Genomic DNA, 72,089 nt, shown 5'->3' with positions numbered 1-72,089 from the left:
AACTAGAATCCACATGGCCCACCTTGTAGAAGAGGGTGAGATGCATACACAATGAGTAATGTAGAAATTTGAAATTACCAAGATCACCTTGTTGAGCTGTCACCATCTGCTGATGAATACTATCAGCAATGAATGTTCCAAAATCATACCCCACATTAGTATGTGGGTCCTGAATGTCTAGAGCTATCACATACAATGCTAGGGAGGCATACATAGATCCATCTACTGCATATAGTTTGTTCAATCTAAAAAAAAATTTCTGAAAGTATGCATACAAATATGAGAAGGGTATAAAATCAGTAACCATTTTTGAGAATTCTCATTTCATCTTGTTTTGATTTTCCCTCAGGATATGTCGCAACATTGCATGTGTTGTATAGAATTCTCTCTATTTCTCAAATTCTGCTTTTAATTTTTCTAGGTTAATAGGAACTAACATGGGACCTTGCAAATCAAATTCTTCAAAAAAAGCATCCTTGCTTAATGTACAAAGAATGCTCATAGCCTTTCTATGAAAGGACCGAGTGATTGGATTATATGCATTTACCAGTGCCTTGATAAGGTCAACATCCACGTATACCTCCAGCATTATCAACTTTCCCAGGTTCCTCGTCCATGGATTTGAGACGAGAACCTTATGTACCCTATTCTTGTAAAAGAACCAAAACAATTCAGTTCCATTAGTGTATCGTACTTGAGCATCTCTACAGAAGCTGTAAGCATCTCTAAATGTGTGGACATTAGCACTTTGAGCATTGGAAGAATTAGGGAGAATGTTCAACCATTCTTTTGCAAATTTGGCAAACAATGAAACCTTCCTGCCCTCTCTAGTGCCCTTCTTTACTAATGACTCTGCTTTTACCATTCCGATCTTACTGAAAATTCTTTTGGATCTATTAGCTCTAGATGTTTGAGAATTCAATTTGCCTTGTAAACCTTTTGCTTTGATAATTGGTACTTGAATAATGATTATTCAATAATCCCTGCACGTTCAGCTTATAGTAGTACTAGTTCTTTGCAACTTGGTGATGACGTTAATGACTTAAAATTTTTAAAAGCTTGCATGTGCATAAATATCGACTTGTACGGTGTAGTAAGTACCTTAGTACCACCTTTATTTCATTTTCCTTAGAATGTCAACTCATCAATTGTTGGGAATCAGATAATAGATTTGAAAACATGTTCTTTTGTCCTTTCAAGCTTTAAAATCTTATGAGTTGTGAAACCCTTCTTTCTGCACTCTGTCATAAGCAGTTTAACTTAACCTTGAATTCTTTTCACAAAAATACGAAACCCTTCTTTTTCTTTTCTTGGGCTATCACAACTGCTAAATCAAATATTGACTTTACCCTTGATATCTAGTGACAAACCTTATATATCTTCTAATGAGATTCCCCTTCTGTCGTAGATTCAAAATGTAAACTTTTCACATCGCAGTCTCGCAGTTGTGAAAGCCCATTTCCTTCTAACCGATGCGAAGTGGCAAAGACAACTTCATCTTAACTTTTTGCGGCTTTGTAGGGTGACTATATCTTTCTATTGAAACCTTGGAACATGAAAATCCTTGCCATCATGGTCTCGCAGCTACTAGAAGTCTTTTCCCTTTAACCGTTGTGAACATCCGATGGTGTGATCTCCCTTTTTCACAACTTTGCAACTTAAAAGTTCACCATCATTTAAACCAGCAATGATGCGATCTCTGCCCTTCTCACGATTTCACAACACACATCTTTTCAACTGGAGATGATGCAATCTCTTCCCTCCTCATGATTGCACAACACACAAACTATTAACTAGCGATGATGTTATCTCTGCCCTCCTCATGGTTTTGCAACACAATCACCTGTATCTTTTCAACCAACAATGATGCGATCTCTACTCTCTTCACGGTTTTGCAACACACAAACTATTAACTTGTGATGATGCAATCTCTTCCCTCTTCATGGTTTCACAACACAATCTCTTGTATCTTTTCAATCGGTGATGATGCGGTCTCTGCCCTCCTCGTGGTTTTGCAACACACAAACTATTAACTTGCGATGATGCAATCTCTACCCTCCTTGTGGTTTTGCAACACAATCTCTTGTATCTTTTCAACCAGCAATGATATGATCTTTGCCCTCCTCACGATTTTGCAACACACAAACTATTAACTTGCAATGATGCGATCTTTGCCCTCCTCATGATTTCGCAACACAATCTCCTGTATCTTTTCAACCGGTGATGATGTGATCTCTGCCCTCCTCACGGTTTCGCAACACACAAACTATTAACTTGCGATGATGCAATCTCTACCCTCCTCACAGTTTCACAACACACAAACTATTAACTTTCACTTTGATAGCAACATTGCGATAGACCTGTTAAAGCCTTTATCGTGGTTTCACAACTGCCAACTTCAAACTGATGAAACCCCTTGCAAACCTCCAATTCCATCAACTTTGCATATGTTTTTTTTAACCTTGAATACAATGAAATGATTTGCCCAAAAAATTAAAATTTTACTATGATTATTATTTTTTGTTCGCCAATGTATAATTTTTTTATAGTTTTAAAATAACACAATTTGCCCAGATTTTACACATTGTTTGAGAGACTATGAATGATTTGCCAATAGAGATTATTATTTTTTCTTTGTAAACTATTTTTTCGCACAAAAAATATTTTTTTTTGTTGGGTATTTTACACCTTTCGCCAATTTTTTACACGTTTTCTAAAGGAGGGGTTTCTTAAAGTATACCCTATATAAATCTACATATAATACTAAAATTCATTCAACCAATTAGAACATAGAAAATTCATTTTATTTTTATTTTTTTAAATATGTATAAAAAATCAACTTAAATAAATTGTGATTGGTATATTAGAACTCATTTTATAATAATTAATCAAATTATTTTTCCTTATTCTTATAGTTTGTGGAAACAACACAAGTTTTTGAAATAAGAATAACAAGTTATATTTTCATTTTTTTTTTTAAAACTATTATTTCTCATTTCTTTTAAAGAAGAGGCTTATCAAAATGGATTTTTTTCATGTAACTTAATTTTGAAATTAAATTGCAACAATTGTGATTTTAACTCTTTTTAATGTTTTAATTTATTATTTATAATTAAATTTATATACAATATTTTTAGTTTTAAGTGGATTATATTATTTTATTAATATTTAATTAATTTAATCTATAAAAAATATTTAATTAGTTCATTCCTTTTAATTTCATTTTAGTTTTTAAATTTATTTTCTAACTAATATAATACAATTTTTAAATTAGTCTAATTCTGAATATTAATAATTAATAATTAATTTTTTAAAAATATTTTTTAACGTGGAAGTGAATGAAGGACTCAAATCATAAATAGCAAGCTACCTTGTTTTTCTCATATTCTTTCTTTCTCTTTTCATTGAATGTTCTATGTAGACTCCTAATTTTGTCATTCAATAGCAAAAAAATTGGACAATTCTTTGCAATAATCAAATTTTAGGCAACTTGAAAAGAAAAATGGATTTATATATTTATGTGGACGAATTGTAATTTTTTTCAAATGAGTTTATATCTTCTATATTTCATGAAGAATATGACTTTCTTGAAATCAAAATTCCTAAAGTTCAACTGCTAGTTATATAAGTTTAAGGAAAAATTAACATGATTTTTGTTTTAAGCCCAATTAACGTTTTTAACCTATCGTATTAATCATAAAAACTTTACATTGATACTAATTTGTATATGAAAAAAATCAATGAAAACCAACATTAAATGTATTAGTTTACACATCTATAGAAACTTTCATTCAATATAGTGTATTGATTATAACTTGAACTGGCATTTTGTTGAGGAGAGATGCGCGTGGCACATATCTGTATGAGGCAGTTGTATTTAATTTTATTTCTTGTCAATATATTTCTGCAAATATTTACATGACAACACTATGCATGTCACTATCAATGCCCGCTTATTATGCTATAAATAATCTTAATGTCTAAGAAGTTGGTGGTGTGAGTTTCATTTTTCTTGTTTCAGGTCTATTGTCCGGTTATAAAATTCTTTCAATTTTATAAACCTTGGTTAATTTTTGGAAATTATCCAATTTTAAGCTTTCAATTGGCCATTTTATTTCTGAATCTTTGTGAGTTTATGAGTCTTCATGTCTCTAGCTTGTTCCCAACTACCTGCGGTGCTTGAAATTTTTGAAAACTAACTTCTAAGTTTCAGGTTATTGCAAGTTAATGAAGAGACCCAAAATATGTGTTTTCAAGTTTATCATTAACCACTAACCTCTCAAAAAGGTTAATGATAACTTTCAAATTGCACATTTTGGAGTAGGTTAATGAACCTCTCCAAAAATGCATATTTCTTAACATTTCAAATAGATTAATGATAATTTTCAAAATGCACATTTTGGAGTAGATTAATTAACCTCCCCAAAAACACATTTTCCTTAAACTATTTGAGGCAATCATTAACCTCTCTATTTAGCTGATAGGGTCAAGAACTGGACAGCAAGGAAATGGACGAGAATGTTGCCGTTGCAAAGTTATTGGATTTGGATACTTTTGGAGATTCTTTGGCTGTTGGGTCATGGATGGAAGACTGTGGTGATATGAAATTTGCAAAAATATCACCTGTCTCCTCTCTTGTACTGAATCAGAAGGCTCCAGAGCATTGATGTCAAAACTAGGAGCAGAAGGCTGTAGCACATGAGGAGCACGCTCTTTAATCAAACCCAGTGATTTCTGGCATTGAAAATGATATTCCCGCTGCAAGGCAAAGACTTTCATGCGAATGGAGGGTTTTCAGGAAGCAAGCACAATGTGGCAAAGAGACAGGAAAAAGATTTACAGAGCTTAGACGCAATGCTTTCCATCAATGGTGAAGTGAAAGGATTAATTTGAAGGCTCACATGGAAGAGAGCATGTGTGCATCATGACAATTGAGGAATATCTCGAGCTTTAGAAAACAAGTAGTTGATGTTAGATAGCGTGTGCTTCATAACACCAATTGTTACTGCCAGTTCGTAGTTTCTCATTATCCACTATTTGATAGAAATCTCAAAAACAAGTTTCGCATGCGCTAAAGTGGCATGAAAGTCCGTAGATAGTTGTGAAACTTACAAACTCGGCTAATGAAGGCCACCTAGATGTTATGAAGTTGATGTTAGGTAAATCAAGATTCTTGATGTTCATGGCTCGCTACATGTTTGACAGAATGTCTGAACAAAATGTGGTCTCAGGGATTGGATGAATAATGTAGGCCCAGCGGAATGCACCTATCTCTCACGCATGCCCACCTAATGTGTATGGTAAAGATGCTATACATCGTGTCAGGCTTCTGTCACTCTGGTTTTGCTCAAGATTAATTAGTGTTGTTTGAGAATATATCGAGTTCACATATTTCCGAGAGTCGGCTTTTAAAGCTTTATCAACATCTGTACTCGGGCGAGAGGAGATTGTCATGGCACGCAAGGTGGCAGATTGCCATCAAAACTGCAGAAGCAATATTCAATACGTTGTCAACTCACAATCCTGCCTTGTTGGGATCATCTTCAAAATGCGGCTTTCCTTTCCAAATGCTAAATTTTTAAATGTTTAAATGTTTAAAGATTGACCTAAGGGCACGCATATAGACAACCTGTGGATAAACATTGATATATATATGGAAACTTGCCAACGTTATATGATACCACCATGATCATAGTGCGGGCATGTAACTGGAATAAAGTTGATTAACGTTGACCGTTCCCTTCATAAAGTGCAGAGAAGGATCTTTTTGCAAATAAAAGCAGGCCACCTCATCCAATACTTGCCAACTAACTGATCCTCAACCTGCGGCTTTCCTTCACAGTGGGAAATGTTTTAAAATTTTGTATTCATATGGGGCCACAACATACACACCAGTTCAAATGCACATTGTTTATAGTGTGATCAATTAAATAATCATGTCGCCAGCCAATCTCATGCCAAGTATTTAAACTAGTGTCACGGTTTGATAGCTGTGGATAAACAATATTACGGCATATATACCAGCTTGCCATCTTTATAAGAAATATTGGCTGTCCAAGATAACTGCACCAAGGCGAATAAACCCGCTGGGTATTAACTAACCTCATACATTTGGGAATTCTTTGTAAAGGTTGCCTCTGAGTTTATCTCCCAACATTTTATAAGCCATGGCAGCTATGAGAGGTAGAGACCTCTACTACCAGAGCTAAAAAATCTATACACTTTGTGAATCCTATGATTTCCTCTGATACCCTGTTGAGAAGGAAAATAGACAAGTTTTCATAGACATCAAAATGGAGTTGATGATAAATTGAGAGAGACCCTTTGTAGACATGAAATGAATGATAAATGTGAGAGCCTTTGTATAGTTAGGAGACCTATAGTAAATGATCAGATTGGTGCCATAGCCATAGTGGTGGAAGTTGGCAATCCAGTTCAGTAATAATTTTATTTGAATAAGTGGGGGAAAAGCATGACAACACAGTAGTTTTGAGATGATGAGAGCCTTGAATCAAAGGGAATTTTAATAGTTCATTGTCAGGTTCATGGACAAGTTATGGAGGATGTAAACAGTACTGAGATCACTCCTAACTTGTTTGACATAATGCCAAAATAAAAGGGTGGTGAAAATGAATAGAACATATAGAATGATAGCAAAGTGTTTGACAAAATGAAATGCCCGTTTCTAACCTATAGCCTTGAAAGCTTCACTAATTACGTCACTCAAATTCAACTGGCAAGAAATAGTGCAGTGCAAGGTTGAAGACATCCACAAATTTGATAAAGAAAGATTGATAATCAATCATGAAGTACAAGTATCAAAGGCTGGATTATGCTCCTATTCTAAGAAGTACACTTCCAAATATTGGTGATACCACTTTAGGAAGTGTCTGCCTTCAAGAGTTCTAGTCATCTCTGGTGAATGAAGAAAGGACTCCATTAGCTAGAAAGATATTAGAAAGTGGCTTGGCTCGAGCAAGTGGACACCACATTTCATCACAGTGCTCAGACTTGGTATTGGAGCATGTGAAAGCTTATCATCTGGATACTAGAAAAGTTATTTCATTGAACAATAAAGTAATTGTCTGTCTAGATTCTACCTCTATTGCTAGTGTTTTTCAATTGCCTACCTAGATGCAATATGCTAACATCAATCTAAGAGCTGCCAAAGAGTATTTTACTGCAAATCAGACTCAATGTCTAAACACCATTGCCAGGTCATGGTTCTTGCAACCAAGAAAAGGGAAATCTCAATTAGGAAAATCCATTCACAGGTTGTTGTTAAAAGAAGATGTGGAAAACATGGTGACCCTACTAAGAAGGATCGTTGGTCTTTGGGACTCACACGAGTTTGAAGGTTGGATGTTTCTTTTTATCAACATGATCTGTGAAGGAAAACAACATATTGATTGGGCTTAAATTATTAGTGATTCGCTACATAGACAACTCATGGGACTTCAAGAAAATGACTACTTTTATATGACTTCATATCTTTTCTATGCTATCGTAAGCACCAAAAATTGGCTAGGACTTAACCAGTAGGGCGTTTATGATGAGACAACCTTCATTTATAATCATCTTGTTCAAATTCAGTATGATAATAGTCTACACCATTTCAGACGAGTGAATGACGCATTCACCATGCTAACTATAAGAGAAATTCAAGGGAACATTGGACTTAGAATTTCACTAGAAGAAGGGATGAAAGTACAAAAATATGGAAGTGTTTTCATACAATTCTTGAAGTTTACTTATATCAGGTTAGCTACCTATGAGGGGTATCCACTGATGCTACCTAGACTTGTTGATGATAAACTGGCCTTAATCAAAATGTGCAGGCAAATTAGTCAAATCAATAAACTTCACAAGAATAGGAGGATAGATGAAATACATTTTCCTATCGGTATCGGATATTATAATTGTGATACTACATCAGATGCTAGGAACATTGAAAGATCTATTACCACAATAAATTTTCATCCTTACATGATGCATTTCCCTTATGACAGTAAGGGCTATGTAGTGAATGAATTAAAGTTAAATCCCAATCTTGGTCACTTCCCAGCTCTAGAAGACTTTTGGGAGGACTGTGAAAATGATTTTGAAGTAAGAAAGAGAGATTGGATGCGACTTACAATACGGAAGGTGATAGACTTCAAGTTGGACATTGATGTGACATGTGTCAATGATGATGAGTTTTCTTTGGTTGATCCTTACAATTATGAGAAAATTGAATTGCCAGAGCTCCCTCCTATTGATTGGTCAATTCTTGAGTTAAAAAGCTTGAAGGAGAGGTTTGCCTATGTTCTTAAAAGGACAAGAGATTGGATCAGTAAAGTTAGAGCCGTAAAAGTGACTGGTGAATTTCAAAAAAAAAAAAGGAGAAATAATATAGGGGAATCATCTCGGCTAGTAATAGAGGTGAGTTCTAGTGAGAAGATGCAGCAACTAGATATAGGTGCTCAAGATCGAGATGAAGATCTAAATCAACTGGATAAATTTATAGTCAAAAGAAAAAGGACAAGAATGAAAGGTAGAATGAATCAGGAAGGGAATGAATCTAATGAAAAAGATCAAAGAACTCCCCAAATTGTTGAATCACATGTCCCTATTACTTCCCCTCATGATGCAGTGATTCCTCATTTGAGTCTCTCTCCTCCTAATATACCGTTAATAGACATCACACAATTAGATAACTTGTTATCTAATTCAGAACACTTAATGGTGATTGCTAAAAATGTAACAAGTGATGTACAAGCTTCAAAAATTACACATTCATGATTCCAGAACAATCTTCAGAAGAGGAAGAAAGTTGTTCAAATGATCCTGCCCCTATTTGATGTGATCTCTAGTATTCTTCTAAAACCTCCTAAGGTGAAAAAGACCAAGGTGATGTCCAGGTTAGCTATTGATGAAACTTCAAGCAACTTGTGTGTGGAATTAACCAAACCTATAACTGAAAAGAGTGTTGATGAAGCATCTGAATCAGATTTCATTCTAGAAAAGGTTGATCTTGGTCCTTCTAATGCAAAAAGAGAGTTTCAAAATTTTGAAGTGATTGCTGCTCAGATGTTGCAAAGGGAGAAGGAAGAGAAAAAAGCCAAAGAGCAGCTCAAGGAACAAGTTCAAATGGTCGTATCATATATTAATTCAATTAGCAATCCTTCTAGTGCCCAAGTTGTGTTCAGTCCACCGATTTTAGCAGGCCCTGATAGTATTTTAGATCATACTGTTGTTGAAAGAATCGACAAACACAAGTCATATAGTATGATGATCAAAGCTTGGATATACAAGATGATAGAGGATGCTTCAACACTTATAAATGGAATGAAGGAGATATATGGAAAAGCCATCGCACAGATATAGGAAATTTCTAAAGAGCTGGAGAATAGCAAGGAACAGAAATCCACTTGGCAAGAAGTAGCTGATGAATTAAAAGGAATGGCCAAGTTAGATACGAACACCCTACTTCTTGAGAAAATTATTGCTTATCCAACTGAAAACCAAACACGTATCTGGAGTAAAAGTGTTGGTTGGAAGGTGATAAACATTAGCAAAGTGATCACTGAATTCAAAAAGCTAATAGCTTCTTTGGAGCAGCTGAAAACAAAAGACATAGATGAATTAATTTCTACTATCATAGGTGGGGCACCAGTAAGTGACCTTCAGCATATTGATTGTCAATTTATCCTTGATTCTTTCAGTGCTCAGATTTTTTCAGAAATAGAGAACCATGTATTAGATGTTGAAACTATGATGAAGCTCACCCTCATTGTAGTCACTCTGGGACATTGTAACATTTCAGCCTATCAACAAGAGTCAAAAGAAATTCAAGATAGATACTTCACGGCCAAACTCAGGATGGAAAATGTGTTCATTTCGAACTATGAATCAATGATAATCATCCTAGATGCTTACAAGGCTTTTTGGGGTAGATCAATTGTGTTCGGGTAGATAGAGTTAGTAGCTAGTAGAATCAGTGATTGTATATGTAAACATCTTTAGGAAGTCTAGCTAAAGTTTTGTTTTTGCAAGTTTCCTTGTATAGGTTAATTTTCTTGAGGTTAATTAACCTTACAAAATTACATATTTTGGAGGTGGTTATTAACCATGAAAAGGTAGTTATTAACCTCTATGTCTATATAAGGACACCTTTTGGCCTTGTAAAAGTGACTTTTTGGTTTGAAAAATAAGGGAACACTATGCTGAAATTTTGATTAAGGGATAAATTTTGGAAAGTATGTACACTTTTTATCTTTGAATTGAAGAATCTCTATTGCTTTCTTAGTGCAAGGAAATGAAATGAGATGTTCTTTGTGTTTCTTATTTTAAAATCAAAATTGTTATATGCAATAGTAGACATTCTCATGGTGCTATGCAAGTGTTTATGAATGATAATGAATGTACTTGGTAATATTGGTTGCTTTCAAGCATAGTTCTTGATCACCGTTGTTATCAGTCTTGTTTATCGAAGAAGGTTGTGAGGATGTGTGGTGCATTTGTCCTAAATGACTTTCCCTTGACCTTTAAGTTTTTGATTCTTTATTTGAAAATCCTTTTCAAAATCCATATCATACGAGGGAGTTGCCCCTCTAAATGCAGAGGAAGGCCGCATACCAAGGGCCTCTCCAATTGTTGTGAACGATTTCCCACACACTCCATTGGGCAAATTCTATTGTGACAAATTTTTTACCAACAAGGTCATAATTTTAGTGTATAAAATAAGTGGTCTAATAAATTACGTTTGTTTGAAGTTTGACCTTTCTCCAAACATCTGAAATTAAAGTTAAAACATTAAATTGGAAATTTTAATAAAGTTACCAATTATGGTTCTATAATTATAATTATTTAATTTTGTTCTTTTCATGTGCAATACATTATTCTAAGTGTTTTATGCATTTCAAATTAAAGCATAGATGAACTTTAATTAAATTCATATCTAAAATTATAATTTCACACTAAATTAAACATATATTTCTTTTTCTTTTTATGTGAGCCATAATCTTAATCTAATTTAATTGTAGTTGAATGCTAATTTTTATTTAATCTAATTATTTATTTTAATTATGTCTAATTATTATTTGTTTATTATTGTCCATAGAATCTACTATTGTAATTAAATTGATTAAGTAGTTATAAGCATTTTTATAAACCAATTAGAATCAAGTATTTTTTATTTTTCTTCATGCTCCATTGAATAATAAAAAAGTGAGATATCGAAGGACTAAGGGAATAAGCGAAAAGCACAGGGTTTGCAGCGAATAAACAAAAATTGCAGTGAATGAGCAAAAATTGCAGGGATTCTGAATGAGTGAAAATTGCAACAAGATTTATAGACACTTAGGCATTTGATCTGCAAGTTTTTTTCATCCCAATGCATGGATGGTGATGCGTGCCCAGGGGGCGTGGTGATCATTTATGGAGGAGAACGCTCCTCCATCCCTATTTGATTTTCTCTTTCCTTAACTCTTTGATTACCTCTACTTTGCTTTTTTTTTTCTGCACTATGGAGTTGGGCTCTGATGGCTCCCTTATTGCCATTAATCCAAATCCTACTACGTTATCTCCATAGCCTATCAATGTTCCTTTAGGTTCTGGTTCCATCACTTTGCCTTCTAGTGTTGAAACCCCACCCTTAGCTTCTATACATAGCCCTAGCCCTTCAACCTTGGCCTCAAAAGAAGACTTTTGTAGAGATGGTGGCACCTAGTAATCATGGGGTCTCCATTGATGCAAGATTTGAGCAGGTGGTTAGAGGCAAGAGATCATTCGAGGAAGGTAAGGAATCTCCCAACCTTTTGAATGAATTTTTTGTCTCACCAAATGACACTATGCTTGAGGAAATTGCTTTGGCAAAGTCTTGTCTTTGTGACACTACCATTTTCTTTGCATGTGTTGATATTGAAAAATGTCCTCCTAGAAAATTTTTTGATGATTGGTTTCATAATTTATGGAATTTAAAACTAGGGCTTAAAATTTCCTTCTGTAGATAGGTTCAAAAAGGGCTTTTCATTATTTTCTTTCATAATCATGAGGCTCAGGTTGAAGCCCTAAAATGGCAATACTGGAATGTTGGTAAAACCTCCTTTAGGGAATTGGCTTGGTCTGATGATGCAGTATGTGAAGAAGTCCTTACTCTGTCTTCACCCAGGTGGATCAATTTAAAAGAAGTTCCACCATTCCTTTGGAAATTCCTTGCTCAATTGCTTTATCCTTTTGGTACCATTATCAGAATAGATGAAACATCCAGGCTTGCGGTTAATCTTTATGCTAGGGTTTTAGTTTCTCTTAAACCAAGGTTTGGTATTCCCCAAAAAATTACCCTAAAAATTCAAGGTGAAACTATTTCCTGCCCAGTTGAACTTCTAGGGTGTCTTAATGATTGTTTTCTATGTAAAAAAGAAGAGCATATCTAGAAGAACTATCTTATCATTAATAACAAAAATGTTGAACCAAAATAAGGGGACATAGCTAACGGTAACCCTATCAACAAAGAATTAGCTATTATCCCATCTTCTTTGATTCCCATTCAAAATTTTGATAGATCTTTTGGTTCTCATATTAATAACCCCATAGCTAATCAACCGAGCAAGACTCAACACCATGCCATTTCTGACTAGAATAGCAATTTGAGGGATAATGAGGGATTTCAAAAAGTGAAAAATAAGAAACAAAGAAAAAATAATACTCAACAATTGGCCCTTGATCAAATCCATACTACTTCTAAATATAACCCCTTTGATTCTATGGCATCTCCTACACTATTGGTTGAAGATAGACCATCTATGGATGGAAGGATCCTTGGTAAAAATATTTTGGAAGTTCAAAGTTCAAGCAATGGTAAGTCTGGTGATATTACCATGGGTGAGGTCCCTATGGACATGATTAGTGTTAAGGATTGCCCTAACTTGAATGTAGTCCCCCCTTCTGATGATAACACCATCAACCCCCCCATCTCTACCCTTAAAGAGTTGGATGATGATTTTTATATTGAAGTTATTCAGGCTAAGAATGTATCTGATAATGCTAAGTCACAAAACCCAGTTCGATCCAACATTACTGGGGACCATGGAAATCCTAATTGCATGTTGACTCAAACCGTTGTTGGATCAAATTTTATTATGGATTTTGACTTGGTTGGATCCCAGTCTAAACACTCTCAATCTTATAATAGTCAGGATAAGGATTATCCCCTCATGGGATCTAATGCCTCTAAGAAAAAGGGAAGACCCTTAGGTTCTAAAAATAAAAAGAAGAACGGGGAGATCTTGACTCCCCTTACTGGCCCCTTGATGCACTCTTCATCATGAAGGTCATATCTTGGAATATAAAAGGCTTTGAGTCTTCTGATAGGAAATCTATCATCAGGAGATTTTTATTGGGGCATTAAAACATAGATATTTCTATGATACAAGAGCTCAAAGCTATTAACTTTCTTCTTTATTCTTTTTTGGATTTTATCTGGAGGGATGCTATTAAAATTTGCACTAATCATTCTAAAGGGAAGGGTGGTGCTGCCTTTCTTATTAATCCTTACTAGGGAAGATATAGTAAATCCACTGGAAGCTCCCCTTGTAATCGTGTGGCTTGGGTCATGATTGAATTCAATGACACATCTTTTGGAGTTTGCTCCATATACGCTCCCAATGAGACTAAAGATAGGATCATTCTTTGGGATTGGCCTCATAATCTAGCCAACATACCCTAGATTCTGGCCAGAGAGTTTAACATGGTTGAGAATCAAGATGATAAGTCTAGTGGTCTTCCTTTTGCTTGGAAACATCAAGAGAAGTTCTATTGGGATTGTTGTAAACATAAACTTAATCTATTTGATCCTATCGAAGGGTGTAGAAGGGATACTACCAGCCAATGGTTCACATGGTGTAACTTTCAGTAGGCGTCTAGAAGGATTTACTCCAGGCTTGATAGAATTTATGTTGATTCTGACTTTTTTTCATTTTCTCCTAATCAATAGCAATCCCCTATTTTTCCTTCTTCCTCTACTCTCTTTGATCATCTTCCTATAGTTGCACTCATCAACATAAGGAATGCTCTAGCTCCTAGTGCTCATCATAGTTATAAGTTTATTCTTAACACATCCTTGCTTAATGATTAGGATATTGATATTGCGGTTAAGATGGTTCGGTTATTCGATCTTATTAACCATTTCCCTTCTCAAGTTGATAGATGGAATAGAAATGTCTCCTCATGGAGGAAAATATTTCAAACCTTAGGTCAAAGAAAGGCTAAAAACTATAAAAGAGTGGAAAATGAATTGAAAGATCACCTTCAATCTGCTAAATTATATGCCCAAGCTAATCCCTCCTCTTTATCTCATCTTGAATGTGTCTCTGCTGCTAGAGATTCTCGGAGGAGGCATCAACATATTAAAACTATTGGAGCCTCTGTTAGAAGCCATCAAAAATGATTGAAATATGGGGATAAAGGCTCCAAATTATTTCTTAATTACCTTAAGCAAAAATAGAGTAAAGAGAAAATTGATAGAATTGTTATTGATAATCAAGAGCTTACTGATATCAATGACATTGCTGCTGCCTTTGAGGAATTTTACAAAGCTCTTTTCAATTTTGAAGATAGTAGTAATACCAAATATCTTAGGAATAAATGCAAGGAGCTCATTCCTAAAAAAAAATTTGAGGGTGACGTCTCCATCCTTAGGGCTAGGATATCTATTTAGGAGATCTCTGATGCTATATCTTCTCTTAAGAGGGATAAAGCACCTGGGTCGAATGGCCTTCCTGCTGAATTTTACAAATCTAACATTGATTGGATTACTAAGGATCTATTTGATTTATATTCAAAAGCTTATGATCGTGGTGCTCTGGGTAATTCTATCAATATGGGAATTATTAAGCTCATCCCTAAAGATGGAGACAAATCTCTCATCAAGAATTGGCAGCCAATTACCTTTCTCAATGTTTAATACAAAATTCTAGCCAAAGCCTTGGCCTCTTGGCTTGTTAATTTATTCTACCCAACTTCATTTGTTCCACCCATACTAGTTTCATCAAGGGACAATATATTTTAGAAAACCTTGTCACCAGTTGGGAGTCAATGGACTGGGCTAAGTCCTTGACTTAGAATTTTGCTATGTTTCTTAAATTAGATTTTGAGAAAGCTTATGACTGGATCAAATGGGATTTCATCCTTTCTATCCTTTAGGCCTTTGGATTCTTTGATGAATTTGTGAGATATATTCAAGTGTTGCTTAAGGATTCCTCTGCTAGAATTGAAATCAATGGATTTTTATCTAATCCTGTACCCTTGTCCTGATCTAATCAACAAGGATGTCCTCTTGCTCCTACTCTCTTTTTTATTGCTTTTGATGGCTTGTACTATATCCTTAGAGATGATACTATCTCTCCCAAAGTTAATGGCATTTCCTTGCCTAACAATTCTGAGCTTCTTAATATCCAATTTGTTGATGATACCTCGATCTTCCTTGAATTATCTTGTCTTAATATTTAGCATCTTAATCTGAAACTTGAGTTGTTTGAAACCATCTCTGGTGCTCATATATCTAAGTCCAAATCTATCATGCTTGGATGGAAAGAGGAACCTCCAGATTGGTTTCTCCAATTTGGTTACTCATGGGGTGGACCTCATGAGATTGTTAGATATTTGGGGGTTCCTTTCTCCATCTCCCCTTCACTCAAAGACATGTAGATTTGGGTTAAGGATAAAATTATTAAGAAACTCTACAAGTGGGATAATAGGGTGCTTTCACTTGTTGGTAGAGTGTAGGTGTGCCAAAAAATCTTGTCTTCCTATAGTATATAATATTCTTCTGTCTGGATGTTTAGTAATTACTAATTGTTTGAATTTTAGAAGGCTATCAGGAGATTCCTATGGTCTGATGGTAAAGGTAATAGGAAGAAACATGTTGTTAGATGGAGTTGGTGTCACATTGATAAGAAGTCAGGTGGGTTAGGCCTTAAAGACCTTAGGATTCAAGGGGTCTCTCTTGCTGCTAAGTGGATTTTTTAGGCTCTTGATGGTCATGAGCCTTGGAAAATTATTCTTAGAAACAATATTCAATGCAAATTTCCTAAGCAAGCCAAGTATCTAAAGAACCTTCCCCTTTTTGATCTTGTTGTTGTGACATTCCCTATCTCTATTCAAGGCTCCATGGTTTTTAAATCTATCTGGAAGGCTTGGGAGTTGGTGAGGGGCTTTATCTATAATTCTAACTTTGATAGCAATAATTCTATCCATGGTGAACGCTCTATCTGGTGGAATTTGCAACATAATGGCAAGCCTCTTGCCTTGACTCAATGGTGTTCTCCAAAACATTGGAACAACCATGGTATCAAGAGCTTTATTGATGTTTTGGAGAATGACAACCTTGCAAGTTGGTAGGATATTAGGCTTAAGTTTAACCTTCCTAACTCTCATAAACGTACCTATAATATGATAGTTAATGCCTGCCACCCCCTCAATCTTCCCCATAGATGTGATGTGGATTCCCATAGATTCTTATATTTTCATTGGGATGATGGATCCCTCTTACATAAAATCAAAGCCAAAGATATATATAAGGTGCTTAATAAAGATCACTCTATCTTATCACACCTGAATACCACCTGGTATATGAATTTGGACTCTCTTGAATGACACAAAATCCTTGACAAATTTTGGAAGTCTCATATTCCTCCAAAAATCTTACATTTTAAATGGCAGCTTCTTCTTGATAGACTTCCCATTAAAAATCAGGTTGGTGATACTGACTCTTATTCTATTTGTAGGGTTCCTGAAAATTTAAGACATCTTCTTTACTTGTCATTTTGCTAGAATTATATGGATTTTTTTTGGAATACCTATAACTGATCATGTCTCTATGCTAGATACTATTCTTGGAAACATATCTGGTCTCAAGAAGGATGCTAACGTTTTTTGGAATATTCTCTCTTCTCATATTCTTTGGCTTATTTGGAAAAGTATAAATGAGTACAAATTCCAAGATGTTGGTAGATCCCTTACTTTGTTTCAATTGAAACTCATACGATTTAAGATTATCTTGCAAGTGTGCTGCATTATGAAACTTGAAAAGGACAAGATGGAAAGATTTTTTCATGATGGGAACGCTACTATGTTCATCTACGAAATGAAGCATGGGCTGGAATGGGCTAGCATTATTGATGACCAGGCTACTTTTGAAGAAGCCCTTAAGCAGCTGATTAAGGAGATGCGGGGTACTAGAGGCCCTTTTTCTGATAGAATTGAGTTCTTTGCTCATATTCTTGAGTGGAAGAAAGTTTTTTGGATGGAAGGAGAGCTGGGATGGACTACGTGGATTGATGATTGTGATGATATTCTGGATTAGCTTATCCTAGTTCTCTTTTTGTAATCTCGCTGAAACTGTTACATATTGTGCTAGTTGACTGATCATGGATTACCAGTTGAACTAAGAGGTTGAGATTCACCTCCCCTCTTTTGATATTGTACCTATCTTTTTGATCTATCCATTATTCAATTTTTTTTTTTTTTTTAAAAAGTAATTTTAAAATCTATTAAATTTCATTATATTCATACAAAAATAACGTTTTTTTTTACTTTATTAATTATGCATAAATATAGATATTAACTAAAATTATCTTTTTATATTTATATTTTGTTTAAAAATAAAAAAGTATATGATTAAGTATTTTCTCTTATAAAAACTATTATTTTGTTTTATTTCTACACTATGCTTTTATAATCAATTTTTTTAGTATTAAATATTATAACTATAATTAATTATTGTATCACTTGTTTCTAAATCAACTCAAAATAAATTAAAACTTTACTGTGATTAATTATTATTAATATTTTGTTACCTATTAATTCTTAATCAAAAAATCATAATACTTAAATTATTCAAAATTCATTGAAATATATATTTATATTAAATTTTTAGAGTCAAAATTTGAACAATTTTAAATATAGTAAATTTATTCAATGTATATAATTTTTTACTTTCCTTTCTTATAATTTTTATTAAATTGAAAATAAAAAAAGGATTTTGATATTGAAAAGTAGCTGAAAGTGTACATTCTCATCCTATGCCCTTTCTTAGTAACAAAAAACCATCGTATGTTGGCTAACAAATTGGAAATTAAAAATATACATATTCATTATAATGTTGATAGCTATCAACTAAGTGAGTCCAACTATGTAAAATATCATAAGCCTATTGAAGAAGAGCACCAAACAAAACACAATAAAACTATAAACAAGAGAGTTTACTCTATTTTTCTTCTCCTTATCTGGTTTCTCTAGTATCAAATGGAGCCAATCAGCTTCCAAGAACCACTATATCGAGGCTATAGTGTTAGTAGTAGGAGAGAAAACAAGTCCATCCCTCTAAGCATGCATGAGTTGAAGAGTGGTCGCAGTTGAGTGCATCACCTTGACTGTGAACTTGGTCACCTCATCAAACCTCTTATTGAAATTATCATGTCATTTCATGAGATTAATCATAGTCTCCTCTAGTGCACCCCTATCCTTAGAACACCCTTGAATACCAACTCTTACTGAAACCTTCAAGTTACTCCCATCTTCTTTAATCTTGTTTTTGTCTTACTCACTTTGACAACTAGGGGAGGTAATCGCATATATGTCTCCATGGGCTACCCTCATATTGGTCACTTGAATAGTGTGGGTTTCAACTTTGAGAGTGTTAGTAACATGGGACAACATAGAGATTAGTAAGATATCCATGGGGCTACAATCACCCCCTATCTGAGCACCTACACTCGTAGTGTCATCTTCAATATATTCTACATGGTTTGCCTTCCTTTTGTGCCTTTTGTTGGATTTTTAACTTTTTCCACTACTTGTAGAATCCAAACTCATTCTACACTCTTGCTTCTCCTTAGGGTTGACCTATTTCAAATTAATTTTAGGCCTTAGGGATCTTCAGCTATCAACTTTAACCTCTTTATTTGAGTTGATAAAAATAATATATTTCTTTATTTCAACTTATTGGAGATTGTAGGAGTGACAATATTAGGACATTTGGTATCAACAGTTGAGTCAGCCGACTAGAAATGGACAATAACAAGTTGGGTTGGAGGACCTATTGCATATTGTGCCTTGCCAAATATTTGAATTTAAAATATTTTCCTAGCAATGGTCACTTCCTAGTTTAATATTATTTTAAACATCCCTAGGAATATCAAAAAAATCGAATGATTGAACCTTATAATATTTCTTCCTTGTGCTTTTAGTGCTTTCATGGGCCCGCAAGTCACCATCATCAGATCAAGATCGATCAACGGTTAGGGCTATATCACTATTGAAATTTGCATGCTATTTTTCCATAGCTACATAGCACCCCTTCGCCATGTATTAGGTGGGTCCTACTTTCAAGCTGAGTCAGATGTCAAGTGCTTGCCAAGTGTTTCGTGGATGCAGAGGTTCTATAGAAGATGATGCAATAAGATGGTGAGTCTTCGTGATCGTCGGATCAGTCCAAACCAATAGTGGGCGCTATCTCGCTATGGAAAAGTGCTCGGAGGATATCCATAGCGACATAGCGCCCCGATGACGTGTCCTAGTGGGTTCAGTGGAGGTAGTAAATGGTTAGCGACACTGATAGTTAATGCAACCGTCATAGTTGGAGATTGAGTTATTGGCATGGTTAGAAACAAAGGTGGTGGTCAACTTGGAATGAACTTGCGAGGTGGTGGAAAGGAGAGAAGTTATTGGCCCACGTGGCTCAGCTTGCTTGAAGAGTTTAGTTGACTTGTTGACCCACCTAATTCAAGTACTCAAGAATGAAAAGAGTCAGGAGTTTCTATGTGAATCTAATCTTATGATCAATCCCAACCTACCTAGAATGAATGTGAGACAAGGAAGAGCACTCCACCACCCCCTAGTTGATCCACCTACCTAATTAGGACAATTAGTGGCATTGTTTCTATCTTTTTGAGGCTCTATTTTAGTTAAAAATCAGATTTCATGGTACCAAAATGCTATATTCAGATCAAATTTTCTTTTGGATCCCCATGATTATTCTCTGAAGGACTTCAATGTAGTAGTTGCAAAGTAATTGCAAGAAGAGGACATCTCAATTATTCCTAAACTATAAAGGAAATTTTTGTGATTTTTGTAAAGGTCAGACCTTCTCTATTTTCTTTGTTACTGCTCTGCAGATTCCTAGTGTAAATTCCCCTATGCCTCTAAATCACACAATTTTCTATCTTATCTCCTGTAGCCATTGGAATGAAAGTGCATCAACTTCTTTGCCTCTTACTGGTGTTTTGTAGAGATCTACGATCTACATGACTGTATCCCCTTGGCCTATGAATGATAATATAAGTGAATCTCTACCTCCTTGTGTCTTTCATCTTGGTTCTCTGATCTGAATGTTATTATTAGATTAAAGCAAGTCTAAAGGTGTATATCCTTAGTTTCATTCTGGTTCAATAGTGCATATATGGGCAGGGTTTGGTTTGAACACTCTATTTTGGTGCATCACCTCTTTAGATTAGATTAGGTAGATTTTCTTTCATGCTCTCATTCTTCCTTTTTCTCTCCAAAGTAGTTAGGTGCATCCTAATAGTAAGAGGAAGCCGGCTTTCTCCAAAGACTCAACCTCATAGTTCAAGTCCCACAGCTTGGAGGTTGTTTCCATGTTTCACTAAGTTGTCCTGATGCATAGGCTTTGGAGAAGGGTGCAAACCTATGTGACAACAATTTTTGGCACACTTGATGGGACAAATTTTCAAAAAATTTCAAGCCTACTAGTGTCAAAATGGAAGATTTCAAGATCAATACTGAGGAGATAGTAGTAGCTTTAGTGTTTAAGCCTTCAAGAGGCTCATTCTTCAAAGTACTTGGTGACTCTGAGCTTCAAATACATATCTAGTTCCAGACCAAACTTGTAGTGATTCATGCCCAAAGCTGAAATAAGGGCATCTTCTAGAGGTAAGTTTCAAAAACAAGAGCTTTCATTTTCAAACCCTAGAAGAAGGAGGACTAGAATATCTTTGTCACTAGTTAGGAGTGCAATAGTAACCAATATACCTACAAGATCTATCTCTACTCCTCTTGTTGTTAGATCTCATCCTAGACTGCCATCAATACATATCAATAGATCACTTATCTATATGGCATTGCCTAGAGCTCATACTTTTGCCACCTTTAATGGTGGAGCCCTCTCTTATTAGCCCAAAGGCATGACATACTAGTAGCTACCCTCAAAATTATACCAAAGTTTACTGGTGAAACTTCTATCTCTCCCTCAGATCATATTCAAGAGGTTGAAAATGTCTATAATATTCCTAGTGTTACAGAGGATGATGTTGCAATTAAGCTCTTAGCCTCATCCTTGAAAGTAAAAGCATTACAATGGTATAGAGGTTTGGCTCATAGTTCTATAATAGATTGGGATGGATTAGGAGCAAGATTGTGCAAACATTTTGAGGATAGAAGTAAATATTTGTCACTTTTAGAGTAGTTGACTACCGTAAAAAGAGCCCTCCATGAATGTATGACTGATTTTAATTATAGATTTCAAAAGACATGGGATAGAATACCTACTTCAGTGAAGCCTACCCTTGGTAATGCCTTCTTGTGTTACCTTAGAGCTTTTAACAGTGATATTGCCACTACAATCCAAACTATGGGAGGAGATACCTTGCCTAATGCTTATGATATAGCAATAAGGACATAAAATATATTGATACAAGGAGGTAAACTAGCTCCAAGGCCTCCTATGCCTTTCTTCCCTGATGTTCCAAATCATCAACCAGCAATGGCTCCTCTTCCCACAACTTCTACATCACAATCCCTTACCCCAGTCCCTCAAACTTCCACATCCTCAAATGGGATAGATGAAATCAAAGAGATGATACAATCTCTGATGCAGAACATGGATAAAAGAGAAAAGAACCTAGAGAAAAGATTGCAAGATCATGGAAAGAAGCTAGAGGATAACTCCTCTATGATGCATAAAGTAAGTAACAAAGTGGTGACTTTAGAAAGACATCAAGCTCAATGTAGTAAGCCCCATCAATTGCAATATCAAACTCAAAACAGTGGTAGGCCTCCAAATCCTAATCATTAGAACAATTCTTTTGATCAAAGTAAGCAGGGTGGCCATGCTTCAACCTCAAATGTAGACCAAAGTATGGCCTTAGTCCCTCAAAACAATATGGCTCAAGATCAAGATTTTTGTCCCTCCTATAACTACTCCTATGCCTATTGTATGTACTTTGATGGATCAAGGAATAAGAATGGATCAGGGGCTAGTGTGATGTTGATTTCTCTTGCACAAATAAGATACTAATTCTCCTTTAGGCTCCAATTTAGTTGCACTAATAATGTAGCCAAGTGTGAATCTTTGATTCAAGGTCTCCTACTTGCTCAAAAAAGAAGAATCCAAACCTTAAGGGTGTATGGAGACAATGAGTTGGTGGTTAATCAAGTGAGAAATCATAATACCACCAAGAATGGTTTGCTCAAGTCTTATAAAAATAGGGTATGGGATTTGCTTGAAGTTTCCAATGCATTTAATATTCAAAGCATCCCTAGAAAGGAAAAAAGACATGTTGATAGACTTGCTACAATAGGTGCATCTTATGATGTGCTAGGGAATCTTGAGGAGGAGAAGAAACAAAAAATCAGAGTGGTAGTAAGACCTACCAGCCCTAATAACAACATCCATTGGCAAGTGTTTGAATCTGATGAGAAAATGTTGAACTTCTTGCAGAATGAGGCAGAATTTTTAGAGAGAAATCAATCAAGACTATAAGATCAGTATGGTGACCAAATCATTCATCTCAATTCTAACAAGCTGCCTAAAGGTCTCATTACCTTAGAGAGCATTTTCAATCCTAATGAGCAAGAAAGAGGTAGATACATGAACCTAGCTGCTGGTGAAGATGATCATATTCTAGTCATGGTTGCTGATGGAAAAGCTTTGAACATGGGTAAGGTATGTTATGAAATTATTAGGACATATTGTATCTAAGGATGGCTTAACCATTGATCCAGAGATAAAAAAAGCAATACTTTCCCTCCCTCTTCCTAAACACAAGAAAGGCTACAAAGTTTCTTAGGTAGGATAAATTTTGTGAGAAGATTTATCCCTAATCTTGCTACCATGGTGAAACCTCTTATAGCTATGCTCAAGAAGGGTATGGTCTTTGCATGGACCAAGGAAGGGAAGGAAAGTTTTGAAGAGATCAAGACAGCCATAGCCTCAGCCCCTTCTCTCATGAATCTAAATTTTGAAAAAGATTTCATCCTTTATACCCTAGGCGATGAGTCAACCATTTATGTTGTGTTGACTCAAAGAAATGATGAAGGTGATGAACAACCCATAGTCTTCTTTAGTGAAGGGCTTAAGAAATATGAAGATAAATACAATTATGTAGAGAAGAAAACCCTTGTAGTCATCAGAGCTTTAAAGAAATTTAGACACCTTCTGTCTCATAATAAGATCCATTTGTTAGTACCCCGCACTAGTGTGAATGATTTCCTTTTGAGAAAAGATATTAGTGAGAAAAGGGTTGGCTAGATTACTAAAATGATGTAATATGATATTGACATTCAGATTACCGAGATGATAAGAGGGAGGGGGTTGTGTAAATAGATGTTATCATCCCAAGAACCTGATGAGTAAGCTACTATGATACTAACAGAGTAGCAAGAGGTAAGAAATAGCGATCTAGGGAGTTGGATGGATGATATAGACTAGGCTGAAAGAATGACCAAAGAACTTCATGATGGTACTAATGGTGGTCACTTCTCAGCTAGAACAACTGCAATGAAGATCATGAGGGCTGGTTACTTTTGGCCATCCCTATTTCATGACTGTCATAAGTATGTAAGGAAGTGTGTAAAATGTGCCTTCTTCTCTAGTAAACAAAGACTTGCAGCTCTTCCCCTTCATCCTATCTAGGTGGATCAACCTTTTTCTCAGTGGGGATTGGATTTCATAGGCCCTATCAATCCTTCTTCTAGTTTTGGTCACAAGTGGATTCTAGCTGCTATAGATTACTTCACTAAATGGACAGAGGTAGTTGCATTGAAGGATGCCACAGAATCTTTAGTTATGGAATTCCTTGATGGAATTGTGACTAGGTTTGGTGCTCGTTCAACCATTATTTTAGATAACACAAAGTCTTTTGTTGGAGCTCATATTTATGCATGGGCAGTGGATCATAATATCTATTTGAGCACATCCTCAAATTACTATCCTTAGGGTAATGGTTTGGCTGAGTCCTCCAACAAGAACCTGATCAAAATCATGAAAAGGATAATAGAATATAACCAGAGGTGTTTGTAGAAAAAACTGAAGACTGCACTATGGGCTTATAGAATAATGCCTAAAAGGTCAATAGGGAATTCACCATTTGTGTTAGTTTATGGTAGAGAAGCAAGGCTTCCAATTTCATTGGAATTCGCATCCCTAGAGCTAGCTCATCAGCCGAAGTTGATTGAAGATGATGCCATGACAATAAGAATGGCAGAGATGATGGAGCTGGAAGAGAAGAGAAGTAAGACCATGCAGACCCTAGAGACACACCAACAGCAAGTAAAAAAGAGTTTTGACAGGAAGGCTAAGGTCAAAATCTTCAAAGAGGTAGATTTGGTTCTAAAATGGGATGCAGATAGGGCAAAACTAGGGAGACACTCAAAGTTCGATGCATTGTGGAGTGGTCCCTTTCTAATTGTCAGTTGCAAGTAGGTTAATGCATTCTAGTTAAGCAAGCCTGGTGGTGAGATTCTACCTATCCCAGTCAATGGGATCTATCTCAAGCCATGATTCTAAGGGTTTGAGGTTCCATGTACATAGTTAACTTAGTTTTGTTTCCTATTTGTTCCCTACTTTTCCAAGAAGTGCACGAGCATAGGATTGTCTCCGTGAGACAACAAATGTTGAAATATTTGAAGGTTGCAGAAGGAGTTTTGGTCTTTGGTTCTAGTTGCAAAGATAAGGGTTTTAGGGTTTTCCTCTCAGAAGTAGGGTTAGGGTTTCACAGTGTACATAGGATCCACATCCTTTTTACTCTGTAGCCCAATGGATGGTTTAGGTCATTGGTCTACACATAGCTAGCTTGCATCCCTTATGAGTCACCAAAAATGTTGCATATTGTGCCCTACCAAATATTTGAATTTTAAATATCCACCTGCCAACAATCACTTCCCAGTTTAATATTATTTTAAACATCCCCAAGAATATTAAAAAAATAAAATGATCGAACCTTATAATATTTCTTCCCTGTGCTTTTAGTGTTTTTGTAGGCCCACAAGCCCCATTGTCGAATCAAGATTGATCAATGATTGTCACTATGTCGCTATTGAAAGTTACCTGCTATTTTTCCATTGCAACATAGTGCCCCTTCACCATGTGTCAGGTGGGTCCTACTTTCCCTTGTTGTTTCTCTCACACCAAATTTTTCTAGACCCATGGTAGGTGCTATGGTGCTACCAAAAAATCTATGTTCCTCGTCGATAGTGACATAGCGCCCAGATGGAAACTGTACTCGACAGATCTCGAGGAAGGATGGTGAGTCCCAGGTATGTCCCGTCGGATATCAATGTGAAATCTATCAGACCCATTTGCAGTCGGTCATCTTTCCATTGGCCAAAGTATGACAGTGGAGTGTGGGTCCTTTTTCACTTGGTGGACCATAAATGAGGACTTATCAGACAAGTTGGTACATGGCCAGTTCTCAATGGTTGATGTACGAATAGATCAAATCCATCTCGCATCACCGTAGATCTCAGTCTGGATTAACGGTGGCTACTATGTCACTATGGGAAGCTGTGAGGACATTACCCATAGCAATATAGTACCTTGTTGACATGTGGCACAGATGACATCATGGGCCCACCTTCTCTAACGTGATATTATGACTCATCCTCAGTGGTAGTTGTCAGGTGGGTTATAGTATAGTGGTGATATTTCATTGATCCACTTAGCCAACTCAATGTACAGTCGTGCAATTTTCTTGCTCATCGTCAGATCTTAGGAAAGTGACATTGGGCACTATCTTACCATGGAGAGATACTCAATGGATACCAATGGCGACATAGTACCCTTTCACCACATGGATTAGTGGGGCCAGATCTCGCCAGGATGAAGTCACCAGGTTGTGCCAGGTGGTTGCCAAGTGGATCCATGGATCAGAACTTTATGAGGGCAAGCGTAGTATTATGAGGATATTCAATGACTATTGATCTCATGGAGATCAACGGTGGGTGCTATCTTTCCATGGGAAGGTGCACGTTGGATATCCATGGTGACATAGCGCCTCAACGACACATAGCAAGGTGGGACCAAGTGTCATAAATCTATAGGGATGGTACCAATTTGGGCTGAGTCGAATGCCAGGTGGTTGCCAAGTGTTTTGTGGACCCAAAGGTTTTATGGAAGATGACACAGTAAGATGATGAGTCTTTGCGATCATCAGATTAGCCCAGATCTACAGTGGGCACTATCTCGCTATGGGAAAGTGCTCAAAGAATATTCATAGCAACCTAGCACCCTAGTGACACATGTCCCAATGGGTCTGGTGGAGGCAGTAAATAGTTAGAGATTCTGATAGTTAATTTGACCGTTATAGGTGGAGATTGATTTATTGGCATGGTTAGTAACGAAGGTGGTGGTCAACTCGGGAAGACCTTGCAAGGTGGCAAAAATGAGAGAAGTTATTGGCCCACGTGGCTCATCTTGCTTGAAGATTTTAGTTGACTTGCTAACCCTGCTGATTTAGGTACTCTGGAATAAAAAGAGTCGGGAGTTTCTATGCGAATCTGATCTTATGATCAATCCCAACCTACCCAAAATGAATGTGAGACAAGGAAGAGCACTCCACCACCCCCTAGTTGATCCATTTACCTGATCAGGACAATCAATGGCATTATTTCTATCTTTTCGAGGCTCTATTTCAGTTAAAAATTATATTTCATAGTACCAAAAAGCTATATTCAGATCAAATTTTCTTATGGATCCCCATGATTATTCTTTGAAGGACTTCAATGCAGTAGTTGCAGAGTAATTGCAGGAAGATGACATCTTAATTATGCTTGAACTATAAAGGCAATTTTGATGAATTTTGTAAAGGTCGGACCTTCTCTATTTTCTCTATTACTACTCTACAGATTCCCAATGTAAATTCCCCAGTGCCTCTGAATCACACGAATTTTTGTCTTATCTCCTTCAACCATTGGTATGAAAGTGCAAGAACTTCTTTGCCTCTTATTGGTGTTTTGCAAAGATCTACAATCTGCATAACTATATCCCCTTGGCTTATGAATGATAATAGGACCTCAACATTAATGCATATGGGGTTGCATAGAACCCTATGGAAATTGTAAAGGAAAACCACAAAATCTTGATGAACCATTATATAGAACATCCTTGAACTTTTTTGTTATTCCTAACTTTTACAATATTGTCCTCCATAGAGTGTAGTAGAAGGTAGGGAAAGGAAATGAGCTCATTATTCTTAAAGTAATTTAAGATGGGCAAATGGTAGTGCTAAAAAGTTTGAAAATAGACTTTTGGTGTAACATAACACATGATAGCATAGCTTACGTTACCCCATGGTAGAAGAAAAGCTTCATGTTCAAAAACACCACATGTTCAAAATGACTCCTCATCTGAGCCATAAATTTATTCAGAATAGCTTCATCTAAAACCCTTTTTTTTTTCGACCATTTTTCACCTTCAAGAAATAGCTCACTCACTCTAGTAATGACATCTTCATTAATTTGTAATGAAATCACATTAATAGTAACACACTTATCGATCCAGGTATTAACAAATTACATGGACATATTTTCATCATAAACCTTAATGCATTTCTTGAACATCACCCGACCACATTTCCACACATTGTAGTCCTTGATCTTGTTTAGCTAAATATGAATAGAATTCCTAGCCATAACATTTCCTTCCCCTAAATCCACAATAACCCTACCTTTGACAACTAGAAAAAACTCAAAGACTGAAAGAGAATTTTTTTCCATTGTTTGTAAATAAAGCAAGTCCCAAAAAGATTAAGGGCAATGAAAATAAAGTGCATATTATAAGTTGTATTCACATGAATGAAGAACACAATCAATAAAGAATAATAGATCTACTTCATATGCCACCATAAAAGGATATTATATGAACTTAAATCATATTCTTGCAACATATTATAATTAATTAAGCCCGTACTTCCTCCTTAGCCATGATCACTTTTTACTCATCCTTGAAAATTGAGAATCTTTTTCACATAATATAAACATAGTAAAAAGTATAATATATGGCAATCATTACATAAATATTTTCATTAAAAAACTAGTTGTCCCAAGAAGGCCTTTACTACACTGCCACATCTAATTAATGTGTACCAATCCCATCATATTAAATTATTTCATTCCTTATAATGATTTGAATACACACTGACAAGTCTTTTATATTTGTCACGATTTGCAAGTCCAATGTTTCATGGTCATATGAAAATAGAGCATCTACCACCTAGTTCCCTTCTCGATATGTATGGTAAATTGTCAAGCTACATAATATTCTTAATAGAGTCCTAATGTCACTAATAATAGAAGCCACCCACTAGTTGATTTTTGTATGACCCTCTGCTACCTTAATAATGAGCTATGAGTCACCCTCCACCACTAGTTGAACGAAGTCCATGGAGATAACATTTTTAATCCCCCAAAAAAGGCCTTTTGCTTTAGGAACATTCTTATAGTTCATTGCACATATCCCCATGTAAGAAATCACAAGATTATCATGGTCATCCCTTATAACTCTCCTAGCAGAAGAAACACCACCCTAGTCTAACCCATCAAAATTAAGTTTGAACTAGGATAGAGGAGGGGGTTTCCATTTAACACTCCTAGTAACCGTATTATAATTATCAAATCTAGAGACTAAGGAGAGGAGTTTCCAATTATTATTGACCATATGATTACCTCTCAAGTGGGTCAGGAGGGACTTTCCAAAGCTAAATAGGACAACACTTCTTTATGAGTTTTTCCATAATGTGTAAAGTGACAACAATGAGAGAGCATTCAAGTCCTTAAAGATATGATTATTCCTTTCTTTTCGAAGGTGTTAGTAGGCATATGGATGAACAACTTTCCATAGGGTCTCAAGGAGGGGGTGGCCAAATGGGAAAATTAAATTAGCTATAGATTGTTGGAGGTCATTATTAAAGACCTAAGAGAGACTAAGATTCTACATAATTCACTCCTAGGAAGCTTTGGTATAAGGACATTAAATAAGTAGGTAAAAGATGAATTCCTCTAATTTATTACATAGAATTTAGTAATTAACAAGTTGAAAGCCCCTGCCTTTAAGATTGTCAATAGTAAGTATACTACCATGAACTATAGACCACCTGAAGAAGTTGATCTTTGGAAGTGTACAATAGTTGGACAAATAGTTCTCCAAACATCTACATTGACCTCATCCCTAATACTTGTGTGATAGGCCAATTTTAACATTTAATTCACTAGAGGAATTCAAACTTCAAAAAAAGATTGTGCTGTCTATGGAAGGCAAGGACATGAATTCCCCAATGATAACCTATGATTCCTCCACCAAACTAATTATATTTTGATCCTAGACATTAATGGTTAGTTTACACAAAATACCATTATTATCCACATAATTACATAGCCTCAAACCATCTAGAGTGGTACAAAAATGTTTAATTGTGTTGAAGTAGTTTTGACTAAGAGGGTAATCACCCAAAAAAATGTCTTCATAGAATATGATACTATTCCCATATCCAACTATCTGCCTCACCATCTTTCTTAGAATCTTTTCACACCCAACAACACTAGACCAAATTCTAAAACCAACATAGAAGTCATTATTGTATATTTTTTGGGAGGAGTCTTCCTTCAAATATTTGTCTCTCGTGATTTTACGTCGACCATCAGTGTTTTGGATTAGCCTCCAACCCATCTTAGCCATATGACCTCTATTGAATTCTCTAATCCTCCTCTAGTTTAATCTTCCCCTTGATTTGGGTTCAAGTATATTGTTTCCCAACTGACTAGGCTCATTTTAGACTTCTCCTCAGTAAATGACCATAAGAATTTGCACTATATTTTTAAAATTATGTTCTTGAATCTTCTAGATATTTTTAAATAAGGTAGGAAATAGATAGGTATGCCTTGGAAATAAGTAGAGAGGAGTTGTAACCTGCCCACATCACTTAGGACTTTTCCTTTTCATCCTCCTAGTTTTCTCTACATGTGCTCCACCATAGAGTTCCAAAACTATAGGCTAGGCGAAACCTCAAAAGCATTTAATATAGATTTTCTTCAATATTTTCATTATTATTTAGAAGAAAATTTAATTTTAAAAATTATTGTTAAGTCTATAAAGTCTTAAATGTGTAGAATTTTTATTTTTATATTAATTAAAGATTTATTTTTATTTAAACCTATAATATTAATGTAAGTTAAAACTTTTTAAAATAAATTAAAAATATAAAATTAGTATTAAGAGATTTATAATAATACTTAATATTTTTCTACTACACAAAATAATATATAATTGTATAATGTAAAGGCATACTCTATTAATTTTGTATCTTAAAAAATTATTTGCAAACTTATATAAAAATCTCAAAATACAAAGTAGATTCCTAGAATCAGATTAAAAACATAGGAAAAATATAATCTAGATGCAAAATATATTAATTATTATAATTCAATTATTTAATCAAGTAATTATTTTACATTTAATATGTATTTTAAATTTTACTTAACATTGAACCTAACTTCACCTTTCTTTTTCTTCTATGAATTGCTTCTACAATTATCATAAATATTAGTGGTTTGTGAGGGTGTATTTCCACACATAGACTATAAGCTTCAAGAAGAGAGTGAAGAAAATGGAAATCAATGAAATAAAGATGAAAGAAATCATTCGGAAGGTAATAAATCATTACATTATCATCCATAGTTTTCTTTGCGATATAAGTTCTACGTTATATTTAATATACAAGACTTCCATTATATCAACTTTATGATACGAAGGATGTATATGGTTGGTTAGTCTTAATTAAAAATAAATTAATGTTTATGGGTTCTTCCACTAGAAAATTTTCATATTTGAACCTTTCAAGGTTCTAATTGAAGGTAAAATGAGCCAAGAAGTAGAAATTGACTGTATTGTAAAGTTATTTGGAAGGGATGATTGTAAAGATATAAATGTTGTATTTGAAACTACTACTTGTAAGTTATATAATTCAAAACTTTTTATTTTTTTATTAATATAATATTTTGTTCTTCTCTTTCTGAAATGTTATCTTCAAGGAAATAATATATAAATGTATATTTTTATTAATAGTTTAGAGGCATTTGAATTATTCATAGTTATTATGATTAAATATGTTTTCATCATAACTATCTTAGAATTGATTGGAACGACTTTTACACATGTCATGTCCATTTAGATGCATGACTTCTTAAGTATCTAGATCAAGCACATGTAGTTATAAAGAAATGAGTTGAAAATAATTCTTCAAAGATTTAAACTAAGTAAGAACTAATGTCAGTTTAGTTTTTTTTGAGGACTGTCCCACTAATATGTATTAACTCAACAAAAAATTAAATTGTAGTGCTGATAATGATACAATGTTTTATTGTTGTAATCCTATGCCTGATATTAGAGATGCTAGAATCCAATTTTTCTACACATTATTAGATATAATGACATCACATCTTTATTCTTAGTACTTAGCCATTGAGGACTCCAATTTAGGATGTCATATAAAAGATTCTTCTCAAAATCTAGAATTAAGTATAAAATATTAAATGAATATTGGAATGTAGAAGACATAAATGTAGATAATAGAAATAGAATATAGGAATTCATCAATTTTGTACATATTGTGAGAATATGCCTAATATTATTTGTGTAGTAATAGGGTGAACCCATAATAAGGTGTTCCACCTTTTTGCCTAAACTAACACTAAATAGTGAATTTTCAAGAAAACTTTCACTTTTACATGCAAATTGACATTTAACGGTTCAAATTTTGAAAATGAAGTAAATTAGAGCCTTGTTAGGACTCTCTCTCTCTCTCTCTCTCTCTCTCTCTCTCTCTCTCTCTCTCTCTCTCTCTCTCTCTCTCTCTCTCTCTCTCTCTCTCTCTCTCTCTCTCTCCCTCTCTCTCTCTCTCTCTCTCTATCTCTATCTATCTATCTATATATTGAATTGATTTGATTGAATTATTTTTTGTCCCATAAAAATTTGTATGTTATAATAATCTCAATTTCTAAACAGTGACACTATTTTTGACTCACATAAAATTTTCTCTACAATCCTTAGTATTTCATGTTTTATCAGTGTTTAATGTTTGCCTAACTCTAATTTGGACAAACATGGTTTGTAATGCACAAAAATTCTTATGTATTTGTCTAATTTAAACGTTTCTTTTTTAATTGAAAGAGGACATGAATACAGATATTGTAGTTTTTTTTCCATAAAAAAAATTCTCGTAGATATTATTTTTCTAGGAGCATCTCATTTAGAGGTTTTTTAATGTTGATTTCAAAAGAACACTACAAATGTAATAACACTAACATATTTTTTGGTATGCATATTTCAAAGAAATCTCTCTCTCTCTCTCTCTCTCTCACACACACACACACACACACACACACATATATATATGTTTCTCTCATAATTTCTCTCATATAAATCATATCTCATACTTATATATTCTCTTCAGTAAATTTGAATTTATATTTCATGTGTTAACAATTGGGTATTTGTAGATGCAAAATTGGGTTTTGAGAGTGATGATTTGATGATAATCACTATTAATGGAAAGAATTATGGAGCATCGATGGGACCCCTCAATGTTAGGGCCACCTTTGGTCCAGGTAAATATCTAGTAGATATCAATTGCTAGCATATTCCTACAGATGATTGGGGATTCACTTTGCATGGGCTGGAAGATGGGGTTCCTATTTTGTGCAAGGTATATATATCTACCACATTTAATGTTCTTTGGTCTTTTCTAATGTAGTGGGTGAGTTTATCTTTTACAACCACCAAACCAACAACATATTTCTAAATTAAAATTGTTAAAGATTAAGAAAAGATTGATTATTTGTAAACTATATTTTTAATTATGTTTAAGACTAGTTATAGATGAATGATTGAAAGTAACATACTAGTTTTTGATATGCAGCTTACATGAAATTAGCAACACAATCATTTAGATTTCCTCAACTATAGGTCTTTTGAAGCCTTCTTAGATATGAGACAATCTCAGGACCATTTTGAGTCTTTCTCAACCATCAAAAAATATTGGGCTTCTTCAATAACAAATCTATTAATGATGGGATTATTAGTTAGAGCTTTTGATGTAAATTTTCAACTATTTTAAAATAGTTATTATTCTTTTACCAACTTTTTCTAATCTTTTATGGTACTCAAAACAAATTTTTGACTTGGCTTAATCATCACACTCCACTACTTTGAGGGCTCAACTATCATCTATATACATACATAAATGGGAGCCAAATAAAATAAATTAAATAGAACTAAAAGATATACAATGTTTTTGAATTTTGGTTAACAATGTGGATTGGGTTTGGTTGATCTCACTAGTGATGGTGATAACCAATCACATCCACTATTATATTTTTTTAAAAGTTGTCTTCACTTGTAGAATACTTAAAATCCCATCCAAATAAAAAATTGAAAGCACACAAAGGCTATGTTCATGAGAAGAGAGTAAATTGATGGTTCTTTCGAGTAATAATTTTATTTTGAATTTTGTATATAAATAAATATTATTCTAAACCTTTTCTTTTTTTTTTTTTTTATATTATTAGTATTTATAGTAGGAAATATACTATTGTAATCACTTTTCTTTAGCTAGTGATTAAATTATTCCATTTCAACCAATAACTATTAAGAATTTTTCCTTTCTAAAGTTTCTTTTGAAATTTTTTATAGTGTGTATGTCAAATATTTACTTTATTAATTATAAGAGAATTTCTAGGAAACACTAATCCTTAAGGCTACTTTTTTGGATGTACTGATATTTTAGATTTTAGATTTCATTTATGTTATACACATGAATTATATCTTTTAAATGTTTTATAAATATTTCTTGTTTAACATGTTTTAACTATTACATTGAATACAATTTTTTTATTAAAAATATAATTTGTTGTGTTTAAAATAACTTATATTCATCAACCTAATATCTATATATTAATTATTATTTTTGTCTATCTAATATCTATATATTAGATATTATTTTTGAAGTGGTGAAAATATCTTCTAAATTAATTGTGTGCAATGTATATATGTCCTATTTTTTTCTATTTTAAAATTCTATTGGATATTATACTATAGTTAATTTTTTTTAATGTATTTATATAGAAGCCAAAAGAGTGGGGTTGACCTCATGGTACAAAGGGCTAGAGACCAACCAATAGTTACCGCCTACCATCATCTTCTTTTTTGCTCAAAGTTACCCACTACTATCTAACCAATCTCTTTTCTAGACATAAAAAACACAAAAAAAACATCTTAACATTTAACCCCATAGCATTAACCTTCAAAACCCCAATATCCACTATACTACCGTTAAGATAAATGCTATGCCAAAAAATGATCCAAATGAGATTACAAATGCTTTTTATAAAATGCTTAATATACATAACAAGGTAAGGCCATGGTAATGGTTCCCACTTTTCGGCCAAGTTTCACACTAAAGTAGATATTTTTAACAAAAACTTTATTTTCAAATGCATATTGCTACAAAACCAAAAAGAATTTGATGATAATGTAAACTAGTGATTTTTAGCATTTTCTATCTAGTTTCTAAAAGTATTTTAACTTATTTTAGAAAAAACTCAGTTGAAGTATTTTCCATCTCCTTTGAGAAGTGGTTTATATGAAAATTGACCTTTTGAAAGAGTGACTAGTCATTTGATCAAGATAATTTTTTTTTTTTTAAATGATAATGAAAAAATTCTTTCAACGATATAATAGTAAGATCAATATCTAGCAAGTTTAGTTGCTTTCATTCAATTTCATTATTAAAAAAAAGATTTTATTTAGTGACAAATTGATGCAAACAATAACTTAGACAACTTGATTTTTATCAATATAATTTGAGTTGTATTTATTGAAATGAAATTTTTATTGATTTTCTAGAAAGGTAAAACACATACCTTCGATGGATATATTTTTTTATTTTTTATTTTCTCATTATCTATTTTTCTTCTACCTTCAAATGTAGATTTATGAAATGGTCAGACAACCTATATTTAATAAAACAAAAAATTAAACATCATGATAAAGACAATAAATACTAAAAATATACCAATTGGAAAGATTTTTTAGAGTACAACAATTTTTGATATTTAGTTTTAGAATATAGACCTATTTAGCCCTTGTTTAAGCCCTCGAAAGGGAAGAAAAAGATAGAAATTTGAGTAAGTTTATAAAATTTCCAATTTTGGGACCTTCAAATGAAGTCCTTGGAGAGGGTTCGAATGAAGGGGCTTCATTCAAAGCCCCCTAAGGGGTTACTTGGGTGGCCCCAAGGGGTTTTTAATGAAGCCATTTGGCCTACTTTTTAGCTACCTGGTGGTCATAGGGGAGTTCGAACAAAGCTACCTAGCCTACTTTTCGGCCACCTATTGGCCCCAAGGGAGTTTGAATAAAGACCCCTAGCCCACTTTTTGGCCACCTATTGGCCCTATGGTCATGCCTTCATTGAAAGAACCTATATCAGTTGGCAGAAGGGGCTTTCAACAAAGCCTCTAGGGCCATGACTTTGAATGAACCCCTAAGGGGGGCTTCACTCAAAACATAGGGTTCATTTGAAGGCCCTAGAAGATGATTTTCCCACTTTTCATTTGATTTCTTCATGATGAAAAGTGGGAATCATTATTTTTTCCTTACCCAAAAAATAAAAACTCCACCATGGTATTAAAGTTCATAGTTAACCATAACGTTAAACAAAAATAAATAAAAGAAAACATATGGGATAGCTCCCCTCCTCCTCCAGGTCCTCCTCCTTTTCATCAAGATCCTCCATGGATGGTTTTGTTGGAAGATTTTTGGAAGCATGTATGTTGATGATGTTCCTATGTGGGAGTATAGTAGATATGTTACTATGATAATATGTTACATTCATGACTGGGTTGGTCATTGATGTGAACATAGTAGTTTTTTGTAGTATTTGTCAAAAGAACAGCGGAATGATCAAGTTGGTATGGATATCTAGTTGAGAATTTTCACTATCCAAGGTTATGAGAGATAATTTTTTGTATATAGTATATGCAATTAATGTTGGGTGAAGAAATGTTATATCTGGATGAAGTTCTATAAGTTTCAGTGATGTCTGTTCTAAGATAGAGTTTACAGAGGAATCTTTTTGTAAACTTGTTATATCTCTTAGTAGAGTTGTTATTCTGAGAATTGACATTGAGGATGTGAAGAAGACATATTGATGATGACATGGTCAAGCTTGCTCATCATAATATTATGTGTATGGAAAGATATTCAAGTTGCATGGTGGAAGATTTATGTTATTGCTAAGTGTAATAGTTTCTTAATGTGCTCCTATAATAATTAATTGAGAAGGTGTAACAGCCAACTCAGTGAAATTTTATATGGATTTGGTATAAAGGAAGGACATTTTCTTTTATGGTGTTTATCAATGAGAATTGATTGTAAGTAGCATAAGAGAGTGGAATGTGAAGATAAGAAAAGTGGAGCAGAAGTAAAGGAAACTTCATTGCCAAGGTTTTATTATGTGATCCAAGGTTTGATGTTTGGATCTGAGTTTTGTGACATGGTCTGGAAGGTCTGACAGTGATTGATTCAATTGAAAAAATAAATGAAAGAAGAACATAAGTAAATTGCATGTTTGAGCAGTGAGCTCTTCTTGTAATTGAAATTGCATGTTTGGGCAGTGAGATCTTCTTGCATACATTATACTATAGCTCCTAATAGGGAATCTATGTACTAAATGTTGTAATAGACTCCTAAAAGAGTCCATCCTCTAATAAGGAATATTTATATTAGTACATCATCTTGTGGGCATCTTTCCCACTGGGGTTTTCTCTCTAATCAAGGGCTTCCCTAGCTAACATATCTGGTGTAATTGTCTTTGTATCTTGTTATGGTTACTATTTAACTTGATTGAATGGTTATTTTTTTCTGAAGTAGATAAATATTTTATTTTTTGGATAACGGATTCACCCCGCCTTCCTAGTTATCTTGGTGGACTATTGTTTCTAACAATTGGTATCAAAGAATCAGGTCCTTAAAGATAAATTTTAACAACTTTGGGAGATCCATGGTGATCCTGTTCAAGAAAGATATTTTGAAGTTTGATGAAAAAAATTATAACAACTAGAAGGAAGAGATGAAGTCGTATCTATTGTATATGGGTTTAGGATATTGGATCTTGATAAAATTAGCAAAGACAATCATTGCTGAAATGTATTTGGAAACTTGTACCAAGGAAGAAATAGATCTTTTTATGTGCAACATGAGAGTTAGAGAAGCACTATTGAATGCACTTCCTAAAATTGAATACAATTAGGTGAGATCACTTATTACTTCACATTTGATTTGGAAATCTTTGGAAACTAGTTTTGAAGGTGATGCACATTCTAATAAGTTGAGGCTACAAAGTTGGATTTGTGCATTTCAAGATACTAAAATGATGGAAGATGAATCTATAAGAACATATGTAGGTAGGATATTAGAAATTACTATAGTTATTAAATCTCAAGGAAGGACCAAACAAGATGATGAGGATATATGGAATATATCAAAGACTTTAACATGACCATCTAATTGATATCTCAAGTACCAAATATTTCACAAAGTAGACATTGCTTGCAAGACTTGAAGTAGTTGAGAATGAACTTAGACGGTTTGGAGAATTGACTAGAACTTTAAAATATCCTTTTAGTGCCTTGAATATTTGACCTAGTTTATCAAGGAGCACAAGTGCTAGATGAGATTTTGCTAGTAGTAGTAGAACTTATGAAGAAAAAAGATTGAAGAAGGAGGAGCCCTTCTGGTAACAAGAGAAAAAGACAATAAGAAAATATTTAAATGTTGGACTTATGATGAATATGGTCATTATCCATCTAGGTGTCCTAAAAGAGAGAAAAATTATAAAGGAAATTACAAACTTAGAAGAGAGTGTTTGTATGTAAATGAAGAAAATGATGCTGATGAACAAGTAATAAGTGCTAGTGATGATGAGATGGGATTTGTGGAAATTAAAGAAGAAAGTCTAAAGAAAGTAGATTTGGTGTCACAAGATGAAAATAAATCTAATTGGATAATTTATAGTGGTTTTTCACATCATATGATTGGTGATATGAACAAGTTTGTTGACTTCAAAAGTTAGGATGGAGGCATTGTCAGAGTTGGAAGTAGTGTAGCATGTCAAGTTAAAGATATTGTATCTATAACTCTTGATGGTAAAACTAACACTAAGGTTATATATTTTGTTGATAGTTTGAAGCACAATATTTTGAGTGTTGGATAAATAGTGGACAAAGGTTATCAGTTGTAGTTCACAAAAAAGAAATTCATGATCAAAGACAAAGATGGAAAGATAATTGGATCAAGAACTAGATCTAGAGATAAAGTATTTCAGTTGAACCTACTAAAATGACATGTTTGGTTGCAAAATTAGATCACAGTTGGTTGACATTATAAATTCTATGATATAAACTTTGACAATATTGTGAAGACTAGTAGTATGTTTGTAGTTAGAGATTTGCCTAAGATTGTAAAACCTACTAACACAATTTGCAAGAAGTGTGTTTTGGCAAAGCATAATAGAACTTCTTTTCCCAGAAAGAAGTTTACTACTATAAAAAAAAATTGGAGATTATACACATAGATCTCAGTGGTCCTACAAAGACTAAAGGATTCTATGGTGAAAGGTATTTTATGATTCTAGTTGATGACTTTTCTAGAATGATGTGGATTGCATTTCTTAAAGAGAAATCTAAGGCATTTGATAAGTTTAAGATATTCAAGAATAGAGTTGAGAATCAATCTGGTATAAATAATAATGTTTAAAATTGGATAGAGGAGGAGAATTTACTTCAAATGAGTTTAACATGTTTTATGAAGAAAATGGAATCAAAAGATAGTTATCAGCTTTGAGAACTCATGAACCAAATCTCATTACAGAGAGAAGGAACAAGTTAGTTATAGAAGTGCAGCAAGAGCCATGTTAGCTAGGAATGATGTATCCAAGATGTTTTGGAGAGAAGCTATGAATACAACAATCTACACTATGAATAGAGTGCAAGTTAGGAAAGACACAAACAAGACCCATTATAAACTATGGTTTGGTCACTCACCCAGTTAAGTATTTCAGAATTTTTGGTAGAAAGTGTTATATCAAAAGAGATGATCATATTGGTAAGTTTGATGCTTGAAGTGATGAAGGTTTGGAAGATAGTAATCTATATTCAAAAGAAATTGATGATGGAATATTGATTTTGATAATATTTGTTAATGATATTATATTTTGAGGAAATGATGAGGAAAGTGAAAAGTTTGTAGAAGAAATGAAGAAATAATTTGGCATGAGTATATGATAGGAGAAATGAAATATTTTCTAGGATTATAGATTGTACTAAATAAAGAAGGAATCTTTATTTCTCAAACTAAGAATTTGAAGGATTTACTAAAGAGGTTTGGTTTGGAAACATGTAAACCTATTGGAATACCTATGGTAGCTAAACACAAGTTATCTATAAAGGATGAGACACCTAATATTAAGTAGAAGAAGTAAAGATCTATGATTGGAGGTTTACAATATTTGGCTCACACAAGGCTGGATATAAAAATATGTAGTTGGAATTGTTGCAACATTTCAAGCTAATCCCAAAGAAGCACATTATGCAATAGTCAAAAGGATATTTAGATATCTGAAAGGAACACTAGAGTTTGGATTGTGGTATGATAGATCTAATGACTTTACTCTAAGTACTTATACTGATGTTGATTGGGTAGGTATTATGGATGATAGAAAGAGCACCAGTGGTGGAGCCTTCTTTCTTCGAGGAAGATTAGTTTCTTGGCTAAGCAAGAAGTAGGATTATACATCATAAAGTAAAAGAAAAGCAAAATATGTGGCAATAGTAAACAATTATAATCAAGTTGTTTTGATTAAGAAGATGTTGAAAGATATAAGAATAGAAATCAATGGACCTATTGTCATACATTTTTACAACATAAGGACAGTAAATATGTCTAAGAATCTATTATTGCATTTGAAGACCAAGCACATTTCTATTAAGTCTCACATGTTGAGAGAGAAAGTTGTAGAAAAGGAAATTAGATTGGAGTATGTGAGCACTGAAGAATAGATTGCAAATATATTCACTAAGCCTCTTCCCAAATTGATTTTTGAGTATTTGTAAGGTATGCTAGGGGTTATGCTCCTCACTTCATTAGAGTAGAAGATGCAAGGATGCATTAGTCTAGTGTAATAGAGCACAATTATTTATTTGGATTAAATGTTGATGCTTCCTATATGGGGGAGTATCTATGATGGATAGAGTCACTTAGGGTTCTTGTTGGATGTTGTTTTGAACAATGTCTTTGGAAACTTGAGCTAGTAAGAATTAGTCGTTGTAGAGTTTGATGGTTGCTAAAACCTTTGGCATTGATGTCAATGGGGGGAGAAGATTAGCATGAAAAACATAATAAGGAGAAACATCATGCAGGAGAACAAAGTAAGAACAAGTACAACCTATTCAAGAGAAGATGACATTTGGGGAGAATGATTGATGAAGAGGATTTGAAAGGTTAACTATTTTTAATTGTTGGTATTCTTGGAACTAGATGTTTTTCGTCTATGTTGCCATAAATGCCAAAGCAAGAGATTGTTAGAAGATTGTTGGAAGCATGTATATTGATGATATTCCTATGGGGAGTATTATAGATATGTTACTATGATGATATGTTACATTTATGACTAATTTTTTCACTGATGTCAACATAGCAATTTTTTGTAGTATCTCATAGAAGAACATTGGAAAGGTCAAGTTTGTATGGATGATTAGTTGAGTATTTTCATTATCTAAGGTTATGAGAGATAATTCTGAGTATCTAGTATATGTAGTTAATGTCAGGTGAAGAAATATTATATCTAGAAGAAGTTATGTAAGTTTTGGTGATGTCTATTCTGACATAGAGTTTATAGAGGCATATTTTGGTAAACTTGTTATATCTCTTAGCAGAGTTGTTATTCTAAGAACTGAGGTTGAGGATGTGAAGAAGACATATTGATGATAATGTGTTCAAGCTCACTCATCATAATATTACACATATGAAAATATATTCAAGTTGTAAGTTGGAAGATTTATTTTCTCACTAAGTGTAACATGTTCTTGATGTGGTCCTATAATAATTAATTGAGAAGGTGTAACAACCGACTCAAAGAATTGTTTTATAGATTTAGGATAAAGGAAGTTCATTTTACTTTATCATGTGTATCGAAGAGAAATGATTGTGAGTAGCACAAGAGAGTAGAAGGTGAAGATAAGTAGAGTAGAGAAGAAGTGAAGAGAACTTCATTACTGAGGTTTTATTGTGTGATATGAGGTTTGATATTTGGATCCAACATTTTTGACCTTATCTACAAGGTTTGATAGTGATTTCTTTAGTTGATAGAACAAAGGAAAGAAGAACATAATAGTAAATTGCATGTTTGAGCAGTACACTCTTCTTGTAATTGAAATTGCATGCTTGGGTAGTGGACTCTTCTTGCATACATTGTACTACAACTCCTAACAGGGTTGCCACAACTCCTAAAAGGGTTGGAATCTCCTAATAGGGACTCTATGTACTAAATGTTGTAATAGACTCCTAACAGGGTCCATCCTCTAACAACAAATATTTATATTAGCACATCATCTTTTAGGCATCATTTCCAATAAGGTTTTCCCTCTAATCAAGGGTTTCCCTGGCTAGCATATCTAGTGTAATTTTCTATATGCATCTTGTTATGGTTGTTGTTTACTTTGGTTCAATGGTTAAGTTTTTCTAAAGAAGGTAAATATTTTAATTGTTGGATAACTAATTCCCCCCTCCCTCTTAGTTATCTCCGTGGAATATTGTCTCTAATAGGTTTCTCCACCTACTCCTTTACAAGTTTCTCTACTAGAGTCTTGAATGAATCATCCTACAGAAAGCTATAGAGGGAGTAGGTGGTCTCACTCTCTTTTCCTTTGTCCATCTTTTCCTTGTTCACCTACAAAAAATAAAGAGTAGTGACCACCAAGTGCATGACTTTAGGAGAGAACTCCACTAGGGTTTCAACCTTTTAACATAGGGCTTCCTATTAATTAGCTAGGTCATCCATGAAAATCTCTCTCTCTCTCTCTCTCTCTCTCTCTCTCTGTCTCTCTCTCTCTCTCTCTCTCTCTCTCTCTCTCTCTCTCTCTCTCTACATACTCAAAATTTTATGTCTTCATGTACTAATGCTCCCATTCTCTCACTATGTACAAGGAAGTTCTTTCACTACATACTAAAACTACTCTCTCTCTCTCTCTGTGTATGCACTCAAATGCCTCTATCTTTGCATACTATTTAAAACCTTTTCAAATGATAAGATTAAGATGGTTGAGTTTGAATCCAAAATTCATCTAAAATTTTCTTCCCTAATCTGAGCCTAAACCCCAAATTTGTATAAGTGCCTCTAAAATACAAACTAAAGATGTTTAAAACTAATGGAAGGAACACTATTTTGACATACATTTGAGTTGCAGCGATAGAGATTGACCTCATGGAATATTTTCAGTGATTCCATGGAAGATGTGTTTTGTTGTACATGTATCCATAACATAATGTTAGGGGAGGTGTAAAGAAGATGGTATTTTGAAGTGAGCCAGAGGATGCATCATGTATTTAGGCCAAGGAAATCAGAACCAAACTATCATGTCATAAAATGAGTAATATTTATTGGAGCTTCTATTTGCTTGTTCAACTGAAAGCATCAAAAGACATGCCAATTGTTTGATATTATTCCCAAAGAAGAGTTGTAGATGTTTTACATGTATGCATTTGTGGGTAAAAGCACAAACCTATATCACCCTTTTGTAAAGGAAAAGGCTAACAAAAGTATAATTGTTCATCTTCAATGACATAAAAGTCGTATCATTATTTTGATTTTGAAAATGAAGTAAACTAATGAAATGTGTAGAAATGGAATAAGAAATTATATATTTTCCTAATTTTTATAGATAATTTTTTAGTTTCTAAAAAATGTTTAAAATTAGGGGTTTAGTTCTCACCACAAAACTATACAGAAATAAACTTATTTCTATTTGAACTAAGACTATGCTATAAATAACACATATAGCAGAACAATCAAAAATAAAAAATGAATTTAGATGTATATTTTCTCTTTTATAGTGACTTGAGTTTCAACTCACCTGAAATCGATAGTTTTCATCTCCCACCACATTTTTTAGGGAAAATCTATTCTAACCAGAAGAAAAATTATACATTCTAAAAGAGGACTCTCTCCTTTAGAACATCGTATAACTGTAAAAAAAAAATGATATAATTTAATATTTCTTTGTTTCTCAAAATTGACATCTTTTCGACTGTTAAAATACATTCTTGTAGAATTTTTTAATTGCAATATACCATATCTAATTAAAACACTATAAACTCTACATGAAATTATTCTTAACTTTGAGCTCTATAAAATGGTTTTTATATTTTACTAAAAGATATCATAAAAAATAGTAAGAGCTATTGAAACACCAATTTTCTAAAATAATTTTATTTTTTAAGTAATTGGATACAAACTAGTATAAAACATGCATTTAATAGACATTTCCAATTGGAAAAGTGTGAGACCATATATAACATAGCTAGAATAAATTTATCTAGATGATATGTTTGAGAAAAACTTATTTTTGGATAGAAATACTAAAATTCAGTCCTTTTGATAAATCAGCCTAAAAGGAGACACAACTTTGTACTTTTACCCATGTACAATCACCAACCAAAGACTAGGCAAGTGAAATAGTTTGGTTAATGGAAATGCAAGTGTCTCCTCCTTATTTGATAACACTACCTTGCTAAACCACACATTTTTCTTACAAATCCATATGCTAAATTGTGGTGTATAGGCAAGGCACATAAGTATTTGAATAATGATTTCAAGAAAAATCTAAGTGGTGGGTATAAAGATGAATCCCATAAAGGATCAATTTGAAAACATAAACAAGGAACGTGAACTATCTAACTGAAATTCTTAGGTATATGCAATTCACAAGTGTAAAGCTGAATCAATATGAAAAAAAAATTCTTATCTCCACTGATGACATGTTCATCTGAAATGTCTTAGTGAATATTGATCCCATGAGGAAGTTGTCTATTTAAATCATTCCAATTCCTAGCTATTGGAAGATTGATAGGATTTTCAGTAATGAAAATGGTAACTGGGAATTTTTTTTATGTATTGACTCTACAAGAAGAATTCTCACAAACCATTTGATTAAATGCATTAGCTAAGAAAAAAGTACCATCTCAATGAAAGTGTAGATTTTTCAAGCATATCAAGTCTTGGGGATGATGTTGATAGGAATTTTCAATTACATATGTTCGGATAGTAGATATCACTTCGGCATCAATGCAATACAAGAAAAGTAGTAGCTTGTGCATATTGTGAAATTCATAGAGAGATGATGCATTAACAAATTATTTATATTTAGATTAGATATCCAAACCAAGAACCATTGGTATTCAAGCTTCAAGGCGTGCCACTTTTTTTTATCTAATACTAAGATAGTAAGAAGAGAACACCATTCAATGTGACTTCTCAAATCAAGTAGTGAGTTCAAATCAAAGAAAGAAAGTCATTTAAATTTTTTTACATAATAGGTAAATTTTTAGAACCAACATAAAAAGTTGAGGTTCTGATTGTACTTTATGATTATATAAAGGAGAAGAAATCAAGAGTTTGAAAATATGAATTCAAGAGAGCATTGAACAAGGAGCTTGGTAAGAAATAAAATGAAGTAAAAATTGTTGAAAAAGATTGATCAATTGAATATTGTCTTTGATGTTACAAAAAATTTCATATCTTTACCAATTAGTGCATGTCGATCTCACTCAGGTGATAATGATAGTTTTCTATCATTGAGCATTCCAATCATTGCCAACTTCAAAAGATAGTGTTTACCAAGTTCACTTAGGCATTGAATAGAAGTTAGCATAAGTTGAGTATTAATCGAGTTCTCTTGGTTGACCAAGGAAAGTTGGATGGAACTAGTGCTAACCGAGCTCACTTGATTACCAAAGGAAGTTAGCAAAGATGTAGTGTTAACTAAGTTAACTTTGTTAACATAGGGAAATCATTTCTGAAATAGTGTCTACTGAGTAGGGTCACCTAACAAATGATTTTCTTTTTTTTGCATATTGAGTTTAATTGATTTGTTTGTTCATTCTAGCTGATTAACTAGATGAATATTAATTATTCTAAAATTTAGTCAATCTGACTTGATAATGTGTATAATACAAGTATAAGGTTAAGTTGAAGATTTAATGTGTGTGAGTGAATGGAAGAATAAGAGAAGCTTAGAGGAAGTGAATTAGAAGGATAAGAAGAATATCCTGGAGGAGATACAAAGATACAATCAATCATGAAAGATGAAGGATTTGAGCCAAAATTGAGATTTGAAATTAGCAATATATTTGCATAATAAATTAGGTCATATTAATGTTACTCTCTAACCATTTTAGTACTGAAAAAAATCTCTTAACAAAGTTAGCTTCACAACTATTTGTAAATCCTCTAACAAGGTGGTATTTCTAGATTGAAGTCTCTAATGACCTCTAACAAGGCCACTCTTAACAAGGTGATTAAATCCTCTAATATGGTCACACCTAACAGTTTATTTTTTAACCTTTAATAGGGTTGGCTCTAAATGGGGCTCACTTCAAAAAAGTGAAAATTAGTAACTAGTTGCAATTGGTACTTTTTCACAAATTTGGTCTCCACATTAAATGTTGGTGTCACTTGTCTTCATGCTATTTGTTTTATGTGTATTTGACCAAGTTAATTAAGGTTAATCATAGATAATATCTTAAGTTCTATGTGTTCAATATTTACTGAGTAATAATTTTTATTTTAGTGGTTACTGAGTTACAACATATTTTTAGTGTTAACAGAGTGCCTATTTGTTAACCAAGTTACAACAATTTCATCAAAGTTTATATTTTGTATTGACATCTAAGGGATCTAAGATTTATTTTAGTGGTAACTAATTCACCTCTCTAATCTTAGTTACTCCTCTCATATTTCCAAAAATTGGTATTAGATATTTTGGTTCTTACAGAGAGGGTTTCAAGGACCTAAGCTAAATATCATCTAATGTCTGACAGAAAAGAGATCCCCGAGTGGTACATGTTGGAACTATGACAATTGAAGAAATTTTAAGAAGAAGAATCATAGCATTATGTTTATTGATATTGCTTCAACTCTCAACTATGTTGAATTTGATGAAGCCAAAGACTTTGGTATTTCTTATGAGATGTTGATCAAGCTTAAATACATCTATGGAGGAGATGATAATGTAATAAGATCCAAATTTGAAAGTCTCAGAGGATAATTTGATCAAATAAAGATGAGAGAAGATGAGGACATTGCAAAGTATAGTGATAGAATCAAAGCCAGTGTTTGTGCAATCAAAGCCTTAGGAGGAATGATTGAACATTAGACAATAGTAAGTAAGTTTCTCAAAACACTTATTCCTTTATATATAATCAAAGTATCAACAATTCAAGAGATCATATGCAATCCGAAGAATGATATAATGTTAGATGCAGTAGTTGGAAGATTGATTGCATTTGAGCTAGATAACTATGATAATTATGTTCCTAGTTCTAGTAATTTGGAGTCTGCATTTGAAGCCAAGTTGTCACTCAAGAAGAAAGCTCAAAGATCTAAAGGAAAACAATTTGAAAGTGAAGAGGAAGCCAGTTGTGATAGTGATCTTGAAGCCATTCAAGCATTACTTGTAAGAAGGTATCCCAAAGGAAAAGGAAAGTACAAGGGTAAAATTCCTTTAATCTTCTTTTCTTATGAAGAAGTTAGTCACATTGTTGCAAGGTGTCCAAATACAAAAGACAAAGATGAAAAGAAGAATAGAAAATACAAAGGCAAGAAGGATTTCAAAATCCATAAGGACTACAAGGATAAAAGTAACCAGTCTTGTTTTATAGCTAAAAATTTAGATAGTAGTGATGATGATGAAATGGTCTATATTTCTATAAAAGATGAATATGATGATGAAGAAGATAAAATAGCCCTTATCTCTCATGTTAGCAAAACTGATACATGAATTATTGATAGTGATTGTTCACATCATATGACTGGTGACAAAACAAAGTTTGAACATATGGAATACTATGATGGTGGAAGTTTAAGATTTAGAAATAATGAACCATGTTGTATAAAGGGAAAAGGTTGTACCTTACTAAGCAATGAACTTAGATGTGAAAATTCTTATTGGGTTGAAGGACTAAAGCATAATCTACTAAGTGTGGCACAATTGAATAACATTGGATTAAAGGTATAATTCATGAAGGGGAAGGCCAAGCTACGAGATGGAAAAGGAAATATAGTTGGGTCTAGTAACAAAACAAAAGGTAACTTATTCTACCTAGATCTTACTAAAAGTTCATGTTTCATTGCTCAAGTAGAAAAAAACTAGTTATGGCATGAAAGTTTGTGTCATGTGAACTTTGATAATCTTATCAATATAAGAAAAAAAAAAAAGAGTGGGAGGTATTCCTAGTTTGAGGAAACTTGATATGGGCCTATGAAAAAATTGTCAAATTGGTACTTTGGGAAAGATGTGTTTCAAGAGAAAGAACTATCATTCTGAAGAAGTCTTTGAGATGGTTCATACAAACCTTTGTGGACCTGTTGGAATTGACAACTATAACATAGATATGTACTTCATTCTTTTTGTTGATGATTATTTTAAAATGATGACTATAATGTATCTGAAAGATAAGTCTGAAGCCTTCCAAAAGTTTAAGTGGTATTTGGCAAGAGTAGAGAAAGAAGCATAAAAGAAGCTAAAATGTTTGAGATCAGATAAAGGAGGTCAATTCATTTCTAATGAATTCAATGAATTCTACACTAAAAGAGGAATCAAAAGACAAGTATCAACCCCTAGTACACCACAACAAAATGATACAACTAAGAGAAGGAATAGATCAATCATGGATTGTGCAAGAACCTTGATGGTAGAAAATAATGTTGCAATCAAATACTAGAAGGAAGCTATAAGAACAATAGTGCATACTTTGAACATAGTATAGCTGAAGAAAGATTCAAATCAAACTCCTTATGAACTATGGTATGGCTAAAAACCTAATGTAATTTACTTGAAAATATTTGGTAGCAAATTTTATATTCTGAAAGAGACTAGGAAAGATAAATTTGATTACAAAGGTGATGAAGCCATATTCCTATGATACTCTAATAGAAGTAAAGCATATAAATGTTTGAATCTAACTACAAATAAGATCATAGAAAGTGCACATGTGAGAATTGATGAATTTGTAGAAAAGAGTGAAGAGTAGAGTGGAAAAGAACCCAGAGATTACAAAAAGTTTATTTACTTTGAACTGAATAAATTACCAAATCTAATTAGAATTCAACAAACTTCACTTCCCAAGTCCCCAAAATCTTGACAAGCATCTAAGTTGCATCTAGTGCAAACTAAGTCACAGTCTAAAGGACCTGAGTCATAGTCAAAGGCTACTGAGATTTGGCCAGAGAGAACTGAGTTTGAAAGACTTGATTTATAGATAACGAGACTCAAGAATGATGAAGAAGATCATGGCAAGAAAAGTAGAACAAGTTCTACATCCAAAGTGCCTCTATTAGCAAAATATGTTAGAAAGAAACATGCACTTAATCAAAACATTGGAGAGATGTCTAATGGAACTATGAGAAGAAGCAAATTGAAAGGTACATATTTGCTTACTAAATTTGAGCCTAGATTAGTTAGAGATGCTTTGGATAATGAAAGCTAGATTGAAGAAATGAATGAAGAGATAGATCACCTAGAAAGGAATAAGACCTAGACTCTTGTTTCTAGACCTAAGGATAAGAATGTAATTGGCACAAAGTGGGTTTTCAGAAATAAGCTAAATGAAGATGGAGAAATTTCAAGAAACAAAGTAAGTATAGTATGAAAAAGTTATTCTCAAGAAGAAGGTATTGATTATGGTGGAATTTTTTCTCCTATTGCAAGATTAGAAGGTGTTAGGGCCTTTCTTATGCTGCACATAAAGGATTTAAATCTTATCAAATGGATGTGAAATTTGCATTCCTAAATAGAATTCTTGAAGAGGAAGTCTACATAGAGAAACCTAAAGGTTTAGTAGATCCCAACAAAAATGATATGGTTTACAAGTTGCACAAAGTGTTGTATGGTCTCAAGAATTCTCCCAAAGCTTTGTATGAAATACATCACAACTGCTTGATGAATATTGGTTTTGAAAGGAAAAATGATAACAATAGCTTATACATCAATCAAGGATAGTACAAGATGATTGTGTTGGCAGAAATCTTTGTAGATGACACATTGTTTACTAGAAATGATCATTTGTGCAAAGCTTTTTCAGATGAAATTACAAAGGATTTTGAGATGTCTATATTTGGAGAGATAAAATTCTTTATTGGATTGCAGATTCAATAGAAGAAATATTGTATCTACATTACTCAATCCAAGTATATCAAGGAGATATCCTAGAAATTTGGAATGGAGGATTCAATACTAGTTGGAACACCTATGTCTACTAGATATAATCCTTCCAAGAATGATGATTCCAAGGAGGTAGATCAAACCACATATAGATCAATGATTGAAAAAATGTAATATGTAATGCATACACGGCTTGATATTACATTAGCAAATGGTATGGTGGAAAGATTCTTAGAAAATCCTAAAGAAAATCATATGATGAAAATCAAGAGAATCATGAGGTATCTAAAGGATACTAAAGACTATGGATTATGGTACAAGAAAGGAGGCCATTTACTTATGAAAGCCTTCATTAATGCTGATTGGGAAAGAGGTGTTGATGATAGGAGGAGCACCAATGGTGGAGCATTCTTTCCTAGTAAAAGACTAGTGTCTTGGACAAGTAACAAGCATAATTACATTTCTCAGTCTACAACAGAGACTAAGTATGTTGCAGTAGCAATTAGTTATTCCAATGTTGTTTGGTTCAAGTAATTATTGGAAGGTATGAAGGTAGAAATCAAGGATCCACTGGTTATCTTCTAAGATAACACAAGTGCAATTAATATATCAAAGAATCCTATGATGCATACCAAGACCAAGCACATTATAAAAAAATATCATTTTCTAAGAGAATTTGTGCGAAAGAAAGATGTAAGATTGCAATATGTGAATACTAAAGAAAAAATTGAAGACATATTCAGTAAGCCATTACCTAAGGATGCATTTATGTATCTAAGAGGTAATTTAGGTATCATTCCCCTATATAAAGCTCACTAAATGAAGTTTACATATGCATTAGCTAGAGCATGTTGAAGATAAGTCAAGTTGATGTAGTATTAAAAGGGCAGATTGCATATGAATTAATACATGAGGTACATTGATATTCACTAAATAATTTCTTTCAAATAAGATGTCTACGAGGGACAGTTTGCTATCATATTCACAAAAAAATTCTAAAGAGGGAGAGTTGTGTGTGTCAGATCATAGAAATTTTTCTTGAAGATATTAAAGAGGGAGAGTTCAGTCACACATCAATCAAAGATGTCAAAGAGGAAGAACTTGGTGTGATATTAAAGAGGGGGATTTTTGTATCAGAAGAAGATGTTGAAGATAGAGTTTGGTGATAGAGGGAGAAATTGAAGTCAGAGGGAGTTCTGATGGATGAGAATCAGAATGAAACTAAGGCTATTATCCTTACTTTATTTTCCATCAAATTTTTAATGCACTATGACATGTTGTGTTTCCAAAAATGCCAAAGAGAGAGATTTTTGAAAATAATTGATCAATTGTATGTTATCTTTGATGTTACACAAAATGTCATATCTTTATTAGTTAATGTATGTCAAGATCACTTGGATGATAAAGATAATTTCCTATATTTTTCAAGAATTCTAGTGTTTGCCAAGTTTAGAAGAGAGTGTCTGTCAAGTTCACTTGAGTGTTGAAGAAAAGTTAACAAAAGTTGAGTGTTAACCGAGCTCACTCAGTTAATGAAGGAAAGTTGGATGGAACTAGAGCTAACCAAGCTCAGTCATATACCAAAGGAAGTTAGTGAAGATGCAGCGTTAACCATGTTCACTTGGTTAAAATAAAAAAATTATTTATGAGTTAGTTTCTATTGAGAAAGTTCAGCTAATGAAGGCTTTTCTTGTTTTGGCATATTGAGTTTAATTGATTCGTTTGTTCATTCTAGCTGAATGAGGAGATGAATATTAATTATTCTAAGATTTATTCAAGCCAACTTTATAATGTGTACAATATAAGTACAAGGTAAATTTAAGGATTGCATGTGCATGAGTGAATGGAATAAGAAGAGATTCTTAGAGGAAGTGAATTAGAAGGATAAGAAAAATATCCTTGAGGAGTTGCAAAGATACATTCGATTAGGAAGGATGAAGTATTTGAGCTAGAATTGAGATCTAAAATCAGCAATATACTTTCATCAAAAACTAGGTCATATCATTGTTACTCTCTAGAAATTGTAGTAGTAAACTACATCTCTTAAGAAAATTGGTTTAACAACTATTTGTAAATCTACTAAAAAGGTGGCATTTCTAGATTGAAGTGTCTAAAGATATCTAATAAGGTCACTTCTAATAGGGTGATTAAATCCTCTAATAGAGTTACACCTAATAGTGTATTTTGTGACCTTTAACAAGGTTGGTTCCTAATAGGGCTCACTTCAAAAAAGTGAAAATCAATAACTTGTTGCAATTTGTGGCTTTACCCAAATTGGGTTTCCACATTAAATCTTGGTGTCCCCTTTGTTCATGCTATTTCTTTTATGTGTATGAAAATAAGTTAATTAAGGTTAATTATAGATAATATCTTAAGTTCTTCATGTTCATTATTTTTTGAGAAATAATTGTTATTTCAGTTGTTACCAAGTTATAGCATATTGTTAGTGTTAACCGAGTACTTGTGTGTTAACTAAGTTACAAAAGTTTCATTAGAATTTATGTTTTGTATTGAAATCTAAGGGATTTTGGATTTATTTTTGTCGTAACTGATTCACCCCTCCCCTCTCAGTTACTCATCTCATATTTCCAACACAAATTTCAATGCAAACCTAACTCGACTAGTCACAACACTTCCAGAACAAAGATAAAACACATGAGTTATCAATGATCGCAATTGAAAGTTAGAAGTAGTTGCATCAAAAGTTGTCTCAAATTTTTATTTGTATATTTTATAAAATGGTCAGCATTAGTTTTAACCTTTTTTTATTCAATGTCTGAACACTTCTTAGTTATCATTAGGCATCAAAATTTGGAGTTGTAAAACTTAGAGTTGGTTATGAACCTTCTTTAGAGTAGTTCAAACTATTAACTTTTTGGAGTAGCTATGAATCCAAAAGTTTTTTTATGATACAATAGATTAAAAATTCATGAACAACACATGTAATCGGGACTTTTTTAATTTAGAGACAAGGGAAACTTATATTTTGACAGCAATGTAGTTTTTGGAAAGTACATACAATTCTTGTTCTTGTAATCATGAATTTTCTTATGTTCTAGGTGTTAAAAATAAAAGAAAGTACATTTTGTGTCCCCCTTTCTACAAAATGTGATTTTTTGAAGTGTTGATTCTTCATAATGATTATTTTCATGTTATGGTGTAAATATTCAACAATCATTGAATTAGCAATGTGTCGATGATAGCTTGCAAGTGTAGTCCTTATCTATTTTCATTAGTAGTTTATACCAATTTTAGGGAAGCATTGAGGTCATGTGGTGCATTCATCATCAAAAGCTTTTTTTCTATCTTCTAAGTCAAAATTGTCTTTATTTGAAAATCCAAAATTATATCTTACAAGGGAGTTACCCCTCTAAATGGAGAGGAAGCTAGGATATCAAAGGCCTATCCAACTATTCGAAAAGATGACTTGCCACTGATATTTCCATTGGGAAAAATCATACTTTTCATAGTGAAAAATCCATTTACCAACTCATTTTTGGTGACTCTACTTGCGAAATGAAACAAGAAATATTGGAAGTCACTTGTAACGAAGAAAGATGGTGCTACCACATGAGAATGTGTTTCGAGTTCTCCAACTAAATCTTGGCTTTCAAGACACCCAGGAAGACATGATTTTAGATTTCAACATGCTTTCCTCAAGGTGTATAAGAAGTGTTCAACAATATCAACAAGTAAGTCAAGTCTTAAAGAAACAAAAAGAATTTAGAAAACTCTTGAGAGGGTTACCCATTAGATAAGAAGTGGTTGTTGTTAAAAGAACTGAACAAATGCCAAGAAGGAACGAATGAAATCCTATTGCAGTACAATGTTAGGTGAAAATTAATAAATAAGCTTGCTGAAAAACCATACACACATGTGGATAGGCATACAAGTCTACTACACAAATATTTCAAAGCTCTTCAAAAGTTAGATTTTAAACCAGTTACTCCTAAAAGAAAGATGAAGAAAAAGTTAGTTAGTAGGTCATTTTTGCCACCAAAGGCTTCTATTTCTCTTGTAGCTCTTTAGGACCTGATCCTACTAGGGACTCTTATTCCGATAGCCATCAATTTACAACCTTTGAATATCATTCTCCCAGTCATGGTGTGTCAAGCACCACAACTTTCAATTTCTTGGGGAGCTATGATTGGTCCTTTAGCTTTAGGAAATCAATTGCATGATATGCCTTTTGGATCTTAGAACATTGGACTAAGTATTATGGGGATGGAAATGTCACTACTAATTAGCATAGTCACTAATTCTAGGGATTAGTATGAAGATGTTTCAATTTTCCTCTTCATGGAAACATGTACTAACATCACAACTGACTGGTTTGGTCAACTGTCATTTGGATCAATAACTAACTAGGAAACCTTGATGCAAGATTTTGAAAGAAGGTTTAAGACTGTGAAAGATGAACATTTTCTTCTCTCCCAACTAACTCAAATAAAGAAAAAAATCCATGAGCTAGTGCAAGAATTCATTGCTTGCTTTAACAAGATGGAGAATTAGTTTCATGTTAATAGAATACCGAATAGAGATAATCAAATGACTTTCTTTATTAGTGCTCAAACTTTTGATGTAAGCTTCCAAATATGAAGAGAAAGAGTTCCCAACCTAGCAGTTACACAAAATTTAACTATTGAAGTGGAGGATGAGTTACTTAGTTTAGGTAAATGGAGTCATGATCTACAAAAAGGGGAAATTCAATAGGCTCCTATCACCTATCACTACCACTAACCCTCTATATCAAAAATTCTATAATGATGTGTTACAAATCAAGAAGAAGTTGTCCCAAAATCCTCCACCTTTGTATCAAGATATCCCAAGGAAGAATTATAGGCATTATGAATAGAACAAGAAATCTAAATGGCTACCCCCACTAACGCAAAGCTTGACCATTGAACATCCTACATCATCTAGTAATCAAGTTGGTATGTATGATTTACACCTAACAATAGATAATGATGGTGCAAGTTATCCTAAGATGTCAAGATTCATGAAAATGCATTTGATGGGAGAGAAAATTGAAGAGTATGTTGTTGGCCTAATTTTTTCACCCATCAAAAATTTGTGAAAAGCCCTGTAAAAATCAACAAGAATCTGCCTAGGTTGCTTGGAGTTTTTAGAAAAAAATTGTCATTCATGTTATAACCTTAGGGCTTTTCCTTGTCTTTTGTTTCATTAGGGTTTTGATTTTAACCTTTTGAAGTGGGATACATGAGAAACCATGTTCATATGTTTTATATCCCTAAGTTTTGGTCCTTTGACTTGTTAAATGTGTCTTGCCACCTTATGCTATTGAAGTTGTGATGTTGCGACTACTTTGGTTGTGACATTATCCCATTTCTACTACTAATAGATTATAGAGGGATGATTATGTGAAATAGTTACATCTTAGGTTTATGCGGCTTCACAATGGTTATGGATGATAGCACAGTCTATGATGCAAAGAGGTGATTGTAGTTTATCGCATTATCACTTCTTATTTTTCCATGAAGGTATTTTTTGTTGTGAGTGAATGAAAGATGGTTAAAATCTGGTTTCATAGCTTCGTAAGATTGAATGATGCAACTAAATTTTATGTTATGACTTTGTGAAAGTGTTAATCATAGATGGTTGGTTTTAGTATGTTAGCAGTGTCATAGAGGATTAATGTTAACTATGGTTCAAGGCTATAACATGGTGATATCTTTATCGTGTGGCCTCTTGGGTTTGTATTGAGTTATATTTTCAAGTTGCAATGGTGTGATGAGCTCACACCTATACTTGTGGGCCCCCTCTTCAGTTCCAAGCTATGTAGATTATGATTATTTCCAACTGCAAGATCTTTTGAGATCCACAATAGGTGTATACCTGCATTTTGAAGATGCTTGGAGTTTAACAAATGAGGGGAAATGAGAAGCTGACATGTAGCATGCTATAGGAAATAATGAAAACTCAACAAGAAATGGTAGGGTTAGATTTTGAATGAGTTTTTTTTATTGATCGATAAAGAAAATGGATGTTCATTCGATATATCTCATTGGAAGGAATAGTTAATATTCATGTGAGAAAAAATACAAATTAATATTTCAACAACTCACAACCCTAAACCTAAAATTTATACTCGACACTTAAAAAACTGCTCGGCACATGAAGGTATCGAGTGCCAGTTTTACTTGACACTTGATGGTCCCAAGTGGCAGGTTGCTCTGCACTTAAGAAAAAGTGCTTGGCACAAGAAGGTGTCAAGTGCCAAAAATTACTTAGCACTGTCTCGGCACATGAAGGTGCCGAGTGATAGGCAACAAGTGGCGAGTGAACTTGGCACAAAGAGGAGAGCTCAGAAAGGGAAGGTGTCGAGTGAGCTTGGCAAGGGAAGGTGTCGAGTGAGCTTGGCTTCCACTGTGGAGAAACAAGGACCAAGCCGAGCGACCAAGATATCATGTGAAACTTTTCATGATTAAAACTAGAGACTCAAAACTAAAAATATTCAACAAAGATCTTCTCAAATGAAATGTAGAGAGGAAGAACAATAGATTTCAGTATGCCTACTTGCTTAGTATTTAACTTTGATTTAAAACAATACAAGATCTGGGAGCATTCGGCTTCAACTAGAAAACCCTAAATTTACCCTAAAACTTCAAACGACTTCAATACTTCAAACTTTAAACTTGTAGCTCTAATGGCTGCATACAGAATGATCAGAGAGAAGATGTGCAACTATAGGCATGAAATAAAAAAACTTATTTCTCTGCACTCTAATGATTGGATCTACTGATCTTCTTCCACTGCTCTTCTCTGCAACTTCTAATGTTCTTTTTTTTTTTATCTCTCTAGTCGAATGAAAACAAAACATTCCCTTTTGTCTTCTAACCAAAAAGGTTTTCCCTCTCATTTTAAAATGCACCTACCCATATTAATTTTTTCTATCTATTTTACAATCCGTCAAAGGTGGTAGCTGGGCATTTGGCTCTAGGGGCAAATGGCCAAGAGCATTAAATATTCCAACACTCCCCCTTTGTCTCAAGCCAAACAAACAAGGATCACAATTGATCCACATCAATTACACCAAGAATCTCTCTTAGTTGTACAAAAGTTCCAATGCAAAAAACCATCTTGATATCCCCATTCTCCACCAACTCTCTGATGAAGTGATATTTGATTTCTATATGCTTGCTTCTCCCATGGAAGACTAGATTCTTGGACAATGCAATAGATGAGATGTTGTCACAATAAATTATTGTTCCATCCTCTTGCCTTTCATTCAAATTTGTCAAGATCCTCCTTAGCCAAATAGCCTGACATGTTGTTGCATTTGCTGCAATGTATTCAACCTCTGCAATAGATTGAGCAACAATAGCTTGCTTCTTGGATGCCCATGAAATTGAACCCGATCCCATATGAAACATGTATCTGGAAGTGCTCTTCCTATCATCTGAACTTCCAGCCCAATCACTATCAGTGTAACCAACCAACTTGAAATCATCATTTGCAGTATACAAAATCCCAAATCCCTTGGTACCTTTCACATACCTTAGGATCCTCTTTCCTGCTTGCCAATGGGAATCCTTTGTTGTTTCCATAAATCCTGAAATCAAACTCATTGCATGCATTAGGTCTGGCCAAGTTGTAGTCAAATACATTAAACTTCCAACCATACTCTTTTATAGTGTTGGATCCACTCTCTTGCTAGAGTCTTCCTTGCTCAACTTCAGACCTATTGATGTTGGTGTTGGAGCTACCTTACTGTTCTGCATTTTAAATCTCTCCAAGATCTGCCCTGCATACTTTTCTTGAGAGATGAAGATGCCATCATGCATTTGTTTTACTTTTATGCCTAGAAAGTATTTCAAGATACCTAGCTTTGTCATTTCAAATTCACTTTTCATGGCCTCTTTAAAATCACCAATTTGAGCCTTATCATTTCTAGTAAAAATCAAGTCATCTACATACAGGACAACAATCAATACATTACCATCTGTTGCCTTGATGTAAAGAGTGGGCTCACCATTGCTTTTGCTAAAGCCATTGCTCATCAAATATGAGTCGATCCTACTATACCATGCCCATGGAGCTTGCTTGAGCCCATAAAGAGCTCTCTTCAACCTATATACTTTATTCTCTTCACCTACAACTTCATAACCAGTTGGCTGGTCCACATATACTTTTTCCTTCAATACACCATTAAGGAAGGTGGACTTCACATCCATTTGAAATACCTTCCACTTGTGTTGAGCTGCAATTGCTATGACAACACACACAGTTTCCATTCTTGCAACTGGGGCATAGGTCTCATCATAATCTCTTCCATATAGCTGTTTATAGCCCTTGGCTACTAGCCTTGCCTTATGCCTATCAATCTTTCCTTCAGCATCAACATTTGGTCTTATAGACCCATTTCACTTCAATCACTTTCTTCTTGGAAGGTAATTCAGTTAGCTCCCATGTCTCATTCCTTTCTATGGCATCTATTTCCTCATCCATGGCATTACACCATTTCTTCTCCTTGATAGCTTCCTCAAAATGTATTGGATCACTATGAGAAAATAATGCAAAATTAACACTCTCATCATAATCTTCATACCTTTCATCTTGGTATATCTCCCTAAGACTCTTGGTCTTTCTTGGTAACAGGGAGGAGAGTATGGGATTAGAATCTTCATTGCTATTGCATTGCTGACTTTGTCGGTCTTCACTGGTACTCGGCACTGACACTCGGTCATGCCTAGAGGAACTCGACAATGTCTAAATCTGCTTGCCTTTTCTTCTATTTTCTCCTTCTTCTTGTTGTTCATCAACATCTTCTTCACTCATAATTGACATTTTACTTGAAGTTCTCGGTGACTCATCGGATGAACCATACCAAGACTGAATTTCAAGAAATTCCACATCTCTTGAAAGCATCATCTTGTTGTTCAATGGATCATACAATTTGTATGCCTTTGGTTCTGGGCTGTACCCTGTGAAAATGCATTTCACACCTTTATCATAAAATTTATGCCTTTTCTCTTTAGGCACATGTGCATATGCTACACATCCAAACACTCTTAAGTGTTCAACTATCTATCTTATTCGTGACCAAGCTTCCATTTGAATTTTGTCATGGACTTCGTTTGTAGGACACATATTAATTAGATAAATAGTTGTTGCCACAACCTCTCCCCAAAATTTAGTGGGGAGACCTTTCTCTTTCATCATGCTCCTTTCCATTTCAATAATGGTCCTATTCTTTCTTTCAGCCACTCCATTCTGCTGTGGTGTATAGCTGGCTATGAGCTCTTTCTTAATGCCATGTTTCCTGCAAAAATTTATAAAGGAATTGGAGGTATGCTCCCCTCCTCTATCTGATCTTAGGACCTTGATATAATGTCCACATTCTCTTTCAGCTTGGGCTTTAAATTGTACAAATTTATCAAATGCTTCAGATTTATTCTTTAAGAAATACACCCATGTTCTACGACTGAAATCATCAATAAATGTCATAAAATATGTGCTCTTCCCAATGGAAGTAACTTGCATAGGACCAACAAGGTTAGTATGCACTAACTCTAATGGATATCTAGCCCTCCTAGAATTTCTAGAATTAAAGGGAAGCCTATGTTGCTTACCCAAAATACAAGCCTCACACTTGTCACAAGAATTTCCTATACATGGAAAACTTTCTACCATTCTTTTATTTGACAATAAATTTAAACCAGCATAACCAAGATGACCATACCTAAGGTGCCATAGCTGTGAGGGGTCTTCAATCACACTCCTTAGAGCTGATTGTGTGGGAGGTGCAGCACTAACTTGAGATGAGAAACATGTCTCTATCCTTAAGGGAAACATTATATTCTTTGTCATTTGAACTGCTGAAAGTAGGTTCTTGCTCCCATCCTTTTCATGAATGACACACATGTCATTCTCTATAAGAACTTTGTATCCATTTTGAATGAGCTGACCAATGCTCATAAAATTGTGCTTCATACCAAGGGCAAAATACATATTTTGTATTTCCCTTTTCTCACCTTTCTTGGTGCGGACCATAATAGATCCTTTGCCCACAACTAGCAGGGTTCCATTGTTACCCATCTTAATTTCTGATTCGAAACTCTTGTCAATGAATGACAAAAAAGTTTCATTACCACTCATGTGGTTGCTACATCCACTGTCGAGGTACCAAACCTCAGGGCTTCCTTCTTCACCAACATTACACATGATGAAGGTAGTGTTTTCACTTCCCATATGCACATCAGCCACATTTACTTATCCTGACTAATCTTTCTGCTTCTTCTAGCATTCAATTGCATAATGCCCATATTTATGATAGTAGTAGCATTCTACATTACTCTTATCCGAGTTGTAGTTTTTCTTACCTCCTCTTGAAGTATTTTGTGAGCTACTTGCTCCATCTGCTCTTCCTAAGCTTTCTGTTGCAGCATTTCTTTATCCTCCATTTCCTCGGCCTCTGCCTCTGGAGTTTTTGCCTAAGCCATTTCTTCCTCTCCCCCTTCCTCTTGGATTTGACTGAGCCTTGAATTCTTGGTCTTGGGTAGAAGAAGATGTGGATCTATTGATCCTATATTCATGGGTTTGGAGAGAACCCATCAACTCATCCATTGTCAAAGTAGTGAGGTCTTTTGCCTCTTCTATTGTCATGACCAAATGGTCATATTTATGAGGTAAACTCCTTAATATCTTTTCCACTATCCCCTGCTCTTGATAGTCTTTTCCATTTGACTTTAGTTGATGAATCACATTGGAGGTTCTTGAATTGAAGTCTACAACTGATTCATTCTCCTTCATTTGAAGGTTCTCAAACTTCCTCCTGATATTCTATAGCTTTATAGCACAGATTTTATTAGTCCCCTTGAAGTTTGTCACAAGGATATCCCATGCTTCCATTGCATAATTTTCTGCTATAATCTTTGGAAATACTATCTCTGTCATTTCCGCTTCAATCAAACTTAAAGCCTTAGCATCCTTCCTCCTTGACTATTTCAAATGACTGTTCTATGCATTTGTGAGGGCAGCATATTGAGTTGGATCAGTCACATCATTGAATCCATTGATCACAAACTCCCACAAATCATTTTCAATCATAATGGTTTTCATTTTCTTTGCAAATGTATCATAATTCTATCCATTAAACGATGGTGGCTGCTGCCATATCTTTCCTGCATCTCTTGTCATGATGAATATCTCAAGAAAAAAAAATGCCCTAACTCACTATGGATGTGGGGCCTCAAAGCTCTGATATCATGTGAGAAAAAATAAAAATTAATATTTCAACAACTCACAACCCTAAACCTAAAATTTATACTCGACATATTAAAAACTGCTGGACACATGAAGGTGTCGAGTGCCAATTTTACTCGGCACCTGATGGAGTCGAGTGGCAGGTTGCTCGGCACTTAAGAAAAAGTGCTTGGCATAGGAAGGTCTCGAGTACCAAAAATTACTCGGCACTTTCTCGACACATGAAGGTGCTGAGTGATAGGCAACAGGTGTCGAGTGAACTCAACACAAAGAGGAGAGCCTGACAAGGGAAGGTGCTGAGTGAGCTTGGCTACCACTATGGAGAAATAGGGACCAAGCCGAGTGACCAGGATATCACATGAAACTTTTCACGATTAAAACCAGAGATTTAGAACTAAAAATATTCAACAAAGATCTTCTCAAATGAAATGTAGAGAGGAAGAACAATAGATTCGAGTATGCCTGCTTGCTTAGTATTTAACTTTGATTTAAAACAATACAAGATCTGGGAGCATTCAACTTCAACTAGAAAACCCTAAATTTACCCTGAAACTTCAAATGACTTCAGTACTTCAAACTTTAAACTTGTAGCTCTAATGGCTGCATAAAAAAATGCCTGGAGTAATCACTGCTTCACAGGTCGAATCTAATGAACAATAAACTTATCGAATGATCAGAGAGAAGATGTGCAACTATAGGCACAAAATAAACAAACTTCTTTCTCTCCACTCTGAGGACTGGATCTGCTGATCTTCTTCCACTACTCTTCTATGCAACTTCTAATCTTTTTTTTTTTTTTTATTTTAAATCTCTCTAGTTGAATGAAAACAAAACATTCCCTTTTGCCTTCTGACCAAAAATGTTTTCCCTCTCATTTTCAAACTCACCTACCCATATTAATTTTTTCTGCAATCCATCAGAGGTGGTAGGTGGGCATTTGGCTCCAAGGGAAAATGGCCAAGAGCATTAAATATTCCAACAATTCAGTGCTGGCACAACATTACAACTTAAATCCAATAGTTAGTGAAATAGAATGCAAAGTGGCAAAAAGGTTAGTTTTTTGCTTGCCACATGGTTGTGGTTTGAAATGTTGGTAAGCATTTATTTGCACTGATGAGATGACCAAATTTTGTTCATAGGATCATATTTGCATAGGATCGCATGGCATGTCAAAGTTAACCTTTCAAAGGTGTGTTGATTGTAAGAACAAATGTGCTTTCATCTTATGTTATTCAGCCAAGGAATGGAGTTATGATCTTATTTTTGGATAATGTTGTCCTTGATGTCACACAAATGTCATATCATTCATTAGTCTCAAGTTCATCAAGCTCAGACAGTCTACAATGCAAACTACAGTACCAACCGAGCTCACTTGGTCATCAAAGGAAATGTGGAAGACAGTGTTAACCGAGCTAACTCAGTCAATAAAGGAAAGGTGAAAGACAATGTTCACCAAGCTCACTTAGTCATCGAAGGAAATGTGGAAGACAGTGTTAATCGAGCTAACTCGGTCAACAAAGGAAAGGTGAAAGACAGTGTTCACCGAGCTCACTCGGTCAACAAAGAAAATGTGGAAGTCAGTGTTAACTGAGCTTCACTCAATCTCCAAAGGGTAGTTTCCACCGAGCTCACTTGGTTATCTTAGGAAACTTAGTACTTACCGAGTTCTCCTGGTGATTAAAGGATTGTCATGAAGTTCATTGTATTAACAGAGCTCAGTTGGTTAACATAGGAATTATTTTCTGAACAAAGTTCACCGTGCAGGGTTGGCCAATATAGGGATTTTCTAATTAATTACTTTTAGCCAACTATTGTAATTATTAATTTAGTCAGTGATTTGAACCAACTAAGATAATCTGAAAGGTATATATGGTCATTCAAGTTATGAATTTAAATATGTTTGATTGTGAAAAAAAATTTATGAATGCGAATTATAGTATGAAATGAAAAGGCAAATGTTGAGCAAAGTCTGATGAAGGATCAGATGTGTTGAAGGAGCTGTAAAGTTGTATTTGATCAATAAGGATCCAGTCAAGCATAATAGAGATCTGTAATTAGAAAAGATAAGTTGCACATTATATCAGGTCACTTCATTGTTGCTTTCTAACCATTGTAATAGTGAATTCAAAATCTCTTAACAAAGTTGGTTTAACAGCCATTCAATAAATCCTCTAACAAGGTGACAATTTGGTTGAATTGTTCTAGGACCTCTAGCAAGGCCACTCCTAATAGGGTGATTAAATCCTTTAACAAGGTCACTCCTAACAGTGTGTTTTTGTAACCTTTTATAGGGTTGGCTCCTAATAGGGCTCACTTTAGAAGAGTGAAAAATAGTATCTAGTTACATTGGTGGATTTTCCCATATTGGGTTTCCACGATAAAAATGGTGTCTCTTGTGTTCTTAATTGCTGAATTGCTTTCTGCATGAGAACATATCAGTTCTTGATATTTATCATTTGCTACATTATCAAGTTTCAGCATTTTATATTAATCAAATCAAGGGTATACTCAGACATCTTAGGGACTGTGGAAAGTTTTGTAGTAACTAATTCACCCCTCTGCCCCTCTCAATTACTCTATTCTCATTTCCAACAATTGGTATTAGAGCTTTTGGTGCTTGCAAGAAAAGATTTCAAGGATCTAAGCCAAAGATCAAGATTTCTTACAAAAAAGAAATTCCAAAACTCAACAGAGATAACTTCTCCGCATGGCAAGGATTGATGAGACTTCATTTGGCTACTATTGGTGATACTGGACTGAAATACCTTGAAGAAAAATATGAAGAACCTTCTGGCACATTGTTTATTAATGACATTTCTGAAAAGAAGACTTGCAAAAATATGATGATAGACATAGCATCCACTCTGGGTTATGAAGAATTTGATGACATTAAGGACTGCAAAAATGCCTTTGAGATGTGGAACAAGCTAAAAGAGATCTATGGAGGAGATGATAATGTGAGAAGAGCAAAAGCAGAAAGTCTAAGAGGACAATTTGATCAAATGAGGATGAGAGAGGATGAAAACATTGCAAAGTATGTTGAAAGATTTAAAGCATGTTTGAGTGCAATCAGAGCATCTGGAGGTGATATGAAAGGAGAAATAGTTATAAGAAAAGTTCTCAGAACCTTGCTTCCCGTTTATGCAATCAGAGTTTCTGCAATTTAGGAAAGAAGGTGTGAAGCAAATCATCAGATAAATCTTGAGGCCATAGTTGGAAGACTAACTGCATTTGAACTAGATAACTTTGACAACTATGTTCCAGCCTCCAAGAACATTGAGTCAGCATTTCAAGCCAAGCTCTCACTCAAGGAGAAAAAGAAAAAGATGAAGGAATCTCAGTTAGAAAGTAAAAATGAATCAAGCCAAAGTTTAGACAATGACCTCGAAGTGATTGAAGCTCTACTAGCAAGGAAATATTCTAGAGGTGGAGGAAAATACAAAGGTAAAGTTCCTCTAATATGTTTTTCTTGTGAAGAAATTGGTCATATTGCAACAAGGTGTCCAAACAAGCAAAAAAATGATGAAAAGAAAGATTACAAATGGAATGGCAAGAAAGACTTCAAATCATCCAAGAACAAAGGTAAGAAATCATGCTTCGTGGCTAAAAATTCTAAAGATTCTGATAATAGTGAGGATGAAATTATTTATATTGATGTTAAAGATGATTCTGACAGTGATGAGGAAGATAAAATGGCACTTGTTTCTCATATAAGTAAGAATGATACATAGATTATAGATATTGGTTGCTCACATCATATGATTGGTGATAAATCTAAGTTTGATTAGTTTGAAGACTATGATGGTGGCAGTGTAAGGTTTGGTAATAATGAATGTCATTTCATAAAAGGAAGAGGAAGAATCTATCTAACCAAAGAACTTGTATGTAATAATGCCTATTGGGTTGAAGGTCTTAAACATAATTTGCTAAGTGTGGCACAATTACTCAATACTGGATTCAAGGTGGAATTCATGCATGGAAAGGCAAGACTATTGAATGAGCAAGGAAAGCTGATAGGATCTGGCACCCAAAGTAAAGGTAACTTGTTCTATCTAGAACTTGGTGAATGCTCATGTTTTATTGCTCAAATTGAAGAAATTTGGTTATGGCATAAAAGGTTGTGTCATGTCAATTTTGATAATCTGGTAAAAATAAGCAAATTCAAGAAAGTAAGAGGCATTCCTAACATTAAGAAACCTGAGGTTGGTCTATGCAAGAATTGTCAGTGTTAAGGTGATGATTCTAGCCAATCATTCTAGCCAATCAAACAATAACATGTGGCTCTCGGTGGGAAGTTAGTTGGATATTTGATCGAGGTTGCAAAATTTTCTTGTTTATTAACTCAAATATAGAGCATGGCACATGTCAGTACCAAACAAAGGAGTTTGTTGATGCTTGACTAGTATAATTTTTATGGGGATTAGATTTTCAAGTGGAGTAAGGAAATGATAAAATCTGATTTGTGGAAGGACCACTAAGAGAAAAGTAAAGGTTTTGAAGAAAGTTATACATGATAAGACTATGCCGATGGAGGTAGCTGAAAAGTTTCATGACTAAAGGTAGTACAGACAAAGAAAATCAAATTGAGGACTCCAGTATCAAGCAACACCATGCTGATTTTGTGGCTATTGTCTTGTTTTTGTCTAAATACAAAGAGTGTTAAATTCAATATCATTGATATCTCTTCATATGTTTTCTAGACAAATTCTAACATGTGTCCTCTCATCTATAGCTTGTTGCAATCCTTCTCTTTATAAGGATTTCAAGATGAGGAGGAAAGGGTTCCAATTTTTGTTGAAAACTCTGTCATTACTATGATACCATAAGGATGGTTCTAGTTCTGGAGAATTTTCTCATTGTTGTGATACTATAGTGGTTCCAATTTTTATGACTATGAGACCACAAGGGTGGCTCTAGTTCTATATTTGTGAGACCATCATTCTCATTATTTTCTCAGTATGAACAATAGTGTAATTTCTTATGAGAATTAGGTTAATACATTTATTCATTTTGTGTTCTATGAGTTTTTTGCATACATTTGATGTATTGGATTCAAGAAAATTAATATAAATATTTATTAAAGATTTCAATCTGAAATTTGTCTCCTCTTTTATGTGTTTGTAATTTTTTGTGATATAGGTATAAGGTGCATATTGTCCAGTGACAACTTAGCTTTGAAGTTGTATGCCTTTGTGTATTTTTCTATTGGGTCAAGGACTCAAGTAAATTCCTTGATATGTATTGACAAAGTTGCAAGGATCATTAAAGGATTTGATAAGTATGAATTTCATTCTAAAAATAGATGTCTATTTGCAAGGTGAATGGATAGATCCAATGTCTAGATATATGAGTATAGTTTAGAGATCTCACTATATGATCTAACCCATGTTATTTCCCAATGGATAGGGGACTAATCAGTTTAGAGATTATATGTATATTGTTGTTGCATATGAGGGTTATGCTAATTCAAGTGAATATTATAATCAAAATCCTTTTCCCTTTTGTTGAAATAGATAAAAGAGTCACCCTCATTTAGCTTGTTGAATTCATAGGTCATGTTAGTAGCTATTTCATGTCTATGTTGTTTTGCATAAGCATAGAAGATTTAGGGGTTTTGTCTATTATATAGATCCAGTTATATGCCTGAACACTGGTACCATATAAAGAATCTATAGTCCACCCAGCTAGTTCTTGCAAATCCTAAAGAGAAGAAGTAGATTAAATAGCGTTATAGTTGGCCTTGTTTTCTGAATAGGAGCATTGAACATGGGAATTAGCTTCCCTTAGGTGCATATATTCTTATCACTAGGTTGTTAAAAACCTGTTAATTTAGGAGCCAATAAAATAGTCACTTTACTAGTGAGTATTGAATCTATAAGGTGATTCAATATGGTTTGAGGAAAGGCATGTGCAAAGTTTGTTATTAGTAGCAAGGTCATGCTAGAGTTTCATGCCTCCTAGTAGTGTTTTATCCAAGACAACAATATTTTGAAAGTTGAATGAAAATTACAATGTTTCGAGTATTTGAATAATCAATCAATTCAACTAAGAAGTGTTTTCAAAGTGGTGTAGTGTTTAGAGTCAAGAATAAACAACATGATTTGTTCTCTATTTCAAGTTTTTAAATCTGCAAGAGTGGTTTGATGATTTGCTTGTTTCCTACATCTGAAAGTCTAGTTCAGATTTTGTCAAGTGACAAATTATGTTTTATTTATCACATTTGTGAGTGGTGACTCTTTATCTTTGTACTAGTGTATCCTAGTTGATTTCATATTTAAAATTTGAAGGACTTTTAGTTTTTATGGGAAGATCTAAAGCTCTTGATAGTTGTTCTTGGAAAAGAAGTTTTGATTCTTGATCTAAATGTTTTTAGTGTTGTTTCTTCTATTGTTTCAAGAAGTTTGAACATTTGAAGGTGAAACACAGATGTGATTTATTTATCCTCTTCAAGGAGGTGGCAGCTCTACAAGGTTTTATCAATGGTGTCAGAGAGTTTAATTTTCACACCCATGCTAGATAAGTAGATGGAAAGTTTTGAATCAACACTAAAAGGTATTTTTCTTTTCATGAGTTTCTTTTCCATGGAATGTGAAGTGTTAGAAACCAGTATCTCTATTTAGTGATTTTTAGTACTAAGGAAAGAGGTAAAAAATTTATTCTAAGATGGAGTTAGATCTCAGATTTGAGGTTAGTTTTCCAAGCTCTAAAAGTTTGGAAATTGTGGTTAATAACATTGCTATGATTGAACAAACAAACCCACATTAGGATTGTCAACTTTATAAGAATTGTAGTAGGAAGTACTCATTGCCTAAATGTTGAGAAATTTTATATAAGGTTTAAATTAGTGATTATGAGGATGTCTTTTTCCTTCTAAACTTGAGGAATCTTTCTAAACTAGTCAAGACCTATAAGATTATAAGAGCTTCTACAAGTTGAAAGATAGATTAAGAAGATGGAAAGTGATAACAATATAGTTCATGTTATATCTTCTAATGGTGATGGTATATGTGTTATAGATAAGAATTAATGTAATGAATCCATATATATTGATAATCTATCTTCCAAGTGTGAAGAGATGGATTCAAATGTTAGTGAACTAGATGACTACATTCAGCATGAGGAAGATGGATAGGTAACTGAAAATGAGTCTTGTGACACTATATATGATGTTGAAGAACTGTATAATAGTAATAGAGGTAATTCTTACCATGATGAAAATGAGTGTAGCAATGATTCTGATGTTCTAGATTGTTATACTAATGGTTCCCCTATTGTAAGTTATTCATGTCATCGAGATGATAATCACAACTAGGAGAAGATTTGTGAGGAAGTCTTCTTGAGCCTTGATGAAATTTCAGCTTTTCTAGCTAGTGCTTTTGAAAAATATGTAAGTATTTCTAAGGATGCTTACATTTTACCTTATGATGTTTCTCCATTTAGTCAAGTTACTTCCCCAAAGTTTGATATGGAAAAAGATATGAAACCAGAACAATATTTGTCAAGTTTTGGAAATGTATATGATAGTACCTCAAATGTTTATGAACATGATGACTTTTTAGATGTGGGTTGATCGTATTGAAGGGAAATTTTATACTATTTTATATTTTTCTCATGTTGGTGGTAGTTTTGCAATAAGTTTTGATATTTTAAGTGATAAAGAGGAAAACAATGAGGGATTTTATTATGATTTTGGGTTTTCTTTATGTGCTAATAAATCTTGTAAAGATAAGTTTAAGGTTCCATCTATTAGTTTTTTAGATGAAAACTATGATTTTGATCATCATATTTTAGATCAAAAATCTTACAACAATTACTCAAGCTTGGTGACTAACCAGTTTTTTTAGTGTGAAGGCGTTTTAGAAAATGACAAATCTAATTTGATAAATAACATGACTATAAATAATGAGAGGTCAAATTTTATGTATTCTTCACATTTAGATACACAAGGTGAGTTGTAAATAAATGGCTAAGAGTATGAGCAGTCTATGTTTCTAGTTGATAACATGCATGAGTATTTTGATATTGAAGACTCTTAATTTGATTTCTGTATTCAAGGGTATGTTGATATGCATTTTTATAGTGAAAAAGCTGAAGAAAATGATTCAAATTTTTATATTTAGTATGAGAATGATTTTGTTTCACCTAATTTGCTAATGAGAAATTCTTATGTGTGCGATGAAACTGATGGATATGATACTTCAAGGTTACCTTAGGGAGATGTAAATGAAAATCAAGTTTCTTACAGAGATAAAAATATTGATTTCTATTGATGCCCTAGAGCCATCATCTTGCATAGTTAGAGTAGGTTTCCTATTTTCAATAAGTTTTTCTAAGAGTTTCTGTTGTCAGGTGTGTGGTCTACTTATCCAGTGTTTCTGAATCCTTGCCATACCTACAAGGGGACTGCATCCCCTAAAAAATCCTCTATTGGCCTAATCTTTTTAATGATCAAAATTTATGCAAAAAACCATGTAGAATCAGGAAGAATATGCCTAGATTGCCTAGGGTTTCATAAAAATTTGTTCTTCATGTTAAAAACCTAGGGCTTTTCCTTGTCTTTGGTTTCATTAGGGTTTTGATTTTAACCTTTTGAACTAGGATACATTTAGAACCATTTTCATATGTTTTATATCCCTAAATTTTTCTCCTTTGCCTTGTACTATGTGTCTTGTCCCTTTATGCTTTTCAAGTTGCGATGTTTTGATTACTGTGCTCTAAACATCATCCCATTTGTCTTGCTAAGAGTTTATGGAGGTGTAATTATGTGAAACATTTTCATCTCATGTCTGCATGGCTTTGCAATGGTTAGGGATAATTGTGTGGTCTATGGTGCAAAGAGGAGATTATAGTTGATTTCATTATCACTGCTTCTTTTAGAATGAAGGCATTTTATGTTGCAACTATGCAAAAGATGGTTAAGATGTGGTTGTCGCCTCTTTGCAAGGTTGAATGATGTAGCTACATTTTATGTTGCAAAAGTGTAAAAGGGTTAATTACAGATGGTTAGTTTTAGTATGTTCACAACATCATAGATGATTAATGTTAATTGTGGTTCGAGGTTGTGATATGGTGATGCCTTTTTTGCATGGTCACTTGGCTTTGTATTGTGCTATATTTTCATGTCATGATGGCATGAATGGCTACCACTTGTCCTGGTAGGCATATACCCACATTTTAAAGATGCTCAGAGTTTAATTAATGTGGGGAAAGGAGAGGTTGACATGTGGCATGCTCTAAGAAATGATGAAAATTCAATAGGAAATGGTAGGGTCTAATTTTGAATGAGTTTTATGTATTTATTGATAAATAAAATGGATGTTCATTTGATATATCTCATTTGAAGGAGTAGTTGATATTCAATTTTGGTGCAACATCCCAACTTGAAACTAGTAGTTAATGAAATGGAATGTGAAGTTGTAAAATTTTTAGTTTTCTACTAGTTGCATGGTTAAGGTTTAAAATGTTGCTAAGGGTTTAACTATAGCGATGAGGCAATTTGATTTTGATGATAGGATCATAGCTTCACAGGATTGTATGGCATGTCAAAGTTTACTTTTTGAAGGAGTTTTGATCATAAGAATAAATGTGCTTTCATCCGATCTCATTCAGCCAAGGAATGGAGTTATGTTCTTACAATAGTCATGAGATTGTAAAGCAAAGCAAAAAGGCTTAAGGTGTTATGATTATCCATATAGTTGAGAAGGCAAAGGGTGATTTATTACGATCTTATGCCAATTGTAAGATTGAGAAGAGAAATTAATGGAGCTGAGATGTTATGATGAAGTCATAAAGTCAGAATGTTAAGATGTTAAAATGTTATGAAAATTGCCTTCATCACAAGGTTGTAAAGGGAAAAGTATAGCTTCTAAAGCTATGGAAAAGAAAGCATAATTGTTGTCATATGATTGTATAGCTAAGGATGCACAAAGTATCTTTTCTTGCATAGTCACAACATATAATGTGCAGTTAGAAAATGAGTTGCAACTTAGAGAAAAGGCTTATGTCACATGATCATAGAAGTTAACTCATAATAAATGAAATGAGTTGCAATACAGTGAAATAGAGTCATTCATAGGGTCACTTGAGCTAGAATGCGGCCATGAGTTAGGTCTACAAAGATGTGAGAGTCTACCATATGGATGAACCTAATAATGTGGTAGTTTTGTGTTAGAGTGAGTTGGTATAAACGTAGTTTCCAATTGGACAAAGACACTGACATGGATAGAAAAGTTGAAGTATTTTTTAATCCATTGATTAGATGTGGATATATGGCTATCTATTTATAACATTTTGAAGATGATTGAAAGTTAGCCAAAGTGGGGAAGCGAGGTAAGGACATGTGTCCTAGTGGACCCAAGATGCCCAGTGGTCAGGGTGAAAAAATCAAAACCTAACATGTGGCACACCCTAGGAAATATGAAAAGTCAATAGTAGTGGTGGGGTAACATGTCTAAGGAATTGTATGATATTATCCAATTATGTTTCATTCGATATCACTCCATCAAAAGCAATTGAAAAGGAAGTATGTCTTAAGTTGTCAAGTGGCAAAGAGAAATTGATTGCATGATCATACTGAGTTAAGTATAACACAGGGTTAATGTAGTAAAGTGGTGAAAGCATTGGATAGGACATTCACAAGGGTTAAAGGTTGAGTTAAAAAAATTAAGTTATGAACCCACAAAATAATGTGAGAATAGTTATAATTCAAGGCTAGCATAACTTCGCAACTCAGACCCAAAAGTTAAATAAATGATGTACGAGGTTGCAAAATAGTTAAGATTTTCCTTTTTGTGTGATTATAGTTTGAAATGATGTTAAAGGATAATCTGCAGTGAAGAAGCAAAATAGGTTAGAAAGATGACATTGATTGATTGCAACAATTAGTAGATAGTAATACTAGACAACTGTGAGTTTGCAATGAAGGTTAAATCACGAGATCACAATTTCGCAAGTCAACACAGGAAATGAAGAAAAATAGTTGCAAAGCTATGAAATAGTTATAGTTGGCATTTTTTTTTGGTCATGGCTAGAGTTGAAGATAGTTGAAATGAAGCTATGAAGCAGTGATCAAAGAGTTAGACTAAAGGTGTTTGCAACATCATAGG

Source organism: Cupressus sempervirens, chromosome 1 (genome assembly GCF_028749045.1).
Source record: "Cupressus sempervirens isolate cs-2001-9-10 chromosome 1, ASM2874904v1, whole genome shotgun sequence".
NCBI classification, from domain to species: domain Eukaryota; kingdom Viridiplantae; phylum Streptophyta; class Pinopsida; order Cupressales; family Cupressaceae; genus Cupressus; species Cupressus sempervirens.
The sequence above is the reverse complement of the archived record's forward strand: the minus strand, read 5'-3'. Positions refer to the sequence as shown.